Source organism: Carettochelys insculpta, chromosome 12 (assembly GCF_033958435.1).
Source record: "Carettochelys insculpta isolate YL-2023 chromosome 12, ASM3395843v1, whole genome shotgun sequence".
Lineage (NCBI taxonomy): Eukaryota > Metazoa > Chordata > Testudines > Carettochelyidae > Carettochelys > Carettochelys insculpta.
Window position 1 is genome coordinate 43,726,359 of NC_134148.1, and position 70,525 is coordinate 43,796,883.

The following is a 70,525-nucleotide window of genomic DNA, read 5'->3' on the forward strand; positions in this document are numbered from 1 at the left end:
ACAGCAAGGAAACTCTGTCACTAACTGAACAAGGGGACAAAACTAAACTCCTCCCCTTTTGGGGGTCCTTGGACATCAAGGTCAGATACAATGGTGGGTCAAATGCTGCCAGTTCTGTACCTTGATGACCGCTACAGGAGGGTCAAAAACTAGCATGGAAAGAATTTGGAGAAGCTGAATTTAAGTGACACCCAACCCCCAGCTCTGCGATAGAATAGTTGCATCATCGCCGTTAGGTCTATGATGTGGCGTGGGGGTCGGGCTCCATTCAGCTACCTCACATTCTGACCCTGACAGAGCTGGGGGATTTACACGTACTCTAACCTGCTTATTTTCTGCTTTCCTCACTGCTCCAAGCCCTTGAGAGGCAGAACCGCCTGGGCAAAGCCCCTCCAGGGTCCAGACCACAATGGCAGCGCTACCAAAGCCACCACCAGGCGCTGTCTCCAGATTGTCACCAATCACCCTGCACTCCTGGTCCAGGCGTGTGGGGCATTTAGTCATTCATGGGCACACCAATGCAGCTTGGTTTTAGTTCAGCTGAGGTATGTTCTTCGGTGCTGCATCAGCCAGTGCTCTGAACTTGAACAGCCCTTGGTCACAACTAGAGCTGGGTAAGTGATGGGAAAATAGTATTTGTAAGCATTTGGTCAAATTCAGGCTCTTGCTTTGCAGGCAGGATCTTGTCTCCGAGAATGTTTGTAGGCTCCCGTTCTCCTCTGGGAGCACATTTGCAGACAAAGTGGGCGGCGTTAGGAAACAGTTGCTCTGAGGTTTTCTTTAGCGAATTACCACAGCACCTAGGAACCTCACCATGGCCATGCTGTGCAAACACAGCCCCACACAAGGGCTGTACACACCCTGTCCTTTGGTAAAGAGTAAAATATGCTGAGAACACACAACACCGACAACCCTGGTGTTGACTTGCGTTAATCAGACCATCACATGCTCAGCTCTCCGCCAAGGAGAGCCTCAACTCAGGCTGTGGTGGAAGCACCAGGAGGTCCTGAATTTTTGCAAGGGAAGGGGAAGCAGCCTGAACAGCAGGCAAAGAATCTACAGCGTTGGGCTAGGAATTCCCATGGGTGCTGACTGTTGCTCCTTACCTCACCGGTTACCAGCAATTGCACAGAAAAACCTGAAAGCACCCCAGCCTGCATCACTGTGTCCTTTCAGGGGGCTCTGCTATTCCATCCCAGAGCTGGGGGGTGAGGCCACCAAAGTTCTGCTTCTCCAAATTCTTTCTGCACTAGTTTTGACCCTCTCTGGACCTGTCATTCTCGTTCCTCTGCGGACAGCACTAAGATGTGTTTCCAGGCAATGATTGGAGGGCACCGTTGCGGCTAACCTATTAAACAGGCATCCGACGGCTAGGTTAGGTTTTCCCTGTTAAACTAATCTAATGATCTTTGTCCCTGCTCCAGGACTGTACTATAGCTTGCTAGTTATCGGTTACTTGGAGGGCCATTTCAATGGACTTCCAGTCCTTTCTGGCTGGACTGCAGAGAATGGGGGCAAGAGGCTGGCAGATGAACGTAGAACATCAAGAGCTCTCTCACTCCTATCGGTGTACAAGTGTTCACCTGCTGCAGGTAGTGACTTTAGCTACTGCCTAACAAGGGCTTCCCATGGTAGGGCTATTGCAGAAAATCAGCTAGTTCCCATCCATACCGTGCTCAAAAGGTTGCAAGCAGTTTTAAGGTCTAGCAACTCCCAGGGTAGGACAAAAATGGGGGGTTCAGACTTCAGTGTGTGGGAGGGGGCTGCTAAGGAGCAGGTGTGGGGTCTGGGTGGGAGGGAGGGAGCAGGAACAGGCTGAAGAGGGGTGGCTTGCTGCAGGAAGAGGTGTTGGAATAGTAGTGTGGCGAAACAATCCCGAGAGAGGCTTTTCCTCTTCACCTCCACCAGGTACCGCCCTTGTGCTTTGATTGGCCAGAACTCCAGCCAATCAGAGCAGTGGGGCGGGGAGCACGAGTGCCTGGGAGAGAAAGAGGAAAGCTTTTTCTGGGAGCCGTGAGCTGCCGTTCCCCCAGCTGAGGGAGAGGGAGCAGGAACGGGGACAGCAGCAGAGGTGGTGCTACTGCTTCCTGTCCCCCACCAGGCAGAGGGCCCAGCTTACCTGATCCTGCCTCGGCCAGATGCTGGGGATGGGAGCCCTAAACCTCAGGGGCCAGCGCCGCAGAACCTGTCGTCTGCACCCACTTGACACAAACAAAAGCGGGTGTTGCTTCATACAACACAGTCAGCCTGTGGAACTTCTAAGCTGGAGGGTGTCATGAAGACCAAGACTAAGCTCTTTTTACAATGCTGTTATAAACTCGTAGAGGACAGGTCCATCCATGGCTACTAGCCACAAGGGGCAGGAATAGTTCTCTAGCCTGTTTGCCAGATGCTGGGAATGGGCCACTTGACAATGGCACTGTTCTGCTCCTTCCCTCTGAAACACCTGGCATTGGCCACTGTCAGAAGCCAGGCGAAGATGGCCCTTTCGTCTGACCCATTATGGCTGTCCTGAGGGTCGCTCATTTGCAGATCCCTTCCTAGATCGTGTGCACGTCACCGCTGTGGCGGCTGCTTTCTTGAGGGGATGGCACTGAGGAAGATAACGAAAACCGTTATGGCTCATCAAATAGAGCCAGAGGGTGCTTAGACTTGGTAACGTTGGGCCTAGCTTTTCCCACTGCTCCAGCGAGCGCTTGCTTAGCTTAGTTACCAGCCTGAGGCCAGCACGCGACTGAACAGATGACTTCACAGAGCACCATCAAGCAACAGTCCAGGACGTGTGGAAAAGCAAGGTGCCACCTCACCAGCAGGGAGGCACGGTCCCCTCCCCTGCAGGAAACATGACCACAATAGACGCCATAAACAGGGAACAGAACAGGGCAACTAAACCCACCAGGCCAGTGTAATACATCAGCAGTCAAGGCCATGGATCCAAGCCTTCTCCTGCCAAAGCCTCATACAGAAAACAAAGTGCTAAGAGGTGCTGAAATAGAAAGAAAAGACGGGAGTCAAGCAATGCAGAGGAATAGAAAGATTCCCTGCCACCCTCTGAGTGTTTTCAAGCAGGTTTCTTTCTATTCCCCTGTAAATGTGAGGCTTTTTAGAGAATTATTTAGTTTACTTCATATATAGGGGGATTGCTTGAAACAGAGTGCTCAATAAATAGCAGTTGCTACAGACGACCTTTGAAATCAAAGCTTCCCCAACGGGGCACCTCATCAAAACAAAGGGCAAAAATGTTTGCAAGTCTAATTCAGCAGCCTGGGTTGGCTCTAACTTGAAAAAAATCTCCTGTATCAAAAGTAACACCCAGACCGCAGAAACTGACAAATAGGACATGGTAGGCTTCCACAAGGTCGAACCATTTGCTAAGCTACCAAGTAGCTAAATCTTCACTTTACTCTATGCTATTTTACAGCAGCATCAGTCCAAAGCTGAATGAAAAGCATCCTTGCAAGCCCTTATTAATATGCAAGATAAAAATGAGCACACACAGCTTGGAAAGCAAAGAGAAAGCTGGTGCATGCAGCAGGCCTTGCTGATAGAGCACATGCAAAGCAGAATTAGTGTATTCAAAAAGTCACCACCCTCTCCAGTCAGTGCTCTTTGAAAGGTTTAACATCAAGCCAAATTAATTATAAAGGCCAACAGACTGCTGGAAGAGGTTGAAAGGAAAACATTATAATACGCATGTAACATCATCAATAGTGCAACACAAGTTTGGTCCAGTAGTAACAACCCAACTTGCTGGCCTAGTACAAAAACGTTTTTATATCTGCACATTAAATTGTTCCAAAGTTTACAGCAACGGGTTGCTGGTGATGCTTTTGTCTTTTAATGGTCCCATGTGTAAGTGCCTCGCTCCAGTCAGCTTAAAATCAGATTTAAATGCACTCATAACCATTTACGGCTTTACATTATCGGAAACCCAAGCAGTCAGAGTGCTTCGGAAACCCAAGCAGTCAGAGTGCTGCTCCTGCCTGTTATTTCTCCCTCCCAGCAGGTTCTGTCATGTTCAATACATCACTGGGGAAACCCCTGTAGGACGTTACATATGTCCTAGTTCAAGAAAAGTGCTTTATCTCTGCCAGGGGTCTCCTGCTCTGAAAGCAATGGAACAGTAGACATTTGCATCAAATAATTTCCGTGGAGGAGACCAATGTATACCTACTCCTCTGAGAAATTATAAAGCATTTGGTTGCATGCCTCTAGAATCCAAAGACTTTTTCTCCCCAGCAAACGGAACTAAGCATTCCATTAGTCCATTTGTCAACAGGAAGAGCAACCTTGCTCACCACCCAGAGGGGATGTGTGGGGGACAGCAGGTTATTTTTCAAATTGGAAGGATCAAATCTACAGTGTAATTTTCATTTACTAGGCTGCAGAACCAGCCAACCAAAATTAAATCACCAACTTAATTCTACAGTTAGAGGACATGCATAAAGACTTAGGTCATCCCAAAGTAGATCAGTTCAAAACTGGGTCAAGATGGTTCTAAGGAGAAAACCTGCACCAAAAACTTTGAAGTATCCAAAATTTCCTGCACAAATGTTGTTCAACCTTTACTTAAGGGCAGACGCTAGGAGGTGGCCAGTTACTTGTCAGTCTCCTGAAGCAGGTACCACTGTATTGCCAATACTGGCATTCTTCTCTCAAACTCTAGTGGTTGTGATCACCCTCTGAGACTGCTTCTTTAGTCCCTTCATTCGGGGTACGGGCTCTGTCCACAACAGACATTTTCCAAAAGACGACCGAGTTGGAAAAAATTAGATGCGGTCTGGAGAAGGAAATCCTGTCACAAAACCTATTGGATTACAGTATGCAGGCAGCTTCAAGGCCTGGATAAAGTGTTCTCATGACATATGTTTGGAATCAGAAACATCTGCCACAGGAAAAGGAAAAAGTAAAACGCTGGGCAGAGGTATGTTGGAGTCTTAATTTAGCAGCTCAAAGACAGTCTGCTGTTGGTTTGTCCTTCACAGCTGACTTCCCCAGCCATTTACATATCATAACACTGACGAGTCACACCCTTTACCCACCTGGCACCTGGGAAGGACGTAAGCCCTGTGCTCTGAACAGCTGTGCTGTACATTGGCAATTTGGATACAGCATCAAGAGTGGGAAAAGGAGCCATTACAGTTGTACATCCTGTCTGTATTATCAGGAGCCGGCCTGGGGAGATCAGTCCTTTGATAGCTGCTTCTTCTCTTTGCCTTCCAACTCAAGTATCTCTTTGCAGGCGCTGTGCTCACGAACAAAGGAAGAACGATACAGCTTGTTCCTCGTGCGTTTTCATCTGGAGCCCACCAGCGCTACAGGCCTGATCCAAAGATCTGCAACCTCACTGCAGACAGTGCCATGGACTTCAAAAAGCTCTGGATCAGGTCCAACCTTAGCGCCAAAGGCCCAGCCCATGACTGTGGTGAGTAGGAAACAAAGAAACCAAATTTTGATATCATCCCTCCAGCCAGTGACCTGCCAGCCGCCCTGTCCGCAAGAACAACAATGGCCACTTTTGTTTTGTTTGTTTTATTTAACAACTCAGTGCAGGTTTTCAGAGAGCAAATGCTTTATAGACACTTTGTTTTCATTTGAGCTTCAGTACATTTAATTTTTATTCTTTTTCTTTGCCTTTGTTTTTTCCTCTTTTTTTTTTTTTTTTTACAAAAACAGTTGTAGTTATTAACAGCTGTACATATTCTGCTACATACTTTGGTGTAAAGTTGAGACAGTATGACTTAGTAACCCTCCGCGTATTGACTTATGCCCAGTTTCATTCTTTCTCAATTACTTAAAAAGCACCAGCTTGCAAAAATCATAACCATTTTGGGACATTTGCTTGTGGTGTTATTGAAGGGGGACTTTTCACTCAAAGTTCAAAACCCTCTAACCCTTTCCAACTTATTCCAAGTTAGTTGTCACATGTGGCTTGCACGCTGAAAAGTGACACTAAATATGGCACACTGGTTCTGGGTTCATTGATTCTCAATGGATGAATGCACATGGGAATCAAAGAGTCAAGCTGTGTCCTTTCATACTCTCACAGGCTCACTGGTACAAACAACCCTGTAACTGGAACTTAAAGCCATTCCGCGGGTGATGTGTGTGTCGTAAAAGAATCTGTCTCCTTCCATTATTGCACTGCAGAACAACACAGTGAACAGAAAGGAGTAACAATGTGTAATGGTTAAAAATAAGTAGATCTGACTCCTGTGTGCACAGAGATGGCACCATCTTTATGTGTCCTTTTCTGAACATAACTGCACTTCAAAAACCCGGTTAACTTTTCTTAAAAGAAGTTTTTTACTTAAGAGCTTCTTGCGACAACTAGTGCATGAACAAATCAAAATTCACACTTTCTGCACGACAGGCAAGTTTCTTGGAACCAGAGGTGCATTGTTAGTAAGTCTCATGAGGAGCAGACTTTTTGCCTTTGAAGTTTCCCTTGTTTTTGTTCTGGGCAGGCGGGGAGATCGATCTTAAAATGTGAGACTTTGGGGGGAAACTTTCTATCGAGTTTCTCTTGCCCCCAAATTGATGTTCTCCCCCACCTCAAACCCATCGCTACTGCTGATGGCTTGCAATCAGATGCTGCTGAATGTATGTCCAACTTCATCATTGTCTTTTTTTTCTTGTGTACTATCGCATTCAAACAGGTAGTTTTCACCATAACCCTAATGACTTTTGACCAGATTAAAATCAAAAATTAAAAAATAATCCATAAAAATGTAGTATAAAAATTCTCTTCCATATGCTACAATACAGGGTGAGCACTTCTGCTACACAAATACTTTTATTTCCCATTTATTTATTTAACCTTTTAGTACAAAATGTTGACACGCCAGCCTCTGTGGGGATGGGTTTTGATTCGTGGGAACCAACATACCACAAGTGACAAGACCCCAAAGCCACGGACCCCTCCCAGAGAGACACAAACCCCAGTTGTTAGTAAACAACCCCAGTTGTTTAGTAAACTTTTCTTGTTTAAAAAAAAAAAAAAAGAATTGTATTGTAAAGGTTAACAATTCTAATTCTTTACTTTCATTTGAATACAAAACACGTCATAGCAACTTGTCTTTCCTGGCTCCCTGAGCTGAATTTTACTACGCTTTCTTTGAAGTATTATTCCTCCTCCTGTATGTTCTGTCCGAAGATCAAGAAGGGCTAGAGCAGAGGCTTCTTAGGACATGGCTTCCTGTCTTCAAACGTACGAGCACAAAAAACTCCATATAAAAATGGGATTGTGTTGCTGATGTCATCAGCTCAGCTGCTGAAGAGCTGAGCAATTTCACTTCAGTCCATACAGTGTTCAAACATTTGACTAACACACTGAGCAATTCACATGTACGACAGTAGGAACAACTTTCACCAGTGGACATCTCTGCTCGAGCTGGTAATAAGCTGCAGGTCAAAGCAGTATCTCGAATGGACACTGTCGTTGGGGGAGGGGGGAGGGGCTGCCACCACCAAACCCATCAGTGGAATACAATTACAGCAGACAAAAAAAATGATAAAAAAAATACACAGCTAGTGTACCAGGAGGGTGAATCTCACCCTCTCGATTCTATTTACTAGTCCATTATTTACATTTTTCACAAGTCTTATACAGAGCGCAGAAAAAGTCACAATAAAAAATAAGTCCTTTATAGTGCCACCAAAGCGCAGACAAAAAATGAACAGCAAAACACCCTAAAACCAGAAAAAAACTCGTTTAGGGCTTCGCTGTATGCCGTATTTGCAGCCCGCCAGATACATCCACATACGCCAGGGCTTAAAATACAAACAGCTGAAATGCACCAGTCCACGCGCGTAACTCTGAGTCCACGAGCATCCACATCACGCAGCCTGGCAGGAAACGCTCTCCCAATGCCCGGCTGCTTTGCTTTCAGTCTCCTACCTCCTTCAGGAGTCTGCCCTTGTCTTGTCAGAAAGGCGCCTAATATTCAGAGCTGGCAGCCCTGGCAAAAGCCTTGTTTAATAGATGACCTCGTAGACTGTGGCCTTCTTGTCACCAGAGCCTGTTACAATGTATTTGTCGTCTGCGGAAATGTCACAACTTAGGACAGAGGAGGATTCTTTGGACTAGAGAAAGAAAAGAAAGGCAGAAAATTTTGTCTGTGTTCTAATGCTCCTACGTTCAGCTGCATTTCACAAGGCAGAAAAGCTTCTTGGTGGCGAGATAGTTACTGTTATTTACATGCAAATCAGCGACAAATTAGAAGCGTTGGCTGCACCACCATACACTTCCTGTCACAGCCCTTTCAGCCCTCCATGCTCCTGTACATTTATGCTGGTTGTTAGCCGGTGGGTTCTCCTCTCGGCTCCCCGCAGACACGGACAGCGCCACTTGTGGATGTCCCCACGCTCACTCCCCAAGAGTGGGACGTGACAGCTGCCCCGTCTGTGCAGCAGGTAAGCCCAGGTTTCAGCATCTCAGATGAGGGGTTAACCCCTGGCTTAGAGACCCCATTGGCTCCCCGTCACACCCAACAAGCTGCACGCAGCATTTGGCGCTGCTGTGCACCCCTCCACTGCTGGCCTAAGGACGGACCTTTGAACGGCCCAAGGCTGAGCGGCTCTTACCTGGAAAATGCTCGCTCCGTACGGCGTTCGCCAGGCGTTGAGGAGGTTATCCTTCCCTGTACTCACAAACCATTTACCTAAATGCACAAAGCACATGGTGTCAGCTCCCCACACGCAACAGCAGCAGCTCTCATTGAGTGGGTTACTTTCACAACAGGCACATGGTGGGGCTTCTCAGAGCCAAGCCTCTGCCAGCTCCCGAGCAGGAGATGGGGAGCCCCTGCGAAATCAATGCCTGCTCGGTGGGGAGCATCACCCATTGCCCCCCCACGCTGAACACACACAGCCTAGCAATACCCACCAATGGAAATGTCTGGCAGAACCTGGCAAGTGACACCCCATTTCCTTGCATTTCCAATCCCTAGGTGCACCAGCACAGGATTATAGCACACGAGAGGCTATTCTATTATCTCTGGCACCTTACAATCAGCCGCTGGGATAAAGTGACCTCCAACCTTCGCTGGCCTGGTCACTTCAGAAGCAGAGGTGCACCGGAGGTCACATGCAACCCCCAGCAGTCTGCCCTCATCCCCGCACTGTCAGACCCTCCCCGCTCCCAGAGGAAGAGGAGGTGGGGTGGAGCAAGGGCGAGAAGTGGGGAGGGGCACGTGGCCAGCGCCCACTCCCCTGCAATTTCCACACCCGTCACCACTGTTCAGAAGACAACTGGCTGGCTTTGGAGGACACCCGCAAACTAGGGCATGTTAAGATGAGACATTCTCAGTAAGATAATTCAGCACTCCCAAGTTTTGGCTTCCCATCGCTGCTTTGGCTGGTGAGCGAACATGTGGGCAAGACTTCCACGGACCAAAAGATACACGTGGTTGCTCATGGACACACTCAGGATGGTGGTTCACAGAGAGGTCCTGATTCAGCAGGGGCTTGCGGGCATGCCTAACTTTAAGCACGCGGGCTCAACCAACCCACTGGTAACTTACCACAGTAGGCAAACTTCAGCGAAAGGACGCAGCTCTCGTGCAGGTGGAGCTGGTATTTATCTGGCTTGGTGTGGTGCAACACCTCAACGTTGCTGCTCTCCATACCCACCGCCAGCCACTCGCCGGTGGGGCAGTAACCCAGCGAGAAGATCTGAAAGGGAGATTCAAACGAACAGCCTTGGAGTTAGGACAACGGCAGCGACGGCACGGCACCAGGGTGCGCAGAGTCCTAGCATCAAGCGTTGAGGCACTGGAACCCCCTGACAGGCAGTGCTGTGAGGTGGAGCAGCTGAGATTTGCTCTTGTCCAGCAGAGCCTTCAGGAAAAGGCATTGCATCGACTCCAATCCCCTGCCAGGCACATCCAAGGTCAACTAGCAATAAGGGGCCAGTGGAAACGGACCTGCAGCAACAATGGCTCAGCCTCAGGTCTTTGGCATTAAGCCTCAGACTACGAGGTGTGCAGGTGAAAGAGGAACCAGAAACCCCTTGGGGAGCTGGGATTTCCTGCCTATCGCAGCAGTACATCTGCTGCAGCCAGCATTGCTCAGCTCACCCTTCCAACCAAGAATTGGAGAACTTCTTGGAAGACATGTCCATCGACGGCTATGGGCTCAGACGGCCAGGGACACACCCTCTGCTTTCGGTGTCCCTAAGCCTCTGTCTGCTGGGTCAGACTCACAGGGGGTGAACCAGTCAGTAACTGCTCTGTTTGTTCAGTGCCTGGCTCTGGCCAAAGTCAGACAGGGTACTGGGCTGGGTGGATGGACCACTGACCTGACCCAGGATGGCCATTCTTCGATTCCTAACTATGCCAGCTGTGTGGCACCTGTTGACAAATGTTGGCTCCTTAATGGCGACCCCTGCTCACACCACTGACTAACTGACAAAGGGACAACCATGGGGTTTGATTTAGACATCGCTAGTCTGCATGCAAAGAAGGAGAAACATCATTTTCCTTCTGCCTACAGCCCGGGAGGGACACGATCCCTCGAGCAGGTTCCACTGGCAAGAGGGGCTTTGCAAAGTCTAGGTGCCAGTGTTGCGGCATAAGGAGATTAAGACACACGTGGCCAGATGCCATGGTGTCCCTTGAAATCCCATGCAACACACAGAACTGCATGAGGCACAAGCTCTGAAAAATCCTGGGGATACCACCCAACACCAGGCACACCAACTGGAGGATACCCCAGCAGGCTCCGGGACAACTGCCCAAAGCACCACCCCATTCTTCCAAAGTGCCCACAAGGTGAACTTTGCCATCACCCCATATTAGGCAGCTGTTCCCTCTCATGGGGCCAAGAGAAACCCAGTAGCTACCTGGGAAGTAAAGTCGTGCTGCTGAAGCTGTCTTCCTTCTCTGAGGTCCCAGGAGCGCACTGTGTTGTCCAAACCACCCGTCCACAACTTTGTACCATCATGGGAGATATCTATGCAGCTGGCGCCATCCGTGTGGCCTTGGAATTGTCTAGGAAGCAAAAATCCAACATACAAATGGAAGGGTGCTTGAATCTCTTTCAAAAAAAAAGAACAAAACATAACACGCATGGGTGTCTCTCAGAGTTTGTGTCACTTTGTGTTACATTTTCAGGGATCAACACCTGCACCTCACTGTCCATACAATCAGTCTGAGGCTGAGACAGTTGCTGATGCGGAAGCTGGATCCCATGTTTACATAAAAAGAAACTCAGAATCATATAACAATACTTTACACACACACACACACACACACACACACACACACACACACACACAGAGCTAATGTTTCAGGCTCCGAGAACTCCGTCGGTTTCCACACCGTTCACATTTTCAAGGTTTCCCTGACAATCATAGCAACCAGAATCTCGCTCTTTTCATGAAAGCTGAGACCTCAGAAAAAGGTCGCTTGAGAGATGCCAGCGAGCACTGGATGAGCTCTGACCACTAGTTACACATCGCGCTCATCATCTAAACAAACACTATTTACTTTCGCTTCTTGCCAGACTCTCTGCCTTCTGCCTTTGAGAACAACCCAAGTTAGTCCAACAAATGCCCACTGCGGTACGAAAAGCACATTCATTCTGATCACCAACCTCACCGACTTTCATGTCGATTTCTTGGCCACCTCCCGCTCGGACAACTCACCTCACCAGTGTTTGGTTGTGCAGATCCCACACCGCGATATTGCCATCACTGCAACAGGAGAAGCAGACTTTTGCATCAGGGCTGATGGCCAGCGCATAGCACGCTGGGGCAGAGGAGGTCAATTCGGCCTTGATCCGGGGCGTCGGCGAAGCCAAGTCCCAGATCGTGAGTGTACTCGCTTCTCCCCCCACGATCAGCGTGCGGCCGTCGGGGAGGAGTTTGCAGGAACGGATGTAGTTGTCTCTGTTCTGCAGGAATGAGAGATGGTGTTAGTCTCAAGGGAGATTCCTGTCCCGAAGTTGCCTCTCCACAGCCAGCACGAACAAGCTCCCTACAGCTCTCTGCTAGTCAGAGCAGATGGATGTGAAAAAGCACCTCTGGTCCATGGGCGCACACACAGTCAGCAGCTTACCAAGCAATCCAGCTGCGAGATGGGACTCTTGCTGCCCGGCTGGCTGATATCCCAGATCTTCACGCATCCCTTCCCTCCAGTGTACACGTGTCTGGTGGGGTTGCTGATTGTCACAGCACAAACCACCTCCCCGTGACTCAGTGTGTTGATCTGGCGGGCATGCCGGGGGATGCCAGGGCCAGCCAGGGCGTCGTGGGGGAACGGGACCGGCTGCATCTGCCCATCAGCGCTCACGTGAAACGAGTAGGCTCTGCAGGGGGGAGACGAAGGCAGGGGAGGGGATTAATCCAGGAGAGAGGCTGCCGCATGTAGCTCAGAGGGACGGAGCAGCAGCAGAAGCAGCAGGCCCCAGGGAGCTGCTCGGAGGTCTGGGCTGCGTGCCACAGGGCAGATGGCAGGTCAGAGCCTTTCCCAGGCTGGCAGAGACAACGAGAGCCCCCCTCGGCCAGTTGCTGACTTTCCCACGGATGTTCAGGGTGTGAAGCAGCTCAGACTAGATGGCCTCCTCCCGCCCCTGGAATCTCGGGTGGGCCTGCTGCTCCCAGCGCACCCCAAGCTCTCAATGGTGGGGCTGTCTGCGGTCCTGGGGACAAGCCATCGGTGGGACACGCCTGCCTGGGCTGTATCTGGCCCAGGAAAGTGGGACACTTAGTACAGATAGGACCAACGCGGGGGCCTGTGGGGGAGGGAACGGCGCTTGTCACCTACCTTGGGGCGTGCCCCCCACCCCCAGTCGCATGTAACCTGAAGCAATGGAATATCGGTTAAATGCACGTGAAAGACACCCTTTCGGCCCACGTCAGAGAATAAGGACGACGAATGTAAAAACTTTATTACCCACTATAGAAACGTGAACACACAGACATAAAAACAGGAATGTGGTTCAACATTTTAATGAGGCGACTGAGCCTGAGACCCAGCAGCCGATCATGCTGTGCCCCCTACAAGCTTTCAGGCCCCTGAGCTAACCGACGCACAGCAGAGAAAGGGAACGGGTGCCTTACGGTTTCCCGCCGGGAATGGACGCGAGGCTTGTGGGGAGACCCGGGCCCCTCATTGGCGGATGTGGGTCAAAGCCGACCTGCAGGAGAGACACAAACAGGCTCAGGTGCTGACCGCTGCCTGGAAACTCCCCACCTTTTCCCCCTCCAGCACCGCGACTGAACAAGCTCCCCCAGCACTGAGTGTGGGGGAGGGGAACCGGGGATTCCTGCAGTTGTGTGCGCCACGTCATACCTCATAGCCCTAGAAAAGGCAGTTACCAGTAATACCACAATCACTTGTCCTCCCCCGCTTGCCACTGGGAATGGGAAGCCACTGTCCCCTGTGGCTGGGGATCTGCAGGACGATGGGGACCCAGGTGAGCCCCAATGTCCTCCTGCTTCCAGACGGGCAAAAAACCCACATGACCAAAGCCAAAGCCCTTTTTCCGCGGGCTGCTCAGTCCCTACCCAGGCAGGCGCCTGACAGGGGGTCTAGACTGGTTATAAATGGGCAGGAAGCCCAGGACCTGGTGTCGTGAGAATAGAGCCTCCCAGAGCCGTCTGAACCCAGCAAGCCGACGATGCGGATGGAGATCACGGCCTGTGCTTGGAGCACTGATGTGCCCTGCGAGCAGCCCTAGGTTCTGGTTAAGCCCAGCCAATGGGCGTCTGAAAGGGCGGCTCTCGGTGCAGCTGGAGGCTAGTCTCTCGGGCCCTGCCTGGCCCGGTCAGTCCCAGCAGGAAGGGTGCTGGGTTTACTGACTCGCTCATCTCCTCCCCAGCCCTTACCACTCACTACTGGTGAAACCAAGACCAGATGAGCGCTCAGAGCTCCCAGTGCCAGGGAGCTCAGGGACATCTCCCCGCCCCTCCCCACCACCCCAGCTGCCTCCCGCCCCGGCCAGCCCCAGGGCGACCCCAGAAGGAGCTAAAAGTGCTACGTACAGCTCCAAAGCTCACCATTGGCGATCGGCCATAGGCGGCGGCGGCGGCGGCAGCACTCATCTGGGGCGGGAGGTTGTGGAGCCCGGCGTAGGCGCCCGGGCTCGTCAGAGAGCCATTCATTTCATGGTGTCCCATCATGGCGAAAGGAGCCGCGTAGGAGCCCGCCAGGGAGATGGGGTTCCTCAGAGCGGACGCTGGAAGAGGGGGAAGCGGGTCAGCCCTAGCGTCACCTCCCAGAGCCCTGGGAAAGTTGTACGCAGTTCAACTGAACCCCCAATTCCCCACTCCTGCAGGGGCCCATTCACCCACTCCCCACGCTACTGCCTCTCAGGAAACCAGCAGGGCCCGGGCAACTCCATGGGGGTGAAAGAATGAGTCTCCTCTACAGCCTTCGCTGAGAGGCCCCTGCACTGAGCGCCAGACGTCCCAAGGTCGAGTCTGCCTGGGAGCAGTTAACACCGCTACCTTGCTGAAACATGCTGGGGGTGCTGGCACCTGGCATGGCAGAGCACTTCCGGGGCTTTGCTCCCCTGGCAGCTCAGCTTGTCACTTATTGCTCTCTTTGCCAGTGGGCTACCTGCCATGGAGGGGGCAGCGAACCGCGCAGAAGGCGTGTGGGTCACAGCAGCACAACACTGCCATGGCTGAAGCTCGGGTCTCTGCGTTTGGCCCCAGCATAAATGGGTGTGGACGTCACAGGTTTCACAGAGATCTGCAGCAAGTCTGAATTTAGTCCCATCCCTCCTCCCCACACTCCCCAGTGTGGACAACTGGCACCCACCCTCCTGGCTCTCTGGAGGCTGGGGCAGGTCAGGCCTGAGCCTCCTCACCCACACGAGATGCAGCAAGAGCCCATGTTACACTGCAAATGGCTCAAGAGTTCTCTTCCCACCTCCAAAGTCTGTGGCTGCCAACTTCCCATCTCTGCCACAAGCCATCGAAGCCACTGGCATTTACAGGGCAGCAGAATCAGGGGTTGCAGTCACAGAGCCAACCCCGGCCCCTCCTCCAACAAGCTGGCCACTCCCAGAGACATACCCAATGGGTCCATGCCGGCTGGTTTGCCCGGCATAGGCCGAAGGCCTGGAGTGGTACTCGTCCCCGGAGTTGGGGCTTCATTCCTCGGCGTAGGAGTGTTCGACTTGAGCCCAGGCGTTGACGATTTGTCGTTCTGGCCAGGAACGAGAACACCCGAGCAGAGATGGGATTAGTTCAGAGCTTAGTGGGAAGAGACCCCTCATCTCTCACTGCACCTTGCTGCCCTGCCTCCAGACCACAGCCGTGGTGAGCTCCTGAACCACCTCGGCCTCCCTGGGATGAAGGAAAGGTGCGTTCCTGGCTGGAGCTCGCTGACTTGAAGGGCAAGCCCAGTGAGGACAAGGTAGGGTGCTGGAGTCCCATGAGTTCATAAGGGCACGTTAAAGGCAGTCTCATGTGATGAAGACATGCAGCCATGTCCTGACTGGGGTTTCACCTCAGGCCAGCAAGCTCGAGCTAAGAATGCAACATCCCCTGGGGAAGACCGCCCAAGAGGTTGAGAGACCAGCCCCATACCTCACAGGACCAGGCAATGCCAACAGCAGGGACAGCCCCAGCCCTCCCGCCAGCGCCTGGCTGCTGTGTACACGGCGCCAATCCACCTACATGGCCCAGGTCCTTCGTCTTCGAGGAAGGCGTACTGCCGGACGAGGCAACGGAGGCGGGGCTGTTGGGAGCATCCTTCTTCAGCCCTCGGGCTTTGTCTATCCCGTTCTCGGGAGGCGAGTGGGCTGGGCTAACACGGGGAGTCGCAGGATCCTAAAGACAGAACAGCACTTAGCACCGGCTGCGTGGCGGAGGAGGGAAAAGCTTTCAAGCTTGTCGGTGTTCTAAGCATGCGGGAGGGCCATGGCCATGCCGAGCTTCGTTTCACTTGCTGCCGTCGCTGACACATCGGGAAGGGTCCAGTGGCCCCCAGAGGGAACGTTTAACGGGGAGGTGGCCTGGCAGGGCCTCTCGCTTCTGAACGCTAGTGAAAAGCCGGTGAGGGAAGCAGTGGCCCACGTGAAAAGATCTAGGTCAGGTGGGGCCCTCAATCCAATGCGTAGCAACTGGGTCTACGCCACAGGCGCACGGACAGCAGTGACCAATCAGCAGGCCATGGTTCGAGGCACAGGGCCTGTGCGCCAGGTCTCCTGACTCAGCTCCCCCCACGCTCCCGTCAGCATTAGCAAAGGGTGAAGGCAGCGGCCTTGCAGAACGCCGTCATCCACGCTCACCTCGTTGGAGACATCGACCACCAGGTCATCGCTCTTGTCACCGTCGCTGTCCTGAAACACACAGTGCGTCAGGCTGTCGCCAGAGGAGCTGACCCACGGGGGGGGACAACTCCCCAGAGCACCCAGGGGATTCTGGAGCCTAGAGCTCCCTCAAAGCCTATGGGACTTGGGCACCTGTGGACAGGGCAGCCAAAACGACTCTAAAGAAGCCCCTGACTGGCGGGCCACTCTTCTCGCGCACGACCGGATTGTCTGGAGACACACAAGTGTTACGAGAACACTCCTGGGACTTACATAGCGGCTCATGCTGTCCTTTTCCTCTGCCTTGCGCTTCTTGGCCTCGATGCCGTAGTCTGTGGAACTCCTGTGTTTCTCACTAGCTCGCAGGCTCTCTGATGGCGAGACAGAATTATTCTGGAATCACAGGAGAAAAAAGAAAAACCCAAGAGGGCGTTCAGCTTTACGCTGCGTGGGCTCTCACTTTTCAAACACAAGTCGGATTTCAGAAGTGTTCGGTTTTAAAACACAGCTCAACCCTCCTCGGAATCCTCAAGGGCAGACCCTGAACCATTTCCCAGCAAAGTGGTACATAAATAAAAACGACCCTTTGGTGTTCTTCTCAGAGCCCTGCAAAATGCAAGCCACAGGACAATGGGTGGAATTCGGAGCAGAGAGAGTGAAGGGTACCAGTGTCACTAGCCACTGAGAGATGTCTGGGCAAGTCACACCTGAGGTGATTGGACTCAATGATCTCTGAAGGTCCCTTCCAGTTATAGGGTTCTAAGATTAAAATTTAAAAAGAAAAATGGCAGCCTTATTTGTCCAAGGCAGCTTCTGCAGCTGACTGAAGGAAAATGCGACAAACACATGGTGGTTTTGTTTGTGTTGGTTTTTGGGGGAGTGAGGCAGAACCTCACAAAAAACTAGCTGGCACTAGGAAATTAATTGCCTCAAACATGCCAGTACATGAGTAACAGTCCCCTGGCTAGCAGCCCCAGTATGGTCCATATTCAATATGTGTACAAGGTTACTGACTTGCTAATGGGTTTCCAGAGCCCTACTGCTGAAGTTCCGCATTCTGGGTGAAAGTCTGGTTCCCACTAAATCGGGGACAGAATTCTCCTGGACTTTGGCGGAGCCAGGATGTCGTCTGCTGGCTTTATTAGAAGGCAAATGGTGAGGAGTCAACAGGCTATACTGAAACGGTTTTATATCCATTGCAACTGGACCATGTTGGCAACTGATCTCTGCCAAGCCATAAGGCACGCAGAAACGATGTTTAAAATAAACCCGGGTGTGATGTACAGATGTTCGCATAGTCAGGGAGGTGCAGGTTGGTGGCCTTTGTTTTGGCTTTCCAACAAGCACCTGCAGCCAATCTCAGAAAACAGACTGTAAATCTGCTCCTCCAACAAGGCCCCTTGCATGCCAGGTGTTAGCTAAGAGGAAAAATGGCAGAGCATCCCCACCTTTGGAGAACAGAATTTAGCATGGAAACAACCAGCCGCTCAGCCTTCACTACCGCAGTGCAAACCGATGACAGTCTCTTACAGGCACAAGTCAATTAGCTTCTACAAGCAGCAGCCGAAATTACCGCCATTTCATTTCCTAGCAGAGGGCCTGGGCCTGCTGCCCCATGCGACAGAGAAATGTTTTCAAGCTCCTCTGCTTCCTTTTCTTTTGCCTCTGAAAGGGAGAACTGAAGCAGTTCGTGTTTCTCCTCAGTAGCCAATAAGCAGCTTTGGATAACACCAGGGCCTTTCTTCTCAGGCAGTCATGCTGAAAAAGCTCGCAGCTACCAGAGAATCATGTCAAGCATTTAAAGGCATCGATCCATTCAGCTGTTTGTTGGCGCGCCGCCAAGAAACTAATTTTTTTTTTTATTGCTTGGGCCAGGAAAGATGAATGAGGCCAGCGCTGCTTATAGTTCACATTAAACCCCCAACGGGAACGTTTTTCCAGTAAAAAATATACAGCACCCCAAACATTTGTATCTTTGGCACAAAAACCCGCCTACAACCTTACCAAGCAGCCAAGCTCACCCTCCCCTCCCCTCCCCTCCACCCCCTCTTAACTGGTGCTTTTACTTCCATCTGCCCTGGACTCCCAGTGGGCCAACTTGTGGTTCCAGCACTGCAGGGATGACAGGAAATCAGTGCAAAGTGATTTTGGTCAACTGGTTTTTGTCTGGACAGCTTTTCTTTTGAACCAGAAGCATTGTGTACCTTGAGATAAGGCCCACAGCAAGGGTACGTGGGGGTGGGGATAGGGCTAGAGGGGACCAAGGGAGGAGGGCAGACTGGCCTTTAACAAAGAAAAAAAGGAGCCAGGCAGGCTTGTGCTAGTTTCTGTCTATGCAAAACAATTGACTGGAATCACTTCCCCCCCACCTTCTTGCTTAACACCAGAGTGTCCTGTAAGAGGCAACCAAGTCAAGACAAGAATTAACAAAAAAAAAAAAAAAAAAAAAAAGCTGCTAGAGGCGACAATTGCCAGACAGCCATTGCTATTTAGATGGTTAGTTAACTGCTTGACCTTCCAAGTCCTACTTAACACAATGTAATAGCCAAAGCCATCCCAACAGATTAGGTGACCCAAGATAATAGAACAGTGATCAGGAATAAAATAGCTTTCCTAATCGCTGAAGGAGTTTTATCCCTGCAGACTTGACTGCGCTCATTCACAAAGCTTATTCAATTGAAACAGCATCTTAAAGCTGTGCAGCAATCAAAAAGATTTAAACCAAATCTCATAACTGGCATACAGAAAGCACACCGGCAGCACAATGCGCGTTTGCCTAATGTTTACTTCAGCAGAACTGAAGCGGAACACAGAGTCAAACAAAAAAGGCTATTTTAGCAAGCACCACCCGCATGGCTTTCCTTTTTTTTTTTTTTCTCCTTTTGGTCAAACAGAGATCACTTGAGCGTCCAAACCCGGAAGCCTGCTTTTAAAAACAAGAGATAAATTAAAAGAGCACAGTGATCAGAAAGCAAGATAAAAGCAGACATCATAGAACTTACTGCATTTGAGTCTCGGTCTGTTAGGAATACGGCCCGGGTCAGAGGCAAGGTCCCAGCCAGGACAAAAAAGAGAAGACAAAAATAAGACAAATTCTTAAAGGTCTCGACAGAAAATAAACTTAGCACAATTGCCCTCCATGTGATGAACCCAGGCTTCAATCCCTCCCAGCAGTACCGGCTGTTTCCCTTGCCCAGTGATCCCTCCCCCACCTTTTTGTTTAAGGGAATTATATGGCAAAATAAACAGAGTCCCAGGGGAAATGAACTGAAATGCAAAGAGAAATGGCAGGAACTGAACTAGTTACATACGCCAAGTCATAAATCCAGAAGGAGATCCCACGCATCCACACCCCTCCCCGTTGTAGAATTACAAGGATAAGTGCCACCACTTGAAAGGGATGTGGTTTAGTCCCTAATTTATATATAAATAGGTCCATTCTCCTCTTACGTTGCCTGACCATTTAAACTCATGTCGAAAAAATGAATGTCATTTGATAAGAGAGTCCAAGAACTTTTCCCTGAAGGCTTTCAAAGGGGAAAAACCACCCTGGACAAACGGACTTGAAGTTAGCAGCTGCACAACACAGCGACCCTAAAGCTGGTGCAACTCAGGGAAAGAGACTGGAGATCTTGGTATTTGAACAGAGATGAGAGAAGGGTGGAACTCCCCCTGCACAGTCCTGGCTCGCACTGGGCTTCACGGTGGCATTTTCTGTTCTACAAAGATTCTCTTATCTGTAGCTATTTAAAAAATGGTTTTGACCGGGAGCATTGTTTAGCTCCAGACCAGTGCAAGTTTCCAAGCAGATTTCTTGCAATTACAGAGACTGTGCTGGTTCCTAGACTCATTAAGCATTTTAGGCAGCCATTTTTAAGTCCTAATTCTTGCTGTGTCCATAGCCAGAGAGAAATCTTGCTGGAGCGTTTCCTCATAGCTGTGTCAATGCCCTGGAACGCTCTCAGGAGGTAGACACAAGCAATGAATCTGAGTGTTTCAGATCCTCAAAGAGAGTACGCAAACACGGCTACAGCCAACAAAAGGAGAGAGAGGCCATGAGTTTAGGAAAGGCCTCAACTAAGCCTCCAATATCCAGCCTGAATATAAACATACAGACACAAATCAGACCATTAGTAGAGGCTAATCAAGCAGTAGGAGGTCAAATTGCTACAAAAGCAGGTCACCTCTGCTCACTATTACAAATGAGCCAAGAAAATGGCTCCGGGCCCAAAAACTGAAACACAGTTTTGTTCTTTAAATTGGGACGAAGTTGCTGGGAAGTGACGCCTGAACTCGGAACCTGGATGGTAAGAGGAGAAGGGCACCTGCAGGCAATGGAGATCTCTGAAACCTGCCGTCAGCCTCATGAAAGGAGAGCTGCAGAGAATGTTTGTTCTGCATCAGCCAGTCAGGCCACACTAGGGGCTCTGGCCTCACACCAGAAATACCCAGCCCCTCTGGAAACATCAGCCCCCACAGGGTTAATTTGTCACTGGCTTAGTGCCGGGGCAATCAGCTGCAGGTCAAACCCAGAGCACCAGATGCTTCTGAATGGGCTCCCAACACTGTTCTTAATGTCCTTCTCTTTACCGATTGCCTTTTCTTATGTTCTCTGGCATCTGGACCTCAACTAAAAACAGCGTCACCTGCCACAGAGCCAAGTCCACAGCCCTTTGTGGAACAAATGAAGCTGCCCTGCTGTCCCAACCAAACATTTCTGGTGCTGAGCAGGAGCCACCCTATGAAACTGACCCCCTTTCCCCCCAGACCCCGACTGTCCAGCGTGAGGCATGCAGCCCGCACAGAAACACGAGCCTGACTCTTCCACTGTGCGATCCCTCAGCTAGGCGACTGCAGGAAGCATTTTGCCATGCCAGAGGTACCATGAAGCCGAACTACAGCCTATGCTGACAGCACCACGTGGATACCTGTGTTGTGTAGTTTCGTTTCTCATCACCCTTTGGAAGGCAGAGGTAACAAAACAGCTTTGCCAGCTCCTCCCCCGCTTCTTTTTTTTTTTAAAGTATTAAACACATATGGGACATAGCAAACTCCCTAGGGGCAAATGGTCGCCCTGTCACCCGCAGCACGCTGCACTAGGGTGAAGGACTATTCGTAACTGGCCTTGCACTCCTCCACCCAACCCCCCCCCCCCCCCCCCCCCCCAGGAAGCCTAGCTCCTGGTGCTGAGCTCTGGGGAGCTAACATGCTCTCTGCACATCACCCTTAAGTCTGCACATGCCCTTGATCCAGTTCTGAACATTTCTGATGCAACAGGTGGGAAAACAAATTCATTCACCCCAGCGTGTGTTCTCCACCAACGCACATTTAAGTGCATCTTTCCTCGGTGCTGCCCAGATGCATTACGGCCAAACCCCAGGGGAGAAGAACCAGGGACCGCCTGGAAGGAGCTCTGCTCCATGCAAGCACGTCAGAGGGTCAATGAACAAACCCTCAGTCCCCTACCACCTAGCCTGCCTACACAGCCAGCCCAGAGTCGCCAATACCAGGCACAGGTGGAACAGAAGAAACAGTCTCCTGCTTCCCTGGCACAGGGAGTCCTGCCAGGATAAAGACCCAAGGCCCCACATCTCAGAATGCGGGCAAGGCCCCTCGGGGGGGAAGAAGGTGTGGAGCTCTCTGGAAGCAGCAGAGAGATGAGCAGTCTCCAGGCTAGGACACTGGCTGCTACCTCGGCACTTCCCGCAGGAGCAGAGGGTGCCTGGCTTCAGTTCCTCCAACTCCTCTAACAACCAGGGGCCAATCAGTGCTTTTGCAGTACTGCTGGTCACCCAGGAGAGGCTCACAAGGGTTTCTGAAGAGCCCCAAGGGGCGCTGATGAAGGGAGAGGGTGGTAGCCATACGCATCTTAAGGCCTTTTATTCTCACCTCTGTGATCCAGGTCGTGATGGTTTTTCTCATCTTTAACGGTCAAGTGGGCTTGGCTCCCGAGGGCCCCAAGAGCCAGTAGTCCTGAGCTACTCCCGGTGACGGGAGGGATTCCTGGCGGCTGAAGGCCGGAAGGGTGAGGAGGCAGCTGAACGGGGGGTCCGTGAGCAGCATGAGAGAGGTGTTGGGCCTGGAGCTGTTGCTGCTGCAATAAAATCAGCGGTAAGCAATTGGTGGGAAATGGCGCATGTTAAACAGTCATGTGACATCAGGAGGAGTCACGGGCAGGGGTGCAGCCTGCTTCCTGAACTCACATTACAGTGCTTGGAGGGCGAATATTAAACCAGATTAAAAGGCCTCACTTTTCCGCCTGCAAGAAGAACGCACGTCAGGAAGAGTCGGGCTGAAGGGAGGAAAGCGTGGAACCGGGCGAAGCTTACACCTGCAGCCCCAGGAGCCAGGAATCAATAGCAAGCGTGCCTGAAAGACCTCACCACCTGGGGGACCTGGCAACCCAGCGTACTCCAAGGGAGTACTCGGAGGGACCAGCCTGCTTGGTGGGGAGCAGTTCTAAGGCACGTGACAGTAAAAAGAAGAGCAGCTGGAAACCCTTTTTGGACTTGGCCTCGAGCAGCGTTTCTTAAACCACGTTCCTGGGAGGGCTGGTGGAGTGTGAACAACACACAGGGCTGCTGCCAGCCTCTGACAGGGATGGTCTATGTTTTCTCTTATTAAAGCCTGATACAATGCTGCTGCTTCAGTGCTTGTGCTACCTGCTTAAATTACTTCGCTTTGCTCCTCTTGCCTGTGTTGCTGGGTTTTTTGTTTTTTGGGGTCTGACAACACTTTTTAAGATTTTCACTGCAGTGCCACAAAAAATATTATCGTTCGGTGTTCCGAGGTCTCAGAAGTTTAAGAAACATCCTGGGCAGCAAAGCAATACGCAGACTGAGTCGGCTGCGGTGCAACACGGTGCAATTGATTTATTAGCTAAATCGGGGCTTTTGCTGTGTTATTAATCCATTGCCATTGATAAAACAATAATTCCTGCCCAGTCATACTGCTGAGCCATGAGCACAGATACATATAAGCTACGTATTTCCTACGTTGCCCTGTTCAAATACGAGTAGAGAGTTCTAAGATATGAAGGGATGAACTCCCCAGACTCAGGCTCTCCTAGGTAATGCCAAAGGCTGGTTCAGTACCTGAGCATCACACAGCTACTTCACTGACTGAAGGCCCACAGCACAGAACGCAGTTATGGGAGCGTTCCCTGGAAGCTAACCGCTTGGGCGGCCACCCAGGAGAGATTCAGGTGCCAGCCAGGTGATTAGCAGAGCACCCACAGTCGGCAGCCTGCGTTTCTATGGGTGGTGCCCATCTGCAGCTCTTGGTGCACATAAAATTTATTCTGCCCATGGATGGAAAAAAATAGAGGAACTCTGGTGACAAGCTTTGCATCCAGTAAGAGGCAACATTCTTCTAAACACACACACACGCACACACGAGTGTACCAAACTGACACATTTCTCATGTCCACATTTACTGCAACTCTCCCCAGTCAATAGACCAGACAGGCCAATCCAGCCCTGCCATGCTAGGGGAAGCTGGCTTGGGGCTGGGTCATGGATCCGGGTGCTGTGAACTCTGTTTAGCGATTGAGAGAAAAACAGGTTACTTCTTCCCATAAGTAAGGCACCCTCCCCCCTAACCCCCTAGGCTTTGTCGCTGCAGCTTGTCAAGCGGTGCTGCTGACAGGGCACCAGTTACTCCTGATAAGAGGAGTGCGGAAGGGAAAGGAAACCCGCCAGGTCGGGGTGAGGGGGGAGCCTGGCAGTAGCCGTGTTTGCTTGACTGGGACTGTGACCTCACGGAGCTGCCCGTTTGGAGAGGGCACTGCCACCAAGAGCCAACAGCGGTGTTTTCCCAGCTTCCTGTACACAGACACACCTCCCAGCGCTCCTGCATGGGGCCCCACTGGCCATTGCAACACCAAGGCCTCTGGTGCCCAGGCCTCTTTGCCAGCTGGACACAGGCGGGTCACAGCCCAGCCGCCACCCCAAAGCCTGCGGAAGCAGAGGAGCCGTTAGCCGCAGGGGGTGGTGGGGTGGGAAGGGCTTCCAAGCTCACCTTGCTAACGGGGAGAGTGTTGCTCACCTCTGCTACAGGCCCAGCCCAGGGACCAGCAACCGCTCCCAGGCAAAGGGCCGAAACGTGACCCTCTGACCTCACGATACAGCCCGACTGCCGCTGCTACTTTTGGAAGTCACTAATAGTCCTGCTTACAACAGCGCCATTCATAAATGGAGAGGCAGAGCGTTACGGCTGAGGCACTGGCTGGTGGCATTAGCTGGTCTTGCATTAACCCACAGGCGGCCTGGCTTTGAGCAAGGGTGCCAGGCTGCACCGGAGAGGCAGGGCGGGGCTGAGCGCCCACCCCACGTGCTGATGGAAATTGGCTCGCGGGCTGCTCTTGGTGCTCTGAGCAGTGGGCTGCTGGAGGCACTGCCACCAGAGGGGCTGGACGGGAGCTGGCGGCACAGTCTGGCTGTGCAGAGTCAGGGCCCGGCTGCTCAAGGGAACCCGGGGACATGGTGTTCCCAGGACAGGCCCCAGCACAGAGGGGGACAGAGCACCCTCCAGGGCACCGGGTGGCAGAGTCAGTGCGAAGGGGGCAGCAATCTGCAGCAGGTGCAGGGCTGGCAAGGTGGAAAGGGGAACGAGGCGGTCACAGCAGGGCTCTGGCATGCTCCCCTGGCCCATGACCACGCCTGCTCCTTCCTTCAGCCCTGCAGCCGCTCCCCCATCAGGCAGGATGGCTTCCTTCACGCCCAGCTGGGAGCGCGATCCTTTCCCCCCTCCGAGCCTGGACCCTCCGCATGGGCCTTGCTGCCTGGCATCAGCACCATGGTGTGTGTAAACTCTGAGCGTCCCCCATTAATGGGGGGAAGAGGGGAGCAGGTGAATGCCATCGCTGGTGAGAGGGCAGAGAGACTGGGCACAAACATCGCCATGGGGCAGCTGCTCTGCACTGGAGCAGGGTTAAAAACAGCCCTGGGAAAGGGCTGTCCTGGCAGCCAGTCAGGGGTGGGCATGATGCAGCCAATCAGAGCCCCGGGGGGGCTGTATATAGAAGGGCTGCTCACGTGCAGGCGCTCAGTCTCTCTCCATCTTTGGAGAGGAACGGGCCGAGCTGCCCGCGAGGGTGAGGCACCTGGGACAGAGCAGTGCTGGGGACAGCTGAGGGAGCCAACGGTGATCTGGCCTGGGCACCTCCCGGGCTGAGGTCTGAGACAGGGTCCTGGGGTGGTATTAGGGCTGCAGAGGGGCAGACAGGGGTAGGAATAGGCAGCAGGTCCACTCTGCTTGCTGGCGATGAGCGGCCAGCTCAGAGTGCTGGTTGCCCTCCAGCAAAGGGCCAAGGTGAAGAATGGTGGAGGGCAGTGAGTGAGTGGTAGGTAAGGGGGCTCCCCGGGAGGTGGCACTGCCAGAGGGTCGTACCCGGGGAAGGGTGCTGCAGTCCAGGAGGCGTGCCCGGCCTGACCCGGTGGACATGCTGAAAGAGCACCTGGACGCTGCCAGAGCAGGGCGCTCCAGGGCTGAAGGGGAGTGAATTCCTGGAGTGACCAGCAGGAGGCGCTGAACCTGTTACAAACATTTCAGCCTTTCGAGGTTTAGGGGAATCTCTCCGAAGCTTCCATTTCCAAAGAGCCCCCCGGCCCTCCCTGCTGTGACATCCCCCAGCCGGCCAAGGCAGAACCCGCTCCAAGCTCTAAGGGCTCCAGCCCCAGCCAAGTTCCCAAGAAGGTCTCAGAGCACACAAGCCAGTCAGGCCTGAAGGATCTGGACACCACGTACTCAACAGAAGAAGGCCCTGAAGTCAGGGCACACGGGAGGACGGGGGCAGACAGGTCCTTCTGTCAAACCCTGCCAGCAGGTCCCAGCATGGAGAACTGCTCCAGAACTGGGCCCCTCTCAGGAGCAGATCCCAGGTCCAGTTGCAGGAGAAGCCTAAGGCACCAGCTGTGTGTGGTGTCCTGCCGGGGGGAGCGGCGAGGACTAGGGAATAATTGCAGCATGCCAGTGTTCGCCACATGGCCGGGGACCCGGCGGCCAGCGCTGGAAAGGAAGTTACAGGGCCAGTTTCTGGTGGCTGCTTGTAGGTAACAAAGGGAGAAACTCCCTGGAAGTCAGTAGCTGCTTTTGACTTTATGCGGGTCCATGGACTGTACAACATGAGACGACATAAGGAGTTTGTTTTAAAGCAACAACAGCTGGAGGGCTCCTGGCAGTGCAGCTCTGAGCTCAGCTCTGCCGGGGCTTGGAACAAGGGCATTGTTTTACCTTTGCAACATATTCTCCCTCTACAGCGGGGAAACCGGAGAGGTGAGGCTGCAGGCCGAATTTCCTGCTTCCCTCTCATGGAGGCGTTCGGGCCCCTTTTGGCACAGGGGTTATTTACTCAAACGCCGTGACCTCTGCAAAGGGAGGCTCCAGCCCGTTGTGTCACAAGCAAAAATATGCAGAGGGCAAGTGGCTTCCAAAGGGCCCTTATCAGAGTGTCCTCTAACTTTTCCACCCGTGGATGGAACGCATTTTGTTATATGCCCCTCGGCCCGTGTGCTGCCTACACTGATACATGCTGCCCGCTGGGGGCACTGCTCAAATCAGCGAGGAGGCACCTGGATCTCTCGGGGGCAGCTGTCCAAGCGCTCAGCTTACAGGGAGAACCCTGGGCCTCAGTTAGTCTGAACGGCTGTAAGGCTCCTCCTGCAAGGCTCCAGAGCTCCCCGAAGGCTGAGTGAGAGTCTGGGCTCCCCTGCTCCCAGAGGTTGCCTGCATGAGGGGCTGCAGGGAATGCACAGAGCTGTACAAGTGTCACAGCCTTCCCCAGGGCTCAGTGTGCACCCCACCCCCTGAGCCCCGCCCAGCCAGGCACAACCTTCACCCACCACCCAGAAGCTGAGCTGCTGCACAAGGGCACGAAGAGTCTCAGGAGCCGGACAACAGAAAACTTGCCTCAGATCACGTCCTGCCCCCATCCTCCCACCAGCTCCCAAAGCTCTACAGCTGCTGAACGCTGATCCCCCAGGTGTCGGCCAAGCTCAGCCCCACAGAGCCCTGCAGAAAGTCCCATTGTGCTGAGGAACCGCTCCGCCCCCCACGCCCCATCTGCGAGGAAGTGCCCCCCATTGCCTTTCACGCTGGTCGCTTCCTGTACATGTCTGTCTGACGGAACGTCGGAGGGTCGGGGCCTGCCGGCCCATGCAGCATCGCTTGCTTAGGCCTCTGCGCAGAACTAGCACGGAGGGGTGGGGAGGTCAGGGCCGGGCAGTCTTTCAAAGCTGCAAGAGGCCCCAGGCTCAGCGGCAATGGAGAAGCCCAGAGGCGAGGCAGAGCCCAGGGCAGGGGACGCCCAGCCGTGCCGTGGCCAGTGCACCTGACGGGTTCCTCCACAGAATGCCCGTTTCACTGGGGTATCCCCCCACCCCGACCCCATCTGCAACTGCCTGACCAGGGCTGCAATCAGAAACCCGGTGCCCCTTCCTGCTTCAGAGCCAAACGGACGTTGCAAGTGCGACCCAGTCCAGCCACTTAACTTCTCGGCCAGGCAAGAGGCAAACCTAGTCCTTCAAAACCAGTTCCACTCGCAAAGCTTGTGCCTCCCTCTGCAATCTGGTCAGGGCGGAGGAGAGAATCACAGTGGCTTGATCCTACATGCACTGAAGACAATGACAGAACTCCCCATTGCCTTCACTGGCATCTGGCTGGGACCCACGCTGCAGGAGACGTGGAATGACGCACCTGCGTTTTACTCTCCTTGGCCCCATCAACTGCAGCCTAAAACATCGCTGTCCCCCCTGCGCTCTCTGCGAGGGGACCCTGGGCCTGGGTGTAGTGCACAAGGCCAATGCTGTACCTCTACGGCGGTACGAGCAGGCAGCAGTTTGTGCAGGCGGCCTACAACATTCACCAAGGGCCAGCCGCCTGTGGGAACAGGGGACGCGTTCAGTCACCCAGCCCAACTCCAGCCTCTGGAGAATGACTCCGTACTGGGCATGCTGGGGTTTGGCCCCGCTGAGTCAGACGTGCGGCACGATCGCTCCCCCATCACTTCTTCCAGCAGCTTAGCGCATGGCAGAGCAGTTCTTAGTGTCACCCCATTGAATCATTCCTCTACTTGCTGAGATTCCAGCTCCCTTCCCATGGCTGCAGGCTGTTGTCACCCACCTCCAAGCCCTGCTGGGCACATACAACTCCACCGGCTGCCTGACAAACAAGCACGCACCATAAGCGGCTACCGAAATCAATGAATTTTTTAAACCCCAACCTTCCAGTGCTTCTTATTTCCCACAAACCCAGACCCATCAGGCCCGTTTGTGGGACGTATTGTGAGCTGAGCCTTTAGCTTGAAGTGCTCAACTATTCGATCATTCATTGTACATGACTCGAGTTGGGATTATTGGAACCTCTATCTGACTTAAGGTTTTGGATAGCACCCATCACCATTTGCATTCCCTGTAAGCTGAGCGCATGGGCAGCTGCCCAGGAGAGATTCAGGTGCTGGCCGGCTGATTATCAGACCACCCCCAGCCAGCAGCGTGTTGTTTCTTCTGTCGCTGGTGCACATCTTAGTGCATATAACAATTTATTCCACCCATGGATGGAAAAAGTTAGAGGGAACACTGATCACCAGAGTGTCTCGAAACTTTTCTTGTATTACTTAAAAGACTCAGCTTCCTTTCCTCGAGAGATTAAGCACACCACAGCCCACTGCCGACACAAGAGGGGAAAAACATTTCTGAGTTCTCCATCTAAATGTGGGTTTTGTTTCTCTACTAGAGCAGTGAGGGGGTTTCTTGTCTGAAAGAACTGCTGCCATATGAGCAGAGAACAGAGTTGTGTGGGGTTTTTTTCCCCCGTGTTATTAGGAATTGTCCCCCGCAAGTCTCCCTTTGGAAATGAAAGACTTTTAAAAAGGCTCTCAGAACTAAGGGACGTCTGTCCTGGCACTACTAAAGCCCTGCGGCAGCGAGATCTGTGGCATTTTTTTAAAAACAGGTGCTTTACGAGAAACAAGAGTGGAAAAAGGCCCCGCCCCACGACAAGGGGAGCGGCCAGTAGTACCTACACTGGTGCTGTGAAGTACTGAAATGTGCTGTGCTCTCGGGCTGTTGTCACACGCGGGAGTTTCAGCACAGCCAAAGGGCAGAGGAGCCAGAGCGTTCCTTTTCAGGGACCGACTTCCTGCCCACGTGGCTGGCGAGAGACCCTCCTCCACCGTGGCAGAAGTAGCTCTGAATCCAAGTGGTGTCGGGAGGGTAGCCGGGCAGTGGTCCGACCCCAGCTCTGACGTTAGGTTCAAGCGGAAGACAGGGGGCGGGAGAGATCACACCTTTGTCTCTGGCTACAGCCCAGCAGTGCTGGTGCGCTCTAGCAGGTTGAGATGGCGACTCCCAGCTGGCGTGGGAGCATGCCCGTAGCTTTTACTATAGGGTGAAGCCTGCACTGGTGCAGCTTGCGCGTTACAGGCAGGAATTAGAAAAGAGCGGCTGGAACGCCGGTAACTGCAGCGAAACAAGCACTGCAGCGTTCAGTCTCTGAGGGGAAGCGTTACCCAGAGAAACATCTTTCAAACTCAACGCCTAACACCAGCACAGAGGGGAAACGGGCCTCTCTTATGTCCTCGGCCTTCCGAGTGGTCCAAGCAGCACCCCAGGGAAAGGCTCCTGATTTTGCCCTGATGACAAATAGCACCTAGGCTGAAGGCCTCCGAAAGCTGAAGTCTGGAACTGAGCACGTCCTTTAGGCTTTGAGTGAGAGCCGGGCAAGCTCCAAGCTCAAACGAAAGGGAGTTTGCTGGAGATGCACAGACAAAGATGCATTTGCTCCTGCTGGAGTCTCTATGCATGTGCTAAACAAACGTGGTTAAGCTAGGAGGAGGTTATGATTTACAAGGGAGTCTGGCAAGGAGTATCTTGTACGCAGAGTGTTTTTAATTGGATTATGTACATCCCCCTTCATGCCTTTGTTACCCGATTTAATGGTTCACCACTTGCGTTAAATTTAGTAAAGGAGTCTAATCATTGCCAGAGCTAGAACCGAATCGAGGGCTCGATTTCACAGGAGCCCGGAGCAGGGGAACTGCATGGTAATGATCTCCGTGCAGATAATTAACAGTTCTTGACCTGAAGGGGTGGGGGCCGGTTTTAATGATCTGGTGCATTTTCATACTTGTTGAGTTTGTTTACAGCACCTGCACTAAAATGCTGATTACTCCACATCGCTCAGAGAGAGAAGTCCTGGTGTTTCTACATCAAGTCCAACTCCCACACCAGAGCAAGGTTGTTTCCCCAGAAAGAATTTCTTTAAAGTATCTGTCAAGTTTGGCAGGCGTCAAATTTGATATCCCCTCCCCTTTTTCTTCTGTTGGTAGGTGTCCATTTCTAGGTAGGGGATTTTATGGATACACACCCCCACACCTTACCTCCTTCCCCCAGTCGCCACCCCCGTGAGAGTCCAAGCAAGTAACCCTGCCCCACACCAACAAGAAGCCAGGGTTGTGCGCACCACGCAGAGATGCCGGGTTTGCTACAGGCGCCTGCTCTCTGCGTCACATTTCTGAAGGAGCTCAGAGGCGGCCAGCGACAGGGGGGCGGGCTCCTTGCAACGGCTGGGTAGGTTCTAGAGCCGGCAGCAGGCCCCGCGCGGACCTGAGCCCTGCCGAGTGGAGGTTAAAGCGGCAGGCAGAGGCTCTCCCAGGACGGGAGGCGTCCAGCATGGGGCCCAGTTCTCCAACCCTGCGCAAGCGACACAACGCGAGTGGGAACTGCCATCATGTATGAGCGAGAAGACTCTGGTGCTTCACATGCTCTGCTCAAGGACCAGGCGCTGGGAGCCTGACCCTGGGCCTCCCCCGGCTATGCCAGCAGGCACTGGCTGAGGTCCTCCACCTTCCATCTCACACCCACTCAGCCTGCCCACGGCCCTCTGAAGCGCCCGAGTCCGCCACACGCCCTGAGCTGCCGGGCTCCACCTCCTGGCAACCCACTGCACTGCTCCACGGCTTGCTGTTAATGCGCACGAAAATGCGGCAGGAGCCACACCACCTGTCTGCCCCTCAGAGGTTGGGGTGCGTCTCCCCCCTGCAAAGCCGAGTGAGCCAGAGGTTCCTGCCAAGCACATCTGCCACAGCGTGTACCTGCTAAGACATGGGGAGCAGGCCCCACACTGCATGCTTAGTGCCGAGCCATCCCCCCGTCCGATCAAAGCCCTGACCATCTCTCGCAGTCTCTGACAGCAGCTGCTTTCGGGAGCCTTCCTGGACAAGGCAAAAATGCTGAACTGGATTAGTTTTTATCCGCTGCAGGGGTGCAGCCAAGCATGGCCCCCAGAGCCACGCACCGCGCGCTGCCCGTCAGTCCTGCTGGGCAGAGACCTGTCAGGTGGACCATTAAATGGCTGCCTGCTTAACGAGGAGACAACAGCTGCCTTCTCTCTGAGCCAAGGAAGCAATTATCTGGGAATTGGGGGGTCACAGGCCCCACGCATTTACCTTAATTGAATTCCAGCATCTGCCTCACACTGCCTTGACCTGCCTTGTCACTTCCTAAGTACTTCTCACTCGAAGCCAGCGTTGCCACGTTCGCACGCACGCTGCCGCGTCCCAGCCTCGCCGTCTGCACCAGCCAGCCAGAGGAGGGAGCACCACACCGGTGCCGCAGCGCCGGAAACGCCAAGAGCGGGAGGGCCACAGCCAGTTGCTCTGTCTGAAGCTCGCCCAGAACCCCTCCCTCCTTTCAGGGGAGCTGTCAGGCTGCCACCAGTGCTCTGTGCCACGGGAGGCCGAGACACTAACAGCCACCGCCAAACAGCAGAAATGCTTGAGAACGGGACACTCCTGCCAAACAAACAAGATGCATCCTGCAGTCCTTGCATGTCTCCCTGCCCAGGCAGTTTAAACTTGCCCCCGCCAAGGATGCGTGAAGGGGCAACGTCAATGAGCCCCAGCCAAGCTCCCATCGACTGCCAGGCTGCTCACGCCAAATACCCCATCCAAACCCTCTGTCCAAACTCTGGGCTTTAGGAGCTACCGTTTTCCTGGGATGCACCGATTACTGAGTGTGCCACGTTAACAACAGTTCAAAAGACAGCACCCAGGACGCTAGTGGGAGAGAAAAGGAGCGATTAAGGACAATGGAAAGAACTCCGTGCTGGCTGACCACGAGTGACAAAGCAGGTCAGTGGAAGTTTCTTTGACCATAAAGTCACAGTGCAGGAGGTCTGGGTTGGGCATTGGTGAGGGGGAAAGCGCAGCACACGGGAATGAGATACCTAGAGAGGAGGTGGAATCTCCATCCCTGGAGGTTTGAGTCCTGGCTTAACAAAGCCCTGGCTGGGATGATTTAGTTCAGAGTTGGTCCTGCTTTGAGCAGGGGGCTGGACTCAAGCAGGGGCTAGACTCAATGAGCTTCCAGCCCTAGGATTCTGAGTCTCTAAAAAATTACTTTACAGCATAAATATTATGGTTTATTCTTTGGGGGAAAAAAAAAGAATCAGACTTCTAACTGACCCCCTGGTTGTACACCTCTAGGTCAAACCAATACAAGGCTCACTCCACAGCTGGGTGTGGGATGGTAGTAACCAACTATTGCACATTCTGTTGGGATTTGCAGGCAGTCATGCCTCAAGTACATGGGATAGAAGGCCTATTCTGATGCCTGATCGTGCAGAACAATTGGCAGAAATAGTTCTCGCTCTGCTAGAAATAATTAAAACCACTGCAGTGTTCAACTTTTGGTTTCTTAGCAATGAACACCTGGAACATTTCCATGAGTCACTTAATGCGTGGAACACCAAGTCAATCGTATTTACAGCACATTTCACAAACAATACAACAGAGACATACCTGATCTCAGGCGGCCAGAAGAAGGGCTAACACATCCAGACCAATTAAAAGACTAAAAAACAAATCAAGAACAGCCCCAAATCTCAGAAAGGCTTAGCTAGGCTTCCAGATTGTGCTTCAATACTGAGGTGCAGAAAAATGAATATGGAGATTTTTCCTTTTTTTTTTTTTTTTTTTAAATTGCATTTTGTCTGATCTCAAAGACTTGATCTGCAGCAGCAACCTTAGCACCAGCTGCTAAAAGGAGAATTCAGCCCCTCTCTCTTCTGGTGGCTCATGAGGCTTTGAACGAAGAGTAAAAAAATGACGTTCTAAGAAAAGGTGTATTCTCACACCACTTACACACACCTCTAAAACCAGGTCACAAGGCTCAGAGGCTGGAGAAAAGCCTCATATTCTTAGCTGCACCACAGGAGTGCACAAAGGCCTCATCCAGTGTGGGGGGCCCCACTGCACCAACAGAGACTCAGTCCCTGCCCCCCATCAGTTCTCTGAGGCCAAGCCCTACTTGAATAAACTGGGGGCTTCACTCATAGCGTGCAGCCCCTTAAGGGTCACAGAAACGCCCCTGACCGTCAGCATATTTGCAAGCTGCCATCCTTCCAAGCCAGCTAAGGGCAGGCTTGTCTCTGGTCATGGCAAATGATAGGAATAAAAGGGGTATACACACGGTGAGAGGCAGATTTGGAAGTCCACGTACCCCGATGATAGCATTCAGCTCGGTCATTGTCACTTGCTTGGCACGCTCAACAGCCTGCGCGACCTGCTGTTGGTGCTGGGGGAGACAAAGCGTGAAAGGCACGTTAGAAGAAGGGATGGTTCCAAATGGGGCCTGCGAAGAAAGGTCGAGGAAAGCCCTGGATCGCCAAGCCAAGGCGCCAGCAGTTTGCTCCTGACGAGGAGCAGCTAAGGGCTCTTTCAGCAATCAATTGCAAAGACTCTGGCTCCACAAGGAGCTGCACTGGCTCCCAACAGCCTGGCTCTGAGCAGCACGCCACATAGCCAGGCCCTAAGCAAGCTTCCTCTTGCTGCTCTGACCATGCACCACAGTCCTGTTGGGCCAGCAGCTGTGGTCCATGTTCCCTGCGTGCTGAGTGCTTGAGATTCAGGTGCTGCCCAGCTGCCAGAGCGCCCGCAACTGGCAGCCTGTGTTTCTCTTGGCGGTGCACACCCACACACACCTTGCTGCAGATAACAGAACTTCTTCTGCCCATGGACAAAAAGTTAAAGCGAACACCGTCCGCGGCCTACAGAGGCTGCCAGCCTGGTTACGCTATAGTACTTGTGCGGCAGGCACAAAACAACAACTCAACCAGTCGGAGACCTTCTTCATTTGTGCCACGAGTCAAAATCTGAACCTGAGTCCTAAGACTTGTAGCATAAGCCTGCCACCTCTAGCTTAACCCCCGCTTGCCCTAAAATAACTTCCCAACTTGTTCTCGTCAATTTCAGCACCATGTGAATGGAAGACAGTGGCTCCATAAACAATCCGCAGCTGTTCCCTTACCTCTTGTGACAGAAAAGGCATGATTTGAGCTAGAATTGTGTTCAATCGTTTCGCAATCTCCGTCTAAAAAAATGAAAAGAAGAGTGCAATTAGTTCAGTTTAAAAAAAAAAAAAAGTCACCTGGTGTGGCCATGTCACAAATATGGAAGCATTCAGAATCAAAGTAAGACTTTTCTCAGAATTAAAACAAAAAACTTTCACCCCCACAATCAACAGTCTCCCACCTGCTATAGATCCTGTATCATAAAAAGGAGCAAATGTTAAAAAGGCATCAAGAGCACATACGTCTTCATTCCCTAAATCCTTCAGGCCAGGTAAATGGCCAAAGTGAGATTTTTATTTATTCGGCATGTTTTGAATTTCTTTTCCAGACAGGCACTAAATGATATAAAACAATATTGGGATAAACTGAGCCAGCTTCAGCTCTGTGAGCAATTCTGTATTGTGATGGTCTCAAGGGAAAAAAATTAGCTAAGTGGTCAAAATACAGATGTGATCCAAATCGGCAAGTGAGCATGTGAAAAATGATTTTCATAACAGGACATGGTGGTTACTCTGGCAGATCACTAATGTGACACCGACATCCACAGATTTACAGAACCCAGTCCCACAGCCACTGCAATAAAGCTAGACTGTAAAGTAGCACAGACACAAGCTTAGCTTTATTCACACTTCGGCAATTAAGCCTCATCCCAGCATGGAGTTGCTAACCTTGCCCATTTCTCTAGGCAACTGACAAAGCAACTAATCACCACGGCATTTCTCGACACATAAAACTGATGTTTTCCCATTCATCTGTTCACTTTAGGTTCTCACTTTATTTGAAAGGAAACTTCAAAAGCTCACCTTTGCAGTCAGGTAGCTTATGCACAATTCCAGACAGGAGCTGGCTTTGAGAAGATTTCGCTCAATGTTTCTGCACTTTTGGAAGAAATTTCCTTAGGACAGCTCATTTCCTTCCCATGTGAAATGAATGCTGCATTCTCAGCTCTGATCTGCTTAGGACAGCTTGTTGAGATCACAGGACACTGACACCCCTCATTTCCAAGAGGCTTTCTTTAAAAGCTCCAGCTTGCACAGATGGTTAGTCACTGGTGACATGAGCAGAGCTGCGGACAACCTGCATCTACTCTGATCTCAGCTTCCATCTATAAAAGTCATTCTCGTTAATTCTGCAGCACTTACATCACATTCAAGAAGTTGAACCAGAAACAACGTGCACCTGCCAGCTGAGCACATAACTCAAAAGTTTAATAATAGCGTTCTCCACTGTCAAGCTGTGGTTTTTGCAAAATCTCTCTCGACCTAAAATGTTTTACTCAAGTGAAAACCTAGATTTCGTATGAGTCAGCAGTTCATATTTTTAACCTAAAAGGTACAGAACTGACTCTTCACTGAGGTCCCTGTACGCCCCTCTGGCACTGAAAGAGGACTTTAAAGGGACAGCAAATGTAATGTGCATCCACCTTTGGCAATGCACAGGAGCCTTAAGCACTGGGTCTTACAACAGCTGGGAAGTAGGCCAGAGCTGAATTTTAAGACACAGAACAGACTAAGCTCCCCAGAAAGGAGGAATCCAGGCTACAACAGGGCTCAAAAGGCTAAAGGAATTCATGGAGGAGAGGTCCATCAATGGCTGCTAGCCAGAATGGACAGGGCTAACGTCCCTATCATCTGTTTGCCAGAAGCTAGGTGGATCACTTGATTCCACGTTCCGTTCAGTGCCTCTGGAGCACCCGACACTGGCCACAGTCGGCAGACAGAATACTGGGCTGGGCTGGACCTCTGATCAGACCCAACATGGGGCCGCTCTCATGTTCAGTGCCAAGTGATGGAGTTACAGAAGAGAACGTAAAACAAACGTGACACTAGAGCTTTGCAAAGCTACAGGCCTGTGCCAAGCACAGCTTCTGGGTCCCACACTTAGGGCCTGATTACAAGCAGGGAAAACAAACTGCATAACTCCCAGCAGACCTGTGGGCTCCTGAGGTACGCTGCCCCCTTCCATCCCGCTTCCCCTCCACACGCGGCAGAAGCCCTGTGCTGTAGGCACACACCCTCCTTTCTGCTGACTGGACGGGATTCCGCTCGCAGGAGAGTGATGGACAAGAAACATCTTTCCCTAATCTGCCATCTCCTCCCGCTCCCCAGGCTAGAAAGCTTACCGAAACGGAAAATGCCATTGGCCAGTCAGTTCTTACACTTCCGCAGCGTGCTGCAAAGCACGGTCCAGCGTTCAAGCCCAAAGGGGGCACGCCAGTTCCCCAAACAAGCGCTCTTTTAAAGACTTCTAGGGAAAGCGGGGAAAAGCCCTGGATCCCAAGGGTTAACGGCAGCAGCCTTGCCCACGGAGACAGCTGTTAAAACAGCTTTTGATCCAACTGAAACAGGGCCTGAACATCAGGAAGATTTCAAGCAATACTGCTTCAACAATGGCGGCTGGTCGAAAGCTCACCCTGGAACGCGATCAAACGTTGAAAAATTCCTTTTGATAATGCAGAGCCGCTCGTTATCAATAAAAGAAAAATGATTAATTAAGTCAACCTGCATCTCCCCCTTCCTTCCCCACAGCAGGCAGCTCCTTCAGCAACAAGATGGCCAAAAACACCTCCTCCGTGAGACAGCAACACAAAGGCAGCGGTGCACGATCTAGAACTTTCCCCACCCTCTTCCAGAAAACATCTCCCACCCGCCACAGCTGCACATTCAGCCCACCTACCTCCACCTAGACAAGGGCCTCCTAGAACACCCAGCCATGCAGTAGCTAGAGCCTTCTAGCAGAAGCTCAAGAACATAAAAACAGTTGGTGGATCAGGCCAATGGCCCATCTAGCCCCAGTACCCCATCTCCAACAGCAGTCAGCCCCACAGCCTTCCAAGGAGCACACCAAATAGGGCAATTTTGGAGAGATGCCAGTTTTCTTCTCCCATTTCCCGGCAGTCAGAGGTGAAGAGTCACTTCCCCAGCCACCCTGGCTAAGGAACTGATGGATGGACCTTCCAGGAAGTGATCTAGCTCTTTTTACCCCAGTTACACTCATTGCCAGGGGTTGTTAACAATGGCTCCAGGTTCCATAGGTTAGCTGCACACAGTGCCCAAAAGTACTCCCTCTTGTTTGCATCAAACCGGCTGCCTGTTGATTGCTCTGGGGCCCCTGGTCCTTGCGGTGTGGGAGGGAGTAAAGAACACTCCTCTATTCCCTTTTCCACACCAGTCATGACTGGTACAGCCTTCTACCATAGCCCCATGGAACGGGCCTCCCCCACCAACCAGCCCTAACCTCCTTAGTTTCTCGTCCCGGAGAAGCTGTCCCACCCTCCGCTCCTTTTCACCCTTCTCTGAACCTTTTCCAGTTCCACCTGATCCTTTTTATAAGTGGGCAACCAGCCCATCCTGATGGTGTGGGTGCACGCAGGATTTACATAGGAGTGTTAGGGTAGTTCCTGCCTTATTTTCTATCCCTTTCCTAGTAGTGCCTAACATTTGATCAACCTTTTTGATTGCTGCTGTGCAATGAGATGAATATTTCAGGTAACTACCCAGGAGGTCACCAAGAGTTTTGTCTTGAGCGGTAACAGCTAATTTAGACCCTTCCATTATATACGCATCAGAGGGATTATTTTTTCCAGCCTGCATTATTTCACACTTAACAATGAATTTCATCTGCCCCAGTCACCCAGCTTTGTGAGATCTGTTTGTAAGGCTCTGTTCAGCCCAGAGCTGATGGCAATCTGGAGTAATTTTGTATCAGCTGCCAACTTTACCACTTCCACTGTTCACAACCTTTACCAAACCAATAAGGAATATGTTGTCCAGCACAGGTCCTAGTACAGAACTTTCAGGGACCCAATTTATCAATCGCCATTGTGGAAGAAAACCCACCATTTATGCCTGCACTGTTTTCTGTTATTTTAACAGTTTGCTGATCCTTGATAAAACCTTCCCTCTTATCTGATGACTACTTACTTTGCCTAGGTGCCTTTGGTTAGGGACACTGTCAAAGGCTCTCTGAAAAACCAAGCACAGTATATCCACTGGATCACCGTTGTCCACCTGCTTTCTGACACCCTCAAAGACTTCCAGCAGCTTGGTGATTAGTTAGCATCACACAACATTAAAAAGGTGTCTACGTACACCCAGGATTCCCTCTGTTCTTTACATACAGATATTTCTGTTAAACTCCGCCCCCCCCCCCCCAAGTATTTAGTTAGAAGACACAAACAGACAAAGTAATCAGGCAATAATTTTGCACATGAAAGGAACTGTTTGCAGGAGCAATTAGAACAGGACATTGTTACATGATTTGCTGCAGTCAAAGCAAGTTTAAAAAAAAAAAAAAGAGTAACTACAGCAGGCAGGTATCAGAGGGGTAGCCGTGTTAGTCTGGACCTGTAGCAGCAACGAAGGGTCCTGTGGCACCTTATAGACTAACAGAAAAGTTTAGAGCATGAGCTTTCGTGAGTTAACATCTGAAGAAGTGAGTTAACTCACGAAAGCTCATGCTCTAAACTCTTCTGTTAGTCTATAAGGTACCACAGGACCCTTCGTTGCTGCTACAGCAGGCAGATATTTAGAGACGTGATTTTTAACATAGGTCCATCGTTCCTTCCCAACCAGCAGAGACTCTCTCAAGTTCTTTTTACAAACTATTGTTTTTTCTTCAGAGGCAGTAGCACTGCAAGTAATGTCATGACCTTTGCCCACCCTGCTATTTTCCTTAAGGCACTCCTGGATCCAGACTGCACCTGAGGCTTTCCTATCTCTTTCAGAGGTCTTCAGTGCTTGTTGCTCTTTTATTCAGAAACCTCTTGAAGTTACCACCTTCTGAAGGCTGACAACACACAGTCGAGCAGTCAGCTCACTGATGTTTTTAACATGGTCAGTTTTATTGTTAGAGTAAATGTTCTCATAGCCAGCAGCCCTGGGGCAAGGAGGTTGCTGAATATTCAAATATTGTGACTACTAGAGGAGGTATGTTTAGCAATACACAACAGTAAAGAAAAACAAGATCAGATACTTTGTTTACCAACAACAATAGCACTGTACATGGTAAGCTTACTGCATATTTACTTCTACTGTACTTATAGAAAACGTAACTTAAATTTACTTTGGTTAAAATGCCAGTTATCTGAGTGTTCCAGATGATCGAATGCTGGATATGGAAGAGTTCACTGTATTACCCATTTGTACTACAACTGCACTAGACACTGCACAAACCTAACGGACAGCCCCCGCCGCTAAGACAGGGGTGCTCAAAGTGTGGTCTGTGGACCACAAGTGGTTCATGACCATCTTGCAGGTGGGCCACAGGCAACGGCATTTTGTCAGCATGGGTGGTGGCTGGTGGTCCACAGAATGTTTTGAGTTCAGCAGGGTGAGCATGGGCCACTGCACGGAGAGGCTCTGTACCAACTGGTACAGAATGTGCAGGTACCTGTAGGTTCAGTGGACTCCTCTGAAGTAACTTTGCACTTTCACCCAGGGATTCCACATCACGTTGCTAACACGAACCCTCCTCCCACCCCTGGAAGAGGCGAGGGAAAGGGGAAATTATGGCCCATTTAGAAAGCAAAGGAAGTCTCAGGAGTGTCAGTAACTAATGCGACACAATAAATCCATCCATAGCAGAGCCGAGACTAGAACGTGCAAGTTTCAGCTCTCCATCCCCTTCTCTAACCAACAGCTGGGGGGGGTGCAGTTCTATTTGCTCTTGTTATAAAAAGGATGACGACACAACAAGGTCCGTAAGGTAGCAACTCATAGATATGAGCACCTTGGGAACGGAAAGTGGCTGTCCTGCAAAATGTTCTGAACCCTGAACAAAAACATTCTGGTTGTTCTTTCAAAAGTTCACAGCACAACATTAACTTAATGCACTTCAGAAACTTTCCCAAGCAAAGAAAAATGCTGTTTTGCCTTTTTACTAGTAGCTCACGGTTAACCCAGTATGTATCAGGGGACCTGTCGGCATGCCTGTCTACTACTTTGAGCACATAGACCCATTTCCACCAGTCACTTTCTCGCAGGTTTGAGTGTTCGCCGCCGTTCATAGTGCAGCACACAGAAGAGTGAAATTAACTGTCAGACAACATGTTCCACTCTTCTGGGCAGCCTCTTCATGGTCCTGCTTTACACTCCGGAGTTCATGCCATACTTCACAGCCCTGGTGGTTTGCGCTTAGATCACAAATTGCTCAGCGATAGGCAAGCCTCTTTAAAGACACTTTTAGCACAGGCCTACTGTTCAAGTTATACATAAAAACTACAACTCTGTAAATATTTATGCCTTTGAATGAAGCCCATTGAACTCTTTATATAACAAGGGTAAATGTTTGCCTCTTTTTGGTGTGATTACTTTTTGGGGGGAGCTTCAGTTTTGCTTTTCCTGGCCCTGATAAATCCTATAGCACAGGGCCCTCATTTGACATGGACCCCAATGGTTCATTGCAGCCAGGAAGAGAACCCCCTCTAGTCATAAGCCTGCCGTGTTACTGCAAGGTCACCTCAGTGCAAAGGAAAGATCCCATCACAGTTTCACCCATTTCTCAAAGAGCGCATTGTATGCAGGGAAAGGGGAACTGTGCCTTTCACTCCAAGCTACTCCAGAGCTTTTTGGGTTTTCTTTTTGCTATTGACACTACTTTAAAAATCAAGTTCTGCTTAAATGCCCACAAAGATTGGGGAGCAAACCTTTTCCAACAAAAGGTCACTTTCTTCGTAGAATTTGAAAAGGAAAAAAACATATTTTACATATATAAGCGCTGTACAAAGCCCTACATTTACAACCACTAGGCTTCCTCTTAACTAGCTTTAAATATTTGTTCGCTTTAATTCTTCTCCTCTCTCAAGCACATTAAACGCTGTTTGTTCCCCACTAAAGGTTCAGTTGGGCTCTAATAGGGCTCACCTCACTGGCTTGCCTGGAACAGGGGCAGTTTCATGCGTTACACCTTCCCAGTAACACTACCCATTCATCAACGTCCCTCCAAAGCAACGGCACCCTCCCCCTCCCCACGCCCCCCCAGTGCCACTGGGCAATTCTCGCCAAGAAAAATCTCAATTCATCTCCCTTAGATCACCATGGCAACCTCAACAACCTAATCCCCTCAGAACATTGTGCAAATTGCACCTTTGCTTGACCGCAACAGGCTGTTAAGCCAGATCACCCATGCCAAGACAGGTCATTATGCGGCGTTTTGGGGCTGCCAGTCCAGCTCCACGAATTAACGCTGGTTAAAAGGGACGTGGGTTTTTGCAGGGTTGGGGGGGGTGGTTGGAGGAGAGCTGAGGAGGAAAGGAGGCAGACAGGCATGTCTGCAGCTGATGAGTCTCCAGTGGCAGCGAGCGTAAGACACTTTGCCAGGGCAGCTCTTCCCCATTACGGCCCTTCTGTCAGAAAAGGCTGGGCTGGGGGTTAACCAGTGTGCCAGCATTATTCACATCCCAGAGGGACACTGCCTTCATTTCCAAGCCACAGCCCCGCTTGCCCATGAGCCTGGGCTGTGCCACAAGCTGTGGAGGGGCTGACCTCAGACAGTGTAGCCAAAGGGGCATGAGCCAGGCAGTTGCCAGGAGAGGCGCCAGTCCAGGACCTGACCCCCTGTGGCCGCCTCAGAGCCCATTTGCTTTTTCGACTCCCGCCAGCCCCTAGTTCGTCTGGGTAATCAAAGCCGCCGTCCTCTGCGGTGCTGACGGGACGTGTTCCTCTTCACTTCGGAGAAGGCCAGCTCAGCAAAGCGGAGCAGCAGCTGGGTTCCACCCCGACAAGCGCTCGCTAGGGCTGCGGGGTAACAGGCGCCCGGGCCAGGCTGACCACGCGCCCAGGTGCTCTGCCGATGCTGGAGAGGAACTTGTGCCACAGCAAACTGCTGCAAGCCTACAGCCTGGGCTCTGGCGAAGCAAGCGACCCAGGGCGGAGTTACAGAAAGGATCAAGGCCACGAGTTTAAGACACCTCCGTGCCCACATCAGAACTGCGGAGAGTGGCAGCCCAGGGTTCAAAGGAACAGCCCAGAATGCCGTTCAGCAGGCGCTGCATCACGCCCCTCCACAGGCCCCCAGCAGGGGGCAGCAGGCCACTTGCCCGGCTGCCCAGGAGCACACAGCTCTCAAGTGCTCCAGGTTCCCAGCCATCACTCCTGCTGCTGCTGCTGCTGCTGCTGCACAGAAAAGCTGGGGCCCCAGCTCTGCTCTCCAGCCCTCCTGGGGACAGAAGCTTGGCAGAAGGGGCACCAAGGGGGAAGGAGTAGCTGGCGCCCAGAAGGAGAACATGCCTGGAGCCACTCCATCCTTCACAGCACGGAGCCTGAGCCCCTTCCTCTCCAGCAGGGAAGTGCCACCCCCCACCCCACCCCGTGCCTCAAACCAGCCACCCAATAGCAGCAGAGCCCCGTCTGACCTGAGTGAGATGCAGCAGAATGAAGGACGGGGGGTGCAGGTGGAGAGGAAAGTGGGTCACTGCTTGTGCAAAAGGGCGAGGAGACAGGCCAGTCTCAGATCCATGAATTCTCCCAGCTCCTCCCCATATCCCACCTGCTCCACAAGGCTCATTTCTGGTTCAGACTCCCAGCCACGGGAGGGGCTGCTGGTGCCCCTACAGAAGGGCAGAGAACCTTTGCGCATGTTACAAATCCTGACCAAGGAGAACACACAGCCAGCCCTGGTCTGTCGGCTTCAGCCTCGAGGGGTTACTGGGACACCCAGCATACCTGGCCACGGACATCACAGTGCTGGAGTGTGGGCAGTGACGTCAGAGGGCTCTTGCACACGCAGCCTGGAGAGAGCAGTGTAGGACACTGATGCATTCTGGGACTGTGTCCGAAACCAAGCTCAAACGCTGCTGTGCAGCGCACAATGAAGTCTCCTGTGCCACCTGCAGAATGGGGCATGACAGAGTAAAGCTTAAAAAATACCAACTGCCTTTTATCATACGAAATCCAGGGCAGCAGCCGCCAAACACGCACAGCCTCCCATAAACAGACTTGAAACGAGCAAAAGCTGCGCGGCTTTTAACTCGGCCAGTAGCGCCGCAGGACGGTACTCACAGAAACGTTCCGCAGCACGGTCCAAGTAGGGGCTCAACAGGCAGCTCGCTGACTGCCTCTGGTTTTGCACCCAGGGTGATGAGAGGGTTAAACAAACCGGGACAACCTGGAGCACCTGGTACTGGGGCCTATGCCTGCAGCACGCTCTTCAGACAGCTTCATGCCTAGAAGCCTTAATTCTCCCTTTGGTGGAAGTCAAGCTGCATGTTGAACTATCACTTTCAATGGCTTGGCCAGCGGCAGATACTCATTTGAGCTCTCGGAGCGCAGCCTGCACCGGTCCATGTCACGTCAGAGCACCCTGCCACGCAGCTTCAAAGCCATCTGCAGCGCCAACCCTAACAAGTCCAGAGCACTCGCTACCACCGGCTTGCCAAACGGCATAGCAAAAGCCCTAGCCCCACGGCAATCAGCCTCAGAATTCCCTGTGCTAAGACGTTAGCAGGCTAGCAGGATGCAGCCAGCTGAAGACACCCAAGCCAGACCAGACCGTTCCAACACCGCAGCCCATGCTCCTCCGGCACAGAGCTTCACTTCACATATTACTGCAGAACTTCACAGACCGAGCAGGGATAGGGGCTTGGGATACCCCAGAGAGGAGTCCGAGCCAACAGTGTCTCCGCTGAGGTCAGCGGAGCTGCCCCGGGGAGGGGCACGCCACATGCCCAGTACCGCTTTTTGCAAACGTGTTCAAGTACACGCCGAACACGCCAGGCTACCTCGTGTCTGGATGCGTTACACTGGCGATGGGCGGCCTGCAGGCGGCCCATCGGGGTTCTGTGTGGCGGCCACGAGGCAATTTCTTTCCTGTGGCCCATGTGCAGGGTTGCCAGAGTCGGCTGGTTTCCACGCATGCAGTACTCTCCTAGCGGCATTACGAACGTGACATGCACGTAAAGCCCGGGCACCGGACATGCGGTGCACGCTGACTGCACACAACATTGGCCATGAGAGCTGGGTGCCCCCTCTGCGGCCAATCAAAGCACGGCTCCAGTTCACTCGGCACGGCCTACTGATTCTGGGTTCCCACACACAGCTAGCCGAGCTACCCTGTTCTTGAAGAGCATCTTGGTTGTGCCAATCATGCGGCTCATGGACATGATGGCGGGTCACTCCTGCAGCCCAGCCACCAACTGGCCATCCCTGCTTTACGCCATACGCCAGACTGTGCAGCTACCCCTAGTGGAGTGGCACTTGAAGCCTAAGTCACTGTAAGATGGTTCCAATAGGGCCCCCGACATTAATCTCCTTTGGCAAAGGAATCTGAAGGCCTCAAGCTTCAGAGGGGAGGTCACGTTAGGCTGTATCCACAAACACAACGAGGAGTCCTGAGGCACCTTACAGACGAACACATTTACTTGGGCCTGGGCTTTTGTGGTATGGAACTTGCATTGGCAGATTGTTACGGCACTCTTGCAATATGGCTCCGCTGACAACACTGTCTTGTGTCACACAAGGCTATTCAGCAGTGAACAAAAAAGGGAACAAAGTGATGTCTGTGGGGGTGGGGGGGGAAATCAACTCTTATTAAGTGACATTTCTTTCTTCTGAACAACCTTGGAGCTTCTCCTGGTTTAAGTGAAGCCAAGTTTTCCCCTCTGCGGAAAGGAAAAGTCTAACTTACAACCTGAGACCAAACTGGAATGTTTCTCCTCCTTCGCTCCTTAGCAATCATGGATTGTTTGTTGCTGCTAGTTCTGCCCTCCCACTCTATGAAACCTTAATCAAAAGGGGAGGGGTGAACAAATACTGCCAGTGAAGCACTAGAAGCATTTGTTGAAACCAGGGTATTGTCTCTTTAAGCACATGAAAATAAGGCCCTTAAGCAGTGTGGTTCTCACTCTGGTACACAATTATGGGTACTTTCAGCTGTCTAGCACTATTTCAAGTGCTCTCTCCAAACAGGCTGTCAATGGCATGTTGAAAGCTATTTGTGGCTGCTATCATTATTAGCAAAGTAGAGGGCTTCACCGACGAGAATTAAATTCGGAGAGAGGGCACAGAGGGCCAGGCCCACAAGCCGTCATTTTGGAATTCTCCACAGCAGAAGGCAAACAGGGCTACTTTAGGGAATCAAGTCTGAGACAGGTACCTTTAGATCTGCTGCCAGCATTCCTGACCTGAATACAGGCAAAATTCAAGAGCCAGTGGTCAACAAAGGGTTAAAACCATTTACCGATATTCGTTGCTACCTTAAGCTGGCAGAAAGTATCCTACTAAGCAGTTACTTGGCTGCTCAAGTGTTTAGCGAGCTATTATCTGGCACGCCTTGCTAATAAGGCTGAGACAGTCTGTTTTGTGTTCTTGGAATATTCCAGAAGAGGCAGCTCTCTCTCACAACAGTGTCAATTGGGTTTAAATGTGTTCTAAGGCCAAAGTCTTAGTTTAACTCAAACACATTTCTTGATTTACGTGCTGCGCTGTTAGCCATCAAAAGGGGAAACTCAGGTTATTGACCACAGAGCGATCTGTGGCTCAGCAGGTGGTTGTGTGCTTTTCAGGACCACTCAGTTGTACGACTGCATCCAACTTTTCTTCTACGTGATAAAAGCAAAATAGGCTCAATAAAAGGGACACATGAAATCAACACTGGAAAGAAAAAAAAGTCTCCGTAAGACTGACTGGGCAGCAAATCTATATATTTAAAGCCGACTCAGATAAAAGTCGTATTGAAGATATATTGCTGTGTTCCAAATTCACTGTTCTCACCACAAAAGATTGTGGCAGATCCTGTACTAAGAGTAATTCACTGAATCACACGCAAGAGAGCCAGCTGTCACATCATACCTAATTCCTCAGGTAGCTTATGGCGTTACTCATGAAGTCACCTTTATTCTGGTTTCTCTTTGAGAAAACATATTTAATATTCGACCTCTCGTTTACAAAAGCCTACAGACCGGTCCCCTTTAGCTTAAAGATGAAGTATCCATCAATGTTTGTCTCAGGCAGATGTAATCACAGGGAGTCAAGTCTGGAGGGCAGGACACTGCATGAATAATTCAAGCTCTCCAGCCTACTTGATTGTGTGTAGATAAACACAAGTCAGCCGCTAAAGCCCTCACTGATAAACTTGTTTGTTCAGGACTAGCCACCCTCCAACAGATGCACCCAGGACCTAGTGCCACACTACAATCTGCAGAGGGAGTTTATTGTGAAGACTTTACTCTGCCTTCCTCTCCTCCCCCACGTCCTCTGCACTCATGTCACCCAGTTCTAAGATAATTCAGAAAATAGCCTCTACGTGCTTTTCAACATGGCTGGTGACCAAACCACAAAAACCAGCTTCGCCCCAGAGAGCCTCCCCATTCTAATACAAGGTACCGCACATGCAGCCAGCCAGCAGCAATGACAAAGGCAGCCAGGAAGGGTTCTGCTCGGGAACTGTTTAAAGAATCCATTTAAAGAATATTCTTATGGCAAGACAGGGAGCCCCGGGTCCACCCAAACGTCCCAGTTAGGGTTCGCCTTTTTTGGACAGTGCCCCAAGACATCAAACTTGTCCATAAGTGACATTATTGCATTGGCATAGCACCACTACCCTGAGCAACGCCAAATCCCACCCGAGGGCCTTTGACTCTCTGGCGAAAACAAAAAGCGTGCTGCTGCATGACAGAAAACACACGCCAACTGCACCCACTACTCAGCAGAACATCTAGGAGGAACGTGCCATGCAGCTTCCCTCACTAAGTGCTGAATTGCAGGTTACATCTCTGCAGCACAGACCAGAAGCCAGGACGGAGAAGAGTCTGTCCAATCTGCATCTCAGAGGCCCAGCAAGCCCTTCCTCCCCCCTCCAGCTCCCTGCCATCCATTATTTCAACAGACCCTCTCGGAAGGGCAGGTTTTAGCCAAATGCTCACTGGGTGGGGGTGGATGCTGTTTATGTTTGTTTAACAGACAAACCGCTAATTTTGGAGCCTCTGAGCAAGAGCAAGACAAGAGCAAAGCACTGCATACTTGGCTGTCTTAGTTCACTCAAGCCGCAGATTTCCAAAAAGAGGAAAGGAATTCTAGTGTAAGTTATGTCATTAAAACACATCCTGAAATGCAACAAGACAAAAAGGTGCTGTTTTTATCTTCCTAAATGTAGCCTTGTAACATTTTTCAGGGTCTGCTCTCCTCTTGACAATATAATATATTGTCCCATTAGCTACAGGAAATAATGCACCAAAAGGCAGGCCCCGGTCACCCATACGTAGACACCCCCTGCTTCTTCAGCTTTATGGAGACAGAAAATGCGATAGGTGCCCCAAAGCATGGGACCACTAAGTCACTCTGAGCAATCTGTTCCTTGCATTTCTCCCTCCGCAGGTCAGTATCCAGACAAGAGAACAAGCAAATCTACAACTCTCAGATGTGCATAAACTATCCAGGTCAGACTGTAAATCACAGGCTCATTGCCTGGCAAAGATGTCCTGTCAGAGAGGAAGCAGTGTGAAGAAATTTTGCAAGACGAAAACACTTAAGTGTTATTTTTGTCACTCTTTAAAATAATTATATACCTCTAGCAGTCAGTATGAACCAACAGGGAGAAAAGGTACACATAAGGCACATACCACTGTGTATTTAAATAACACGTATTAAATCTAGTCTGGTAGCAGTACCTTGTTATTTACATTGCTACCGGCACATACACTTAGGAGTCAAATTGGTTTGATTCATGAATTGCAAAGATGATGTCACCTTCTATATATCTTAAGTGCTTACAACTACTTTTAAAACCAATAAGCAGCAGTCACACAAATAATCAGGTCTAATCTCAATAATAACTTCATTCCTTTAAGTTTTACCATCATGTGCCCAGCCTTCAGGCTCTTTAGCTTTTAATCTTATCAAGGTAGCACATCACATTCTCAACAGCCCTTCATGTTTTCCCTTTAGGCAAATTATGCAAACGCTTCTGCACTTTCCAGGTGCAGGGTATAAACCACAGTGTTGAGCTATACTGCAGAGGATAGTAATATATATCCTACAGGACAATCTGTTCTTAAGTCGTACATTCCACTGCCGTACTAATTAGAAGTATGACCTTAAAGAATGCCGAGTTGCACCAACAATCAAATCTGTACTAATTAACCATGTTTTTCATGTTTAATCATATACACAAAATGTACTAATCTGGGTCTCACGAAAGCTGGTCACCTCATAAATTATTTTGTTAGTCTTTAATGTGCTAGGGGGCGGCTTTTTTGTTTTAATCTGGGTATGCATCTCAGTAGGAATTCATGAGATACTTTTCTCTCTCCTTATAAACAATTTTTAAAATGTTGAGACTTCCATCAACTAAATTTCACATACATTCAGCTCCTCCTCACTGCTGTGACTCCAGCAATTGGAGCAATTTTTTTATTTATCAAATTCAGGACTTCATATTCATGGGTCAGCCAAGAGAGACAGGCTATGGAAGAGAATCACTCACCTGTTTGTGCATTTCAATATTCAAACCATACGACATTTCGTAGTACTGAAAAAAAGCCAAAAAACAAACAACAAAAAAGATTTTTCCATTGATTTCACATAAAACTATTATAAAAAACCCTCTTGTAGAGAACTGTGCTTGAAGCATACTAAATCAGGACATTTTAAACCATGAACAACGGCCACGTGGACATAGGGTTTGAACAGACACATTTAACCAGAGGCTGCTCCTTTTATCCTCAAAGCTGTACGGGACCAGTACGCCCAAGTCCCAACACCAAAGTTAATGTACTGCAGTCTGGCAAACAGCTCTTCCTTGCACCTTTAAAAGTTCTTTCTGCACTATGTCCTATGTCTCTTCTTTTGGAGTCTGGGGATGGGGCTGTGCTTTTCCCTCATGCTCAGAAAATGACTGTGGTCACGCTGAATTGATTAGAAATACATATCAAAAGCATCACCTCACCCGTTGCCCCTGTAAGGCAGCCAGAGTGAAAAGATTTCTGTAGCAACAAAAGAATCCACTTCCCTCAAAGCAACTAGGACAGATGATGTTGTAACAGACCTTCTCTGGCTTCAGGCAAAACAAGGAGCAGTCTGACCCCTGGCTCCTAACATCAGAAGTTGGTCCAAACACTCCAGGGTCAGCAAGTTTCAAAATGCCTTCCTACAGAGGGCTGAAGTTTTAACTAGGCAATGATACAAACATGGACTCTTGTGATACCGAGTCAGCAGAACTCCTACCTCTAAATCTTCAAAATCCTCTTTGGAAGCCTCAAGGGAGAGGGTTAACAGGAGACCTGTATTAGGTTCCCAATCTTTTTAAGCCTCCTTGTCCTCAGCCACAAGTCAGCTATTTGGTAAATACACTGGGAGGGCACAAGATGATCAAGGCCTGTCAAAACAGGGCAGGAAGACTGGCCACCAAAAGTATTGTTTCTTTCCTTATCTGGCCAGATAACCCTGAAGGGAAAGCTGCAATGTTTAGAGATAGGAACCACCCAGCCCCAGGCCCAGCCACAGAATGCAAACAACTTCAAGCCTCCTCCCCTCCTCCCCACAGCCCTGCAGCCAGCCCAGGGAGCTGCTCCATTATCAGCTAATGCCATTTGCAGTCTGATGCAAAATCTGATTAAAGTCTCTTACCATAACATAATGGCGCTGCATTTCTGTCTTCTCGTTGGCCAGCTTATCATATTCCACTTTAAGACTAAGAGGATAAAACAGAATTAATATATGTTTAAGATCCCACAATGATGGAGGGACAAGTGGGGGGGGGGAGGAAGAGACAGACACCATCTTGAGTAACACTTCTTAGAAACCCGCCACCCAAGATCAGTAGGTTTGTGTGTGTTTGACTAGCTCCTGCAATTTACCTGCTGGGTCCCTGGCAGGTAGCAGAGGTCTGCACAGATGGTGAAGTGCAGCAGAGCAGGGGGGTAATATGTTTCCTGGGGGAGGGGGGGATGTGTGAGAGCAAAAGCAGGACTCCTGCAGGGGAAAGAGGCTCTTGGAAAGGCTCGAGGTGGGGGTGGGGGGACACCCCCCCAGTGACCCCAGCCCCCGCAGGGATTTGGAAAGGGGCCGCTGAGCCCAGCAGAGGGGGTTCAAATCTGGGGCGGCGCGGAAATGCCAAAGAGGGAGGAACAAAAGGAGCCCTGGGTGGCGGCTGACGCTAGTCAACACAGAGCCATAAATCGCTCCTCTAAAGGCGTTTTCACACCCGCTCTAGTGCGCACTTCAAATCTGTCATTGCACATTTAACGGGGGGGGGGGGGGGGGCGGCAGCGGAGGGCAGTTACCTGTGATACTGGGCTTGCAAAAACTGGAATTCATCCTTAATCCGATCGCAGGATTCGGCCACTGTGAATTTGAAGCCCGGCTGCCCAGGCTGGTGGGGAGCCTAGGGGTGCACAGCGAGACGGTTACAGACGGGGAAGAGGTGCCCAGTCCAGGCAGCCCCCTCCACCCCCAAACAGACGGCTGAGCCCCCCTCCTCTCCCCGAAGTTTCCTGGCGGGCTCGCTGGGAGATCGGGGCGATTCCCGTCCCGGGGGGGGGGAGCCCCAGCCCCCCCGTCCAGCATTGTCCCGGCTCGTTTGGTTGGAGACGCGCCGCTGGGGAGAGACACACACCGCAGACTCCAGTGGCCCCGGCGCAAAAACACCCCGCGACGCACGGACAGACGGACACACCCGCCCCCGAGCGCCCCACTTACCGGGTGCCTGCCTTGGGGGTACATCGCAGGAGCTCCCCGGCCGCTAAGTCACCCCCGCGACCCCTGCTCGAGGGCGAGCCCGGCCCGGGCCCGAAGGTGGAACAAAGGAAGAAGCGAAGTCCCGGGCGGTGCGTGCAGGGGGCGGGCGCGCCTAGCAAGCGGGTGGCCCCGGGCGCAGAAGCCCGGCTGCCCTCGGGCGGACGGCGCACATGGCGGGTGGCCCGGAGCAAGGGCCGCTCCTCTGCATCCTGCGGGCGGCCGGCGGGGCTCGCCCGCCCCGGCTTCTGCCCCCGCGGGGGGGCTGCGGGCTCCGGTGCCCACGCGCGGAAAGTCAACCACGGCCCCGCTGCTCCTGCGGCCAGCAACCCCAGCCACTCTCCGCGCGCGGTGCGGCCCCCGCCGAGCCCAAATCCTCCGGGCCGCCAAGGGGGCACCGCAGCCAGGCCGCCCCGCCGCCTTCCCGGGCGAGCTGCGGTCCGCCCGTCACTCCGGCTGCGCGGCGAGTCCCCCTCCGGGCGCGTCGGTTCAGATCCTCGCCGGCCCCATAACTCCAAGCCCGGCGGCCGGGGCGCGGCAGCAGGAGTCCCCCGAGCGCGGCTCCGAGCCGCGGGGATCGGCGGCCACGCACGGCCGGTGCTCCGGAGGCGGCTGCAGCTGTATCCCCCCCGCCCCCCGGCTCCGCTCCGGGACCGGCGACGCCACCCACGGACCGCAGGCAAGAGCCGAGCACGAGGACCGAGCCGCCGCCGCCGCCGCGAGAGCGCTCCAGAGCGCGAGCGAAGTGTAACAAAAAGGAGCCCCGGGCCCCGGGCCGGGCCAATGGCAGCGCGGGGAGCCCACGTGGGGCGGGGAAGCTCGGCCGGCGAATGGGCGCCGGCCCCGGGAACGTCACAATGCCCGCTTGTGTCGGAAAGGAGCGCGCGGCCCGGCCCCGCTGCGGGGGGCTGGGGCGAGCAGGGAGCGGCCAGCGCCTCTTCCGAGAGGAATTAGGGCCCGGGGTGGCCCCACACCCAGCCCGGCAGCAGCGCGCTCTGGGGCCGCACCAACCGGCGGGGGGGTATTTCCTGGGAGGTCCGTCCCACCGCTGCAGGGGGTCTCTAGCGAGGGGAGCAGGGAAACGTGCCGCTTCGGACCCTGCTTAGCTCGAGCCGCGCGGGCCAGCGAGACAAGGGGGCAGCCGAGGGGGGGCGCTGCCCTCCCGGCGACACGTGGGGAGCTGAGTGGGGGAGGGGAACGAGCGCGAGGGGCGGCTGCAGACCTCCCCCCCCCCCCCCACCGGCTTTCGGGCCTTCCCCCCTGGCTGCGTGGCCCCCACACCAGCCCTTTGATGGGCCCGGCGCTCCCCAACGGGGACCGGCCCTTTCTTCTCTCCCTGCCCGGCCCCTGTCCCTGCCCGGCTCGCCCTTCCAGCCGGAACACCTCTAATGCCGACCCCGGGTAATGTCATTAAAGCGACACACCGGCCCGCCCGCCCAGGAGCAGCGCGGGGTTTGCGCGCCGCACAAAGCGGTGTTTCTTGCAGCGGCTGGGGCGAGGACGGAGCCCTTAACAGGCGCAGCACCAAAGGTCTTTTCTGCCACCGCCTTTCGACGCGCCTCTCCCCTCCCGGCCTTAAAACAACGGGGGGCGGCTAACCATGCAGAGCGGGGATCGTCTCCCTCATTGTCTGCCCTCCTGGGAGGCTGAGCCGCGGTCGGTGACCTCTCCCCGCAAGGGGCCGCGGTCCACGCCGGCCTCGCGGGTGACAGGAACACTCGAGGCGGCGTCGGCTGGCCCCTGCCTGCCGCTGGGGGCTCGTTCTGTTACCGACTGCGGCCATTGGGCCGGCCGCTAGGCCCGCAGGGGACTCGGTAACAAACGAGGCGCTCCGGGCTCGGGTCACTTTCCCCGCCTGACCCCCGACGCGCCCTGCACAGGCTCCCGCGAGGAATTCTGCTCCCCCGCCCCGGGAAAGCTGCGGGGCCAGCTGACCCCCTGCCGTTCTCCCGGCTGGGAATCGGTCCCCGCAGCAGGCAGGCCGGGGAACTCGGCTCGGCCTCTGCAGCCCTCTAAGGGAACGCGGGCCCAGCGCAGGCCCACGCGTGCGGGGGGCGGTTTGCACCTGCCCTGGCAGGCCGAGCACCGCACAAGCCAGGCCCCGCTTAACGGGGCTCGCCGGCCTTGCAAAGGCCTCTGGGACAGCCCGCCTCGCCGTGCACCCGGGACCGCGCTCCGGGCTCAAGCAGCGGCACGGCAGCTCAGCGCCAGGGCAAGCAGCTATTAGCACAAAATGGCTCCTCGCGCTCCACGTCACAGACACTGCCCTGCCTGCCCCACGTGGGGACCGCACCGCCCCCCCCGGAAAAGAAAAGCAACCTTCCATCAAAACGATACATCCCACCAATCGGCTCGGAGCAGAGCCGGCTGTCTCCTCTCCATTGGTGGAGACAGCGCCGGCTGCCACTCCAGCGCCGGCCTTGTCAGTCAAAGCCACGCGGGTGCGGAGCGCTGACAAACGCCGCCGCTTCTCAGCCTCCCGCTTGCAAATACTGCTTGGAATGGCTGCTTAATTAGCTTTGAATGGCTTTTCCTTCCAGCTCAAACAATCTGTCACTACCATGCGGGGAAAAGGAGCCGTGCATAAAAAAGTAAGCAGAGGCTAAATATCAATTTGATTTTGTGTATCAAAGGAATAGTTTATTTTTCTCCCTAGTAATGAAACGTATCAATTTAAATAATAAAAGGGACGTGCAACACAAAAAGGGGAGCGTCGCGCGCACACCTATGAAACTGACCCCCCCCAACCGGCTTCCTGCGAGGCGGCGGTGTCCCCTGCAAAACCCGGGGCTCAGAGCAGGCTGGTGTGCAAGGAGGGGGCTGCAACAGGGGGCCGGGAGGGCGGGACCCCAACGCTCCTAGGGGTGGTTGAGCTTTGGTGAGCAGCTTCCCCGCGCGCCTGGGGTCGATGGGAAGTAGCCGCAGCAGGAGGAGGATCCCCCCGGCCTTTGCACTGCTCACACACGACGCCCCCGAGGTGCCACCGGTGCCTGCAGCGGTGCTTGCAAGGGACAACCCCGTTCTCCAGTCCCCGCCGCGGCTCCTCCTTTGCAACGTGTGATAGAGCCGTGCATGCCATCGCCACGCGATCCCCCCCTCCGCCCCCAGCTCTTTAACGCGGGCTCCAGCAACGACCCCCTCCCCCGCCCTAGTGCCAGAAAACAGCGCGCTCCTTCCAACAGCCCCGAGCGGGGTGGGGGGCACATGCATGGTAACCTTGGTGCTTGGGGGGGGGAGCTCGACCGGCAATTACTTCCCCGCGTCCTGGCGCTCTCATTGGACGCCTCGCAACTGTTTATTTTCCCAGACGTGTCAGGGTCATTGGCTACTGCAGCGCTGACTTCTCATTGGCCGCTGCGCGGAGCACCTCGGAGCCGGCCCCACGTGGGAACGGAGTTCCTGGCACAACTAAAAAAAATTACCCAGTTACTAAGGCGGGAAGGAAAGCCCGGGCTGGAGTCCCCGCGCCCTGGAGCAGGAGCAGCCGCCGCTTTGCAGTGCTCTGCAGCCACCTGCTGTCTGGGCTTCAGCTCCGCCGCCCCCTCGGACTTGCCACTCTCACTTCTCTAAAGCTGGGGGGAATTTGCAGCCTGGCCCAGGCCAAGGCGCCAGGAGCTCTGACGTGGCCCTGGTGTCCTGCAGGGGCCTGGCTGTCCTAGGATCTGCTACCAAGACTAGCACTGGGGTCCCCAAAGCATCGCAGCATATATTGCTAGGGCTTGAGCCAAAGGAGCAGCTTCCTTGGCTGGCAGCAGTAGTAGGGTGTTCCCTCTGGGGGTTGGGGGTGTGTGAACCCACTTTGCATTTCAGAGTTGCAGTGCAACATCCAGGCACTGTGTTTTCCTTTTATTGACATGTTCCCTGTGGCTTTGCACAGGGGGCCTCAAACTCTCTGTACCTCAGTGTCACCATCCCACATAGCGGAGGGTTAGTTGTGTTAGTCTGGATCTGTAACAGCAACAAAGGGTCCTGGGGCACCTTATAGACTAACAGAAAAGTTTTGAGCATGAGCTTTCGTGAGCACAGACTCACTTCATCAGATGCATCTGATGAAGTGAGTCTGTGCTCACGAAAGCTCATGCTCAAAACTTTTCTGTTAGTCTATAAGGTGCCCCAGGACCCTTTGTTACCATACCAAATGGGGCTCTTTCCCCTAGCTCCCAGCGAGTGAGAGAGGCATCGGGAGACAACCATGGAAGGGCACAGGAGCCTGACTTGTGCACCAGGGTCATTACTGCAGGCATTGTTCATGCCTCTGCCAAACTGGCTTTGTGCAGGCCGCAGGTTGTGCGCCAGGCACGGTGCCCCCTCTGCGACAGGATGCATTTCACAGGTGCATCGTCAGCCTCATCACCAGGACCAGCTGATGTGCCCACCGCAGTCAAGAGGTGCTGAGCCCCTCTGACAAGTCACCTCTGGCCTGCACGGCCTAGAGCTGCAGACGTTGTGTGCCTGAGTAGAGCCGTGAGGGACTATTCATCCGAGTAAAGCTGTACAGGGGTTTGAAGGATTGTGCCCATAGTCTGCTGTTCCACTGATGCAGGCTGAGCCCTTCATCTAAAACACAGTATGTAAATGTGTATATTAACCTGGACGCTCTAAAGCTGGGGGGAATGATACTCACCTTTCCACTTGGCCTCCACAGCCGTTTGGGGCACCTTTTTAGACAATTTTGGCCTGGATTCATTGCATTTGTACCCAGGGGAGAAAGTTATTGCGGTGGAATGATACCCAAGGGCCCAATCCTACCACAGTTGCTCCCATCCGTGTGCTGGCTCCTGCTTTGAAGCAGACACAGGGATAGGAATACCTGCTTTCAGGGCTGGGCCCTTACACAGTCATAAGTAAGACAGGAGTGCTGGGGGCTGTCCTGAAGTGCTCAACCAGAGGAAAAAACTACTCTTAGCCGCATTCAGTATTCCCCAACCTTTTGCAAAAGCTGCTGACCAAGAACACCCTGCTTCAGAAAGCTGAGGAAGCTTCCCTGCTGCCTGGCAAAGGAGGTAATGATTTATTATAAATCCCCAAATAATTGCACTTCATCCTCAGTGCTTGCTTTGGGCTTGCACATGTTTGTTCATTTGTCACTAGCAGGAGAGGTTAATTCATCTTACAGCAGGCAGGCTTATGGTACTGCTGGTTCTGCAGCCACTCCAGCAGGGTCCCTTTGTTTTTCTGAACTCAGTGGGATGGAATATCTTGCATGTTTCCAGTGTGTTGCTCCAGCGGAGTCAGTGAGAGCTGCTGAATTTTCCTGCTTCCAGCTGACTTGGACAGGAGTTGAGAGTCTCCTGCACCTTGCTGAAAACAGGTAAAAAGAGAGGAAAGTGATTGTACCTGTACAGAGCATGATGCTGCGCCAGCTGAACACAGTTTGACTTTTGCTGTTGACACTGGGGGCAGTCAGACTGTTACCTGACAATCAAACATGTAAAATCTAAGAGGGTTAGAAGTAGCGTACTAAACCAAGGCCCGGATGCCCCCGTTGTGCACACAGTAATGTAACCATGTGAGCACATAACTGCTTGCAGGATCAAGGCCTTCAGTGCAGTAGTGCAGGTGGAACCTCTCCAGTGTAGCATCATCCCTTGTCCGGCAGGATATTAGTTAGCTGGGTGTCTGCTTCTCATGGGGGTGGCCATGTTTCCCGCTGGCCCATAAAGTTTGTTTCCAGTCACCAGTCCCGGCTCCGTGTTCCATGCTGTTCTTTGGCTGTAATTCACCCCTAGATGTTTTCTAAGATCCCAGTAGTAACAGAGAGGGAGCTGTGTTCGTCTGTATTCTAACCAAACAAGCAAGCAGTCCAGCAGCAGTTTAAAAAGACTGACAAAATTTATTAGGTGATGAGCTTCTGTGGGGCAGACCCACTTCCTCAGTCTCCCGTACCTCAACTAACATGATATATGCCATTAATGGGAGTCCATCGATCCAATGATGACAAAGATTTGCACAGGACCTGTGCGTGAAAGCTTTTTAAGTGGTAGAGCCATTGCACAGGAGCAATCCCACTCTCTTGACCTTGGAAGCCAGGCACCAGTGGTACATAGACTCGTCATTACTGGTAACTTCTTTGGTTGCAGTGGATGGCCTTGATGTCTTTTTTGCCTTGTCAAGCCCTTCACTTTCCACAACGCGTTGCAGAACTGCCCTCTTGGCCATTGGATCTAAACGATCTCTTCCGCCCAGTCCGCCAGAACTGACTGCACATGCTGGGTAGGAACATTCGAAAATTCACCGAGGGTTTGAGCCCCATCGGTTATGCTCACCTGGTTTGGCCGGCCTGTCGAAGCTGCTGCCCGGGGTGTGGCCGCTGCGCATGCTGCAGCTACTTGGAGCCAGAAGTGAGAGCTGAGTGACAGGTGGGGACCAAAGTGGATGGACTACCCCCAAAGGGGTACGACAAGTCCCTCCAACAGAGGTTCCACCCCTCCCAGTACACCCCACACACCCCGATATATGCCATTATGTGCCAGCAATGCCCCTCTGCTCTGTGTATTGGACAAACAGATCGTCACTTTGCCAAAGAATGAACGGACACAGAGCAGACCTTAGTGATCTGAATACACAAACCTGTCAGTGAGCATTTCAATGGAGGTGGCCATTCTGTTGAAGACCTGAGAATATGCGACCTACAAAGAGACTTTAACAGCACATTACAAAAGTGAGAGAGAGAGAGAGCCCTGTTAGTCTGCAAGCTCATCACCTAATACATAGTTTTGTTAATCTTTAAAGTGCTACATGACTGCTGGCTTGTTTTCTAAGAGCCCAGTCAGCATGGAAGTATTGGCAATGCTGCTAGAAAATATGGACCTCTCATGGGCCAGCACATTCTCTTCTTTGGCACTGCTCAGGTCCCGAGGGTGCCAGACTAGAGCAATTCAACCTGTACTATTAACTGTCTTATATTCTAGGCCAGGACTTAGTTGTGGTGAGTGCTCTACGAACCCTGATCAAAAAGCATTTCTGCTCCAAAGAGCTTACGCACTAAGTAGCTTTCCCTGTGTCCCTGTCCTAGCCCCAGGGCATCAGACAGTACTGGGACACTGGGTCTCTTTCCTATCTGTGTATAAGGCGCTGATCTTGCAAAATGAGCCCACTGACTTCAGTGTAACTGTAAGGACCATCACTTCCTCATCTTGTCAAAGCACCGTTCTGTTGTAGGGGAGCACAGGGACCAAGATTGTTCGTTACTAATTGATACCAGCACACAAGGGCCATACCGAAATAGCAACATTTGTATTGTAGGTTTTTGTTTTTGTTTTTTAAGTGTCCTTTTTTTTTTTTTAAAGCCATTAAGGAGGGAAGGAAGTGTTCTGGTTGGCATGGATTTAAAATCTACTTAAATGGATGGTTTTACATCCCCTCATTATAAGTCAGGCTTTCCTTCTGCTACCTCCCTAGCAAGTTATTTTTCTTTTTCAGTGTTGTGTCATAACAGGACTAGACAGAAAGTTAGCATGGAAAGAAAAATCTCACATCTTTAACTGAGCGTGCTGTGTGTCAGATGGCAGCTTTGAAGACAATAATACAAACAACACTTTCAACTTGCACTTTTTCTGCCTAAAGGCACCCCAGCTATCTCTTCTGTACCAAACCAAGTGACACACACAACTCAAGGAGGGAATCCATCAGTCAGGAAGTTAAGAGAATGACGGTGTATTTTACTGTCTGCTTGTTGCTAGTTTCTTCTGGGCTAAGTTGCACCTTCCATCTAAGACGAGTAGTAATGTACCAAACTATGGAAGAGTGTTCCAAAATCCCCTGGACCAGGTAGGAGTCAAACTCTGAGCCCCAGCACGTACTGAAAGGCTGAATTTTCATCTCAGCCTTCTTGCCCCTATTCTACAACCTACCCATGCACTTTCTCTTGAGACTGAAATCCAGCCTTTCAGTATCTGAAGCCTGGGGCATGCCAAGGCTCTGAGTTTGACTCCCAGCGGGTCAAGGGGATGGATGTTGTTGCATTTTTCCATGGACAGAGGAAAACCAGCCCAAAGGGCTTATTTTGCATTACGTAACTGCAAACACGTGCTAACCAGTACACATGAAGCCTCCATGAGATGGCAAAACATGCCTCTTCTCTATCACGTTGTGTCAGACAAGTCCCAAAATGGCAGCTGGACAGATGCCGCAGGAATTTAAAGATGGTGCTTGGAAAACAAAGGCTTACCAGTTATAATCTAATCCCACCACAGATGTCTGCATCAGGAAATGGGAATACGGGCCCAGTGCATCACTCGTCTCCTGGCCCGTGGCTCACTCGGTATCATTCAGTCTCCAGAAAGCCATGTTCATACATGGCGAGAGCATGGGGGGGTGTGGTTTTGGCTTGGTGCTTAAGGCTCAGCTGTGTGCCAGGCTGGATTGAAGCACATTGGGAGAACTAGACGGGAAGGTTTTCTCCACCCCCATCTAGGCTGTATCTACCACCAGGGGAGCTTTACAGAGCCCAGGAAGGAAGAAATTAAAATGTGAGGATGGTAAACATGAGAGCTACGCTCATACCAGAGGAGTGGAACCAGGTGGGACTCACCACCACAGCATCTTCTGCTCGTCACCTGGGAATTAGTGGTTCCACCCTCCTGACCGCCCTCTTCTGGCTGCTGCCTCACCTGCTAGTGCCCAGCGGTTTGTTCTCCACCTTGTCTCAGGCCCTGCAGCATGGGGCTTGCTTGGCCAGAGCTCCCCTGGCTCACCCTGCCTTTTCCCAGCACTGCTCTGTCCGTGGTACCCAACTCTAGCAGGCAGCTAGATCCCTCTCCCTGCAGGGTTGGAGCAAAAGTGTGTGCAGCCTGGCCAGCCATCTCCTTTATACAGCCCCTCTGGGCTCTCATTGGCTGCTGCAATCCTACCCGCAATTGGATCCCAGGACAGGGCTCTCCCAGGTCTCTTTTAACCCTTTCAAGATCAGTGCAGGGCAACCACCATGTCACAAGGAGCAGCTGCAGAAGAAAAGCACCGAGCCACCTGCCTCGGCTCCGGCAGCCTGCTGGAGTGAGTCACTTCAAGCCAGGAAAAGCCAGCAGGTTCCAGTCGTTCCATGGCCAGAAACGCACCTGAGCTAGGCACTGGGGAAAGGAGCCGGTGCAGACAATGGGAAAGAGTTGTAGCTTATACCCCCTAACCTGGCCCCTCCCCCAAGAGGGCGGAGTTCACACATCACACTCTCCTGGGGTTGTTTGCATGTTAGTTGATGGTCCTGGTACCAGTTTTGTCTTGCTACCTACTCGGACAGGAGCTGTTCCCCACACAGTGTGGGAACGCCGCTGCCCGAGAGGCAGGAGCTGTGTGGCCGGGGGAAGCCCTGCCATGGATAAAGCACTGTCTACACCAGCAGTCTGGTGGGCAAGACTGGATTATGGCCACACACCCACGGAAGTCTGTAGTGCAGACCGAGCCTGGGCGCCTCTTAAGTGTGCTGTATCGGAGGGGTAGCCGTGTTAGTCTGGATCTGTAACAGCAACGAAGGATCCTGTGGCACCTTATAGACTAACAGAAAAGTTTTGAGCATGAGCTTTCGTGAGCACAGACTCACTTAAGTGTGCTGACACCCGGAGCCACCCACAGCAGCTCAGCCCCCTTGGCCTCTCCTTGTACTTCTAGTCTTCGAGGCAGCAAGGTGCAGCCTTGTCTTGGGGATTTTTCAGGGGCCACTGGGCACACAGCATGAGGGCCAGGGTGGCTTCTTTTTTGCTCGGTTCACGTGAGAAAATCTCCCTTTGAGATGGACAACATGAGCATTTTCCCCATTGGTGGATGAGCTTTGCAGCGGGAAAACCTTTAGCAGTGACAGGAGAGCAGTAGCTGCTCGGAAGGCTGCTGTCACCAAAGGGGGGACGTGACCTCCCCCCCACGTGCAACACTGCTGCTCAGCTCAGGCTCCTGCTCGAGGCCTGAAGAACTCATGCCTCGGCGGGCGGGGGGAGGGGGGCTGGCGTGTGGCAATAGGATGATTCAAATTCAGCCCCGGAGGGGAACTAAAGCCCTATTTGCAGCAGTTTGTCAGGTTTCAGAGGGAGAATATGGAACCCCCCAACCAAAGAATGCAGAACCCAGAGATTCTACGTCTGATGTGACCCAAATAGTCCATTGGCTTTATTGCAGGGTTCCCAGTTTACCCCAGCGCAGGCCTAACAGTTTTGTCTTTACTGACTGTTGTGTTTCGCCCTCATTGTAGTACCCTTCACCTTCGTGTTCATTCATCCCTGAATAGATCAGGGAAGAGTGAAGACACAGCTTCTTCGGCTCAAGTTGATGTGCTTGTTAGGAGGCACCCAAGGGAGACTGGGAAACAGCTTAATGGATTCATCGATTCCAAGGCCAGAAGAGACATTGTGATCACCTGATCTGGCCTCCTGCATGACACAGGCTGGAGACTGACCCCTTGAGCAGAGCATCTGAAAAGACAGCCAGCCTGGATTCAAACGTGCTCAGGGATGGAGAAGCCAACATGGTGCTTGGTAAGTTGTTCCACTTCGTCAAAAACCAGTGCAGCAGCCTGGATACAGACAGACCTACGCTACAGACACAGCAACAAAGCAGCTGAGATAATAGCCTCTCTGTGGGGCTCCAGAGCCTGTCTCTTTCACCCACGGAAGTTGGTCCAATAACAGATACCACCTCACTCGCCTGGGCTCTCCGCTAGCCCGCTGCGGTTACCACACTGTCTGCAATACATGCATGCACACAGCAGCCTGAGTCAGTGACTGAGCCAGTTCTGTTCCTCAGTTCGTCTCTGGCCCAGCTTTGATAGGTCAGGTCACCAAACATAAAAGCCACGTTCGTTGCATGCGAGGGTGTGCACACAGCTGTAGCAAAAGGTAGCGTTATCGTTGACAAGCAATTCCCAGCCCCAGTCAGTAGGATGGGTTTACATTAAAGGTGACACAATCTGCCCTTCGCATAGGGCAAGACCCTGCCTGCCAAATTTCCTTCAGCTTTCAAGTTTATCTAAACAAGAGCTTCAGAGCTGGGAAGGCAGGGGAAGCATGCTAATGACAGGCCAGGGAGGGGAGCTAAGAAAGCTATCCATCAAGCCAGGTTTATTTGCCTGTGTTTTGAAGTTGAATTTTTATCAGCTCTGGGCAGTAAAGCTTTAGAGCTCCTCTACCAGGAGAAAGTACAGTCCTGTGAGTTCTTTATGCACTAAACCCCAGGGGGCTCAGCTGGAGCTCTGCGTGCAGGACTGGGCCCAGAATTTCCAAAAGCCTTTTCTGCCGAGTTTGTTTTAGTGGTATTTTGAACATTTAAGAACAAGGCTCAAACCAAAGCCACAGCATGCCGGCTTGCTGTCTGCGCAAGGGGGTTTCTCTGAAGAAAGAACTGACTCTGCAAAGTTTAGTGGTAATAAATGAAAAGCAATCCACCTCCTATTTTTCCATTTCCCTACCTAATAACATCCCATGCTTATGGCCTAGGCTGATAATACTATCTTAGGCTTTGTCTACACATTGAAGTGTAAGCTACACTTTAACATGGCAGCGTAGTCACAGCAGGAGCGCTGGGAGAGCTCTGGGTCAGGGGTCAACAACCCCTCCTCCACAGGCACCAAGAGTGACACAAGGTGATTTTCATCGGCACAGGAGGTGGGAGCTCAGCCCTGCCCAGCCTCCCCCATGCAGCTGGGAGCTTGCTCAAAGCCAGGCCGCCTGCAGATTAACGAAAGACTTGCTAATGCTTCCAACCACCCCCTAACTGACAAAGCTCTGCAGCTTCGTTTATTTGTGAATGAAGCTGTTGTAAGTTGGACAATTAGTGACTTTCAAATGTATCAGCGGCACTGGGACTGTGGCTAGAGGTCAAAAGGTCACATTTCGGCCCTCCGCCTCGAAAGGGTTGCTGACCCCCATGCTAGGTAAAACCTCCTAGGAGGGGAGTAGCTAACTGTTCACACTGGTGGTTTACAGTACTGTCACTTGCTGCGGTCAATGGGGTGGAAGTGAGGGTGGGGCAGACGTGTTTTTTCACACCCGAGCCCGAAAGCTGCAGTGCAGTAAAGCAACAGTGCAGACTGCGCTTTAGATTGCTGGCCTGGGAGGAAGAAGCCTGCAGAGCTGAGGGCCACAGCCCTGACTCAGCAACGAACTTCTGCATCTGCCTCACTTAAAATGCAGTGGGACTTGCCTGAGTAAAAGTTAGCTACCACCTCCACAAGGATATTGCCTGAAACCGGTCGTGTTGCTGCAGCACCAGCCTGTTGCTGGAATGCAGCCGATTCTGGGTGGAATATGGCAGCCGTTCTCCTCAAGTAACACCATGCAACCATTTTCAGCAGGGGAGATGAACATTAGCTACGAAAACGACAGGGCTTCTGCTGAAATGCAAAACATCAGGGAATGTGGAGAGCAATTAGAGCTGAAAACCGGGAAAGCATCCCAAACAGATCTGTTATAATTAACAGCTAGAAGAATAACACCAGTAATACCACTAACAGCCTCAAAAGCCATTTGCAACATAATGTCTATAATTAGACGATGTACGGCATAGACTGAGCTGAGCTATTCACTCTGAAACACAGTGCAGGTGATGGCTGGTGCTCCAAAGAGCAGCCCAGCCACGTCCCCAGAGAAGCGCTCAGGTTGAATGTCCAGCCACGTTTACACGCTGTGCATAAGCTAATGGATTGTAGCTCAAACAATTGTTACTCCAGAACCGCACACAAACATTTGGCGACAGGTTCACCGCATCTAATAATGAGATCCAGGCAAGTGAACAAAATCTAACGCTTCATGGTCAACGGTTTGAAAACAAGACAACGGTGCTCCAGTGCATGTCCCACACGGACCAGTTCCCGTTCAGAGTCCAGCAGAAATAAACCTATTTCAGAAAGCATCCAAGTCCCAGCGCACCAGGCCACTGATATTTCCAGTGCAGCTTCCCTCCTTGCTCTTAGCAAGCGCTGAAGTCTCTGACTGGGACTGAAAAATAAATCCAGCACAGCCAAACTCCAGATGCAGCTTTGGAGGATATGAGCCCCAACAAACCTGATTTCTGCCTGGGTCTAGGAAGACTTTCCTCTATCTCAGAGCACCAAAAGCTAGAGCAACGGCAGAACTATGACCAAAAAAAAAAATCAGTCATGAGAAAGCGTCGTCCGGGAAATGTTGCTCCTTGGGCTTCAGGTGTAGTAATCGTATGTGAACACCCATGTGTAGTGCAATGCCTCTTTGCTGAGGATTTCCAAGTACTTCCCCAGCAGTTCGGTCTCACAGTTTGGTTGGGGAAAGGGGCGTATTATTGCAGCTGGCATTTCATAGATGTCTCAAGTGATCTCAGAATCCCCAAGTGAATTAACAGCAGCACTTGGGGACAAAATCCACGAACCTAGACTCCCAGTTTGCTGCTCTAACTGTGGCTGTCAAGGCCATGATGTTCTATTTTAACTTTCTCAGGCCAAGGACATGTACCCATCTCTGCGTCTTTGGATAGTCCCTAGATCTCATATCTAGAGGTACCCAGTGGGCGTTCTCGTGCACAGCGGAAGGCCCACTGGTTAAGACCAGGGCTACCATGACTGAATGCTGAGAGCCCAGAGAGGCGAGATTCTGTTTCTGGCTCTGCCTGCGACTTGGACAAGGCACTTAGCCCAATGCTTTCACGAGCAGCCCCTTATCTTTTGGGCCCTGTTTGTGATGCTCTAGAAACAACTCTCACCTGCCCATTCTGTCCAGTGGGAACGACAGGATCCTCGCTCCCCCCACCGGCGTTGGAAGGTTTGCTTTGTTAGTGATGGGGAAAGTGCCTGGGCATCTGTAGAAGGGCCATGCCACCCAAATGAGCAGCCTGGTGTTTGTAACCACACTGTGGCTGGGGAGGAGCCACTGCAATCCATGCACAGGCTTGAGACTGACCGCTGCGCGGATTAACCTTGCCATAGCCACTGCCACTCTGCCTCTGCCACTCTGGCTCAGGCAGCCGTTTTATCTGATCATGGCATCGGAGACGACAGAGATCTGCTCAGCGCACCCATAATACCTGTATTGCTGGCTTTTCACTAGGCACACTTACTGGGCACCAGCATCATCATACATGAAGTCTAGAGCGGCAGTTGCTTTTCCTGCCATCCTAGCCTCCTATTCATATAATAGGTCAGGGTGACCTTGAGGAAGCCACAATGAACCATCAAACGCATGCGCTTGGAGTTAGTGACAGGAGAGTTTACGTTCTTCTGCTGAGGGCTTTTTTCACCTAGTTAGGTCTTTTTAAATCACCATGGAACAGAAAGAAATTTCATACCTATAAAATTCAGCTAAGTACCTTGCAAAGAAACGATACCTTTTAAAACACGTGTTAAGTGAAAATCTGTCACTTTGGCCTGCATTTTATTGGCAATTAGAGTTACTTTATTTAGGGCCAGATCATGCCCCACATGAGAAAAAGCTTACAGAGGGGAGTAGGGCTTCTGTAGGGTTTGTCAGTTTAATGCACAAACATTTTCCTGCCTTGACCTCAATCTCTGCTTTAAATAAAAAAGGCTTTAAAAGCTTAACACAAAGATATATTTTGACAGAATCACACCACCAAACTGCAGCGACTGCATGATGGAGTACTGCTGGCCGTGTCTGCCTCTCTCCCCACCCTGGCAGTGTTTTTACCCATGACACAGCCTTAGTGCAGATTTGTTCAGTTGTGCGTAATATATATTACGTGGGACACTAAAGGAAGTCTTTAATGGAGCTTGCTCTTCTGCTGCCCTGGTCTTATGTTTCAATGTCCAAAATAGTTCCTTTGCCTCACATAAGCTACATTTCTTTTATACAGGTGTATTGCAACCTCAGATTATACATTCTTCAGTGTGATGCAGATTACAATCCCTTTCCTTTTTCTTAAACTCTCCATGGTCAGGCCTGTCTACTAGAAAGAGCTAGCATGGCCCAGTGGACAGAAAACTAGCCTGGGGCTCTGGAGACAACATAGTTCTGTCCCTGTGCTGCTGGGTGACCTCAGGCAAGTCATGGCCTGCTCTGTGCCTCAGTTTCTCCATCGGGGAAAGGGGGATTTTATGAGGTGCTATTGATGAAAAACATTGCACAAGAGCTACATATTACAGCTACAGCTTTGTTTGTTCCCCAGCGTAATGGAGCCAGGGTCTTGGCTGGTCATTACCGAATATAAATAATAATGAGTAGTGTGTATGGCGAAAACAGCGCGTTAGAACCACCATTCAAGTAGCCTAATACACACATTAGAGTTTATTTGCACTTTAAAGAAGTGGGAGGTATTAAATCAGCCTCCGGCGAGCTAGTCATTGTATAAACAAGAGCTGTTAACTCCCACTTGCTAGCAGTGATAGCAGGAGAAAAGAAAACAGCCTTGTAGTATCACAAGCAGCGTGAAACAACTGGTTTGGGGAAAAAAAGACCCAAGTTCCTGTCTGTCTGGGCTGGTGTTTGGTTATGGTGCACCAGGGACTTTCCAGGTCAGCCACTCTTGTTCTGTAAAAACGAACAGGCCTGGCTGCTTTGCCAGCTCCATTCAGAGCTGCTTTTCCCGGGAGCAGCACAGGGGGGTGAGCAGCAGAAAAAGAGGCTTTTTCTCCTCCTTGGACCTGCCTTGGACTGAGTCACAGAGGAAAAGGGCTTGGAAGCCCCAGGCTTGCCTGTGAAAGATATTTCTCACCCTCAGGAAAGCCCAGCAGAGCTAGTGGCCAACGGATCTGGCTGCTCAGGAGAAGCCCAGGCCTGTGAATGGAAGTTGGGCTGTGAGGTCCTGAGTTATCAACATGGCAACACTGCAGGCCGGGCTGCTTGCCAGCACAGCTTTCCTGGCCCAGGCCAGCTCCATCGTCCCACCATTCCCAGGGCCACGAAAGAGACACCCTGGCCTCCCCACCCAGGCTTACAGCCCAGCTGTGTCAGCCTGGATTCTGCGGGAACGCAGAAGTATCATTTGAAGATGGGATCCAAGGTTATTTAAAACAGTGTTTCCCAACCTTTTCTATAAAGTACCCCTTTTCAAAAAGTTACAGGTACCCCCAGCCTTCTCTCACATACCTCTGCGGGTACACGTACCACCCATGGAGAAACAGCGTCCTAAGGTAATCTGAAGTCTTGAAACAAATTCCATTCAGCCTTTCCAGATTACTGTGCCCTTTGCAGGAGTCAGGCTTGTTTTGCAACCCCCCAGCTTACACCTCCCCTTAGAGCTACTTACTTACAGAAACATGCACAAATATCACAGAAGACAACCAGTGAAAACTTCCTGACCTTCTACTGTCTTATTATCAAATCAATTAATTTGAACAGAATTACTGTACTTACATTCCAGCCCAGCATAAGGCATATGAAGCCGTAGAAACAAGTCATTGTCTGAATGAACTTTTAGATAGTACTGACTTTCCTAGTGGTTTTATGCAGCCGGCTGTAAAACTTGGCAAATCTCTAGATGAGTTGGCGTATTCCCTAGAAGACCTTGGTGTGCCCCCCAGGGTGCACCTCCCCTGGTTGAGAAAGACTGGTTTAAAACTTTTGTGGCACCTGGTGCGGGTGGTACTTAATGCAATATCTCCTCTGCCAGTGCACTGGTGGAACTACGTCAGCAGTGGTAGGGCCGCTAGAGGGGTTCTCCTCTTGCTCGGTCCCTGCGTTTTGGGTTGGCTCTGTGGGAAGCAGGTGGAGGCAGAGCTGTGGCTTCCTGCGGTTCCAGAGCAGTAGCCTCTCTTCCTTGCTACCCACAGGCCTTCCAGCCAAGATGGATGGGTCACTGTGACTCTGCAGGAGGCACAGGCTCAGGCCACGGCAACAGTCAAATCACACAGGTGCAGGGTTAGGGGGTGGGGTGCATACAAAAGGTTGGCTTTATGCTTCTTTAATTCAGCTACCCAAGCGGGCAGGTCAATTCTGCTAAATCAGCTTAGAGCAGCCACAGGGCTGTTTTAGTGTGTGGCAGCTGCAAATAAGTCCCAAGAGCCCACATTGGAGCTGGACCTCAGCATTGGGCAGGGGCACCCAGGCCATGAGTCTTTCCCCCCCGGTACCAGCAGCAGACAGGGGAGTCATGTGACAGCCCCAACATGTCTTAACCGAAGACCCCCTTCTCTGGCTCTTGCTGGTGCTAAGCCCAGGCCGCGCTGGCAGTTCAGTGGGCGAATACGTCCACCTCTCTGCCTGTTGCCCTTCAGCACACGGCACAGTCTGAGCTTCCCCCTCCCCACACCAGCCCAGCTGTGGGAATCCCTGGGGACAGCAACGGAGCAGCCAGCTGCGTGGGGCGGGGCTCTACTGAGCTCAAGGCTGGTGCGCTGCAGAAAGTGCATTGCAGTGCGTCCCTGCCCCCAGAAATGTCTCAACCCCGCCCCCAGGCGAGCAGATGGAGTTTGCCGCAGCCCCGGCGTTGGTGCGCTGCATGAGTCACAGCAAGCATAAGAAGCTGCGTTCAGTTGACTTCTCTCACCACTTCCTCCCCTCGCACTCATCTCTCCCAGCAGCCCACTGATGGTCCTGCTGGAGTGGTGCCCACCCTGCCTCTGCAGCCGGCTCGCGTCCTCAGCCCCACGCCTGCTCTGGCGCTTGCCCGCTCCCTTTGCTAGGCCCGCCCACGGCGTTCTCCAGGGCCAAGCGAATGGCGAAGCCGCCTCCCCCGCCCGTGGCTTGGAGAGCCCTGGAAGAGGAAGGCTGTCACCATGGACCCAGGCGAGCAGCGCCCAGGGCTGGCGTCACTGCACCGCACTGGTGTCGCTACCAGGTCAGCACTGGGTGCCGCGCCACCAGGATTTGTCTAGCACCAAGGATTTTGGGGTCTCTTTCCATAAGACTGTGATGGGGGCTCCTGCTTCACCCCACCCCACCCCTCTTCCAAGGGGTCTCCCCTGTTAGCAGCCCTACATAGCTTGGCCCCCCCCCGTTAGTCAGACTCAGCAGCCTAGTCCTCCCAGGTTGGGCTCAGCAGGCCAGTCACTCAGGTCTCAGCAGCCTGGTCTCTTACCATCTGGCCCAGCAGCCCAGTCACTTCCTTTATGCTGCCCACCACTGCCTTAGTTAAGATGCTGCATCTTCTGGCAGGGGGGTCCTCCTTCTGCATCTTCCCTAACCAAGACTCAAATGTGCAGGAGTAGCTCTTTATATATAAGGCTGCCTCGGCCAGCTGTCCTCTGATTGGCTCCCCCCAGGAGCCCTTCCTCCATTGGCCATTGGAGCTGCACAGGCTCCCTCCAGCTTGCCTTAACCCTTTCCTTGCAGAACTGGGGCACTTGCCCCGCTACAAGGATCAATGACTGTGCAGAGCCCTGTCAACCCAGCCCTTGCCTTGCCAGAGCCATGAGTTCTCTCTGTTCTCGGCAACCATGGTCAGTCTGGCTGATGAGCGCTAGAGGGCATTGCTAAGTGTTGGGGATCCAGTCAGAGGAGCGTGATTGTTACTGTGCTTCTGCTCAGTGACTTGGCAAGAAAACCTCCACAGGGTCTGCCCCCAGGATGAGCAGGACGCCAGTTGGCTCCAAGGGTCGGGAAAGCCCCTCTCAGGCAGCCAGCATTCCTGGGAGTGCTGCCCGGCAAGGCTACTCAGAGCACAGGGCTTCTCTGAGCCCTCCCGCTGGCACTGCGGACACAGCTGTCGTGTTGAGTTGCCATGATTAACTAACAGGTGCTGGAGAGTTTCTCATCCTTCCTGCCACAGGTCGGAAAGAACAGCTAACAGCCCCGATCCTGCACCTGGCCCCGGCATGGAACTGAGATAAGTGCAGCTATCCAGGGCAGAGAGGTGCCTGCATGCAACAGCTTGCAGGGGGCTCTGTCTGTTTTGCAGGTCAGCTGTAGCTTCTTCCACGGGTCCAAATCGTGCTCTTGCCAAAGAGATCCAGGCTCTCTCCCCTTCCCACTCTAGCGTCCCTGGGCAATGGCTGCAGAGGGTCTCTGATTAGCAAAGTCAAGGGCCATTGGGGTTAATTTCATGCTCCTCAGATTTTAGAAATCAGAACTGTCCTGATTTCCATGACTGACGTGTGAAGTTCTCCGAGGGGGTAAGTGTGGGGCCAGCGCCTGAGAGGCGGTTGTGGGAAGGTCACAAGGTTGGCGCAGGGGAGGTCATGATATGCCATCCTGACATCTGCACTGCTGGGGGCGGTGGCTCAGCTCTCAGAGCTGGGTGACCACCTCACAGACACACTGCCAGCTCCCCCCAGCATTGTGCGGCCACACATTAAGCCCAACACAGGGCTTGGGGCTGCAGTAGGAGAGATCTATCCCTAAGTCCTGAAGCTGCTGTTGTGGGAAAAAGGGGCTCCTCCTCACGTCCCAGCTAGGGAGCCA

The 70,525-nt window shown here is 52.2% G+C and overlaps 1 protein-coding gene across 8 annotated transcripts; it reads right to left on the reverse strand.

Moving 5' to 3' along the window:
• Nucleotides 1–5,516: 5,516 nt before the first annotated feature.
• On the reverse strand, nucleotides 5,517–52,104 carry TLE3 (TLE family member 3, transcriptional corepressor). 8 transcript variants are annotated; one of them, XM_075007138.1, is made up of 20 exons: nucleotides 51,246–52,104; nucleotides 50,831–50,931; nucleotides 50,175–50,238; nucleotides 49,033–49,077; nucleotides 34,572–34,634; nucleotides 33,765–33,839; nucleotides 22,156–22,357; nucleotides 19,269–19,285; nucleotides 16,540–16,659; nucleotides 16,246–16,296; nucleotides 15,632–15,784; nucleotides 15,026–15,158; nucleotides 13,988–14,181; nucleotides 13,064–13,140; nucleotides 12,060–12,309; nucleotides 11,648–11,895; nucleotides 10,844–10,991; nucleotides 9,525–9,675; nucleotides 8,587–8,663; nucleotides 5,517–8,085 (listed from the first exon to the last, which is right to left on the reverse strand). In XM_075007138.1, exons 1-20 carry the CDS (start codon nucleotides 51,267–51,269, stop codon nucleotides 7,978–7,980), a joined length of 2,301 nt encoding a protein of 766 aa, XP_074863239.1. In that variant the 5' UTR covers nucleotides 51,270–52,104; the 3' UTR covers nucleotides 5,517–7,977. The 8 variants fall into 8 exon arrangements, with proteins under 8 accessions (XP_074863239.1, XP_074863236.1, XP_074863241.1 ...); XM_075007135.1 differs by having other exon boundaries at nucleotides 33,735–33,839; XM_075007140.1 differs by having other exon boundaries at nucleotides 14,003–14,181; nucleotides 51,246–52,103.
• Between the last annotated feature and the right edge of the window lie 18,421 nt (nucleotides 52,105–70,525).

Bases quoted from the DNA above. Each gene is read 5' to 3' on its own strand.
- TLE3 (XM_075007134.1), bottom strand. From the start codon at position 51,269: ATGTACCCCCAAGGCAGGCACCCG. The intron at 15,159-15,631 runs GTAGGTGGATTG...GTTCCTGGCCAG, and splicing joins AGACGAAGGACCTGGGCCAT to AACGACAAATCGTCAACGCC. The intron at 14,182-15,025 runs GTATGTCTCTGG...CCCCTCTTCCAG, and splicing joins AGCCGGCATGGACCCATTGG to CGTCCGCTCTGAGGAACCCC.